The sequence below is a fragment of the Citrus sinensis genome, chromosome 3 (assembly GCF_022201045.2).
Source record: "Citrus sinensis cultivar Valencia sweet orange chromosome 3, DVS_A1.0, whole genome shotgun sequence".
NCBI classification, from domain to species: Eukaryota; Viridiplantae; Streptophyta; class Magnoliopsida; order Sapindales; family Rutaceae; genus Citrus; species Citrus sinensis.
Window position 1 is genome coordinate 31083176 of NC_068558.1, and position 72089 is coordinate 31155264.

The window sequence follows — 72089 nt, forward strand, 5'->3', positions numbered from 1 at the left end:
CAGCATAAGGCAGGTGACATTGTGATGGAGCTCATTTATGTGGATGACATACTAATCACTGGCTTTGATAATAAGCTTGTTGAGGAAGTTATTGGTCGATTGGGATTTGAATTTGCTTTAAAAGATCTAGGAGATTTTAATTATTTTCTTGGTCTTGAAGTAACACCATCAGCTGCTAGGATACATCTTTCTCAGACTAAGTATATAGGTGATTTACTTAAGAAAGCTCAGATGATTGGTAGCAAAGGATGTCAAACTCCCATGAGTTTAAGTGACAAACTAGTCAAAGATAGAAGAGCAACTTTTGAGAATCCTTCACTGTATAGAAGTCTGATTGGTTCCTTACAGTATATTACTCTAACAAGACCTGAAATTGCATTCACAGTAAATAAACTAAGTCAATTCCTTGCTGCCCCAACTGTCATTCATTGGCAAGCATGTAGAAGACTCTTAAGATATCTGCAGAGCACAACAGACTTTGGCTTACAATTTTTCAGTACTGGAAAAATTACTCTCACAATATTTTCAGATGCAGACTGGGGATCAGACTTGGATGACAGAAAGTCTGTTAGTGGATATTGCATTTACTTAGGTGACAATCTAGTTTCTTGGTCCTCCAAGAAACAACAAATAGTTTCAAGAAGTTCAGCTGAATCAAAATATCGAGCTTTAGCATTAGCAGTATCTGAAGTGCTTTGGATATCATATGTGCTTAAAGAATTGAAGATGTCACCATTACAAGTTCCAGCTCTTCACTGTGATAATAAGAGTGTTGAAACCCTGGCCAGTAATCCCAAGTATCACTCGCGCACTAAGCATATTGAGCTGGACTTGCATTTTGTTCGTGATCACATAGCTCGCAATGAAGTTCACATCAGTCATGTTTCAAGTTGTGATCAGGTGGCAGATGTTCTTACCAAACCCTTAGCCTTTGATCAATTCAATTATCTTAGGTCCAAGCTCAATGTCCTTCAAAGACCTTGAGCTTGAGAGGGGATGTTAAGAATAGTTCGTTATTGTTAGTTATGGTTGCTGACGTGTAAGATGAGCTGGCAAAATGTTAGTTATGCTGTGCTGTAAGTTTGTTAGCAATCAGCTAATGCATGTGTTAGTTAAGCACAGCTCACATATAAATCATCTTGTAACGATCATAACAATATATTGAGTATTACGTTTTTTTCTCTCTCTCTCTCTGAAGTCTGTTATTTTTTCTTCATTTTCTCAGATACCAAACACTTTTCTGGTATCTTAACTACATTCTTTCCAACTAGTTCCTTTTATCATCCACTGCATTCTTCATTAGAAATTGAAACAAACCTAGAATCGCCACACTACTTTAATTTTCTGATTAACTCATCATGATCTGAGTTAAACCACTACCACCATCACACTCACTGATCTCAACTCTTCCAGATCCACCCATTTTTGTCCAATTTCTCGATCACAGTTGGCTGTGATCATATCTTTTGCTTAATTATAGTTTTGACTGAATACTTTCTTTTAATTATATCATTGGTCTTTACTTTTTTAATCTTATAAATAACCAAAACCAAAAAAATGAAGAAGCAAAAAAAGAGAAAATTTAGAAAAAAGAGTGGTTCAATGAGATATAGAGACGATGATGATAATCTTTTCTATTATGATAAATTTACTAATCTTGATTATATTTTTTCACTGGATCTTTAAAATTGAAGATATACTTGAATATATTGCAGAGGACCAACATATTGAGACGTGTCCTCTGAATTAATAGGACATGCATCACAATGGTGGAAAAACTTGCAAACAGCATGAATTCCACATGGAAGAGACAAGATTCAAACTTGGCATAGCATAAAAAGGAAGATAAAAGCTTATGTTATTCCCTTGAATATTTTCATGCAATATGTCATAAATTTGATAAGTGTCAAGAAGGTACAAATTCTATTTGATTCTATGAATCTTAATTTCGAAATCATCAATGTCATTGAATATTTCTAAAGATGATGAAGATACTATTTCAAGATTTATGAAAGGACTAGATGTTGATATTAAGGTACAAGTTTTGTTTTAAATTGTTGTTGCTCATGAATATTGGGACGTCGTTAAAATTGTTTTAAAAGTTAAATTGCAAATCAAGAGAGAGAAAGGAAACATTGAAGAGACTTGAATTATCGCGAGAGCCAAAGAAGAAAAGATCAAGAGTTTGATAGATTCATTCTGCTAAAACTACAACATGAGAGTTCATTATTGAAACAAAATCCTATCATAAGCTTCTCTTTACCAAAGGATTTTGATGCCAAAAAGTGACCTCTTTCTTCCAATAAAGATCATAACTCGCCAATACAAGAAGATGTTGTGCTTGAAGATTCTAAAGTTACTGAAGATGTGTTAATTAATAATGATTCAACCAATACGCTCGTCAGTGACAGAGAGTTTATCCAAGATTTTGAAGATGAAGATGTCAATATAGGAAGACAAGTTCTATCGGTCTCATTATTTGAAGAAAAGAATGTCATGAAAGCTTCTTTTGAAGAGATTTCAAATGAGCATGATGTTTCCAATGAAGAGGTACATTTTGTGCTTGATTTGAGTTTTATATCTAACAATATGATTGAAATTGTGCAAGAAGCTCAAGTTGAAGAGACATCAATCATTCTTGAAGATAACTTCTCTGAGATAATTGATATGATCATGCCTACTTGTATTGAAGATAAGAAAGTTGTACTTGAAGAACAATTAGCTCAAAATGAGAAATTGAACGAAAAGTACACTAAGCAAACCAAGGAGAAAGTTAAAAGAAAACTTCTGATGGTTGGTTCCAACAAGCTTACATCTTTTAGAAGAGCCATAACCAAAAGTAAGAAGAAATTGAAGTTTTGGTACTTTCGAGTTTCACGAAAAGTTGATGCAAAGAGTTACATGTTTGCAGTACAAGATTATTTACTCTTTTACTACAAGTTTCATCTTACAGATTGTCTTTTGTTTGCAGTAAAACTCGAGGAGAGTTTTTTTCCGAAGAGGAGGAGATTGATGTAGAAGCATATAGGGTAGAATAAATTAAGAATTTTAGATTTTAAGTCAATTTAATATTTGGTATTTCATTAAGAATTATCTTGTTTTATTAAGCTTATTTGAGTCGTATTTGTAATTCTAATTCAATTAAGATTTTAAATTAATTCTCTTATTTGAGAGGGATTAGGATTAAGTTAGCTACTAGTATATATAGGTTTGTTATTCATAGTTTCTTGAAACACCTTCAAGTTTTTCATCAACAATATTTCAAATTATTCCCTTTGGGTTTATCTTTGTCGTTAATTCGATATTTTTCTCCCTTTGAGAGTTATTTTTTCTTTAAGTCTTAAGAAATTACATTAGAATAGCATCTAGTATCGCTTTCGTACTGTGTCATAGGGCAATGGATATATATTTGTTGGGTACTTTCAGAAATTCAAAACTTAATGAAGAACTTTAGTCATACTAGAGTTTAGTACACCCTAGATCATTTAATGTCATTGCCCATTCCCTAACTGAACTAGATTTAGAAAGATGCAAAAATATTTTATGGATGGATTCATATCCTTCAGAATTAGTGTATTTATTGAATTAGTGTACTTATTCACTTGGTTGAATTAATGTATGTATTACTCTATTAATATGCTATAGCTCACTTACGATATTAATTTTTTTTTTGTCTTAACCACGAGGTATCCTAGGGAGGGCTCCAACTGTGGGAGACACCTTTAATCTCGTACCACAAACCAGATTAGAAGTCCCCGCTCTAACCAAGAGGCATAGGTTCTCCCAACAAAGGTGACTTTCCTGCGACTCGAACTTGGGAGCAAACTCAGTCAAGCCACTTTAGGGGACTCCATTGCCAGTGGAGCCAACACTTTATTGGTTCACTTGCGATATTAATAATAAAAGCAAGTTGAGTACGTACGTTCTTGGAAGAACAAATAAAAAAAAAAATTAGTGAAGCTGGACAAGGGAAATTTATTAATTAAAAAGTAAAATAACATCCAGTGAAAGGACGTATTGAGCTTGCCCTTCAAAAATGCATAGCGCTACAATAATACAAGCATCGACCTCGAAAACTAGACAAGAGCGCAACAAACCAGTTGCAAGAAGAATTAGCAAAATCGATAATACGGAAAATCATCATTGGCATCTTTGGAAAGAATAGAAGCAATTGAATGAGGATTCATCTAGGGATGGCAATGGGGAGGGGAGGGGAGGGGACCGATCTCCCCGTACCCATCCTCGATATTTTGCATATGTCCCCGTCCCCATTAGAATTACTTGAGAGAATCCACATCCCCTCTCCGAATAATAACAGGGAATCCCCGAGGGTCGCCGATCCCCGAATAACTAATACATTTTTTTTTCGATTTTGAGTTAATTATATTAAAACAAAAAATTCAAATAAAAGTAAAGTTCGAAATATATCTTACATTAATATCTATTACAAAAGTCACATACATTAAATTAGTAAGTAACGCAACATGCAAGGAATACAAACTTCTTTTACAAACTATCATGAACAAATTAATAGTCTAATACAAAATTGTTACAAATAAAATCGAATTTAGATTCAAAATTAACTTTTTCAATGGTGGCGTGGGCACTTTATAAATGTGAACTATTCCCTTTACAACACAATAGTTAAATCGGAGCAAATCAAAAGTAAATATTAGATTAGATTAGATTAGATATTAAAATTGTGATTCGTTGTGGGCAATTGTAACATCTAAAAATAAATAAATAATAGATTTAAGTTTAAAATATTTAAAGAATATTAAAATTAAAAAAAATGTTTGGCTATTAGAATCTACTCGGTCTTTTTAATGTCCTAAATAAAAATTTAGGACTTTAATTAGTTAATTAGGCCTAAAAGTTTAATAATATAAATATTTTGATATTTTTTATTTTTACCAATATTTATGATTTTATAATTTAAATTTTATAATTTATTTACTAGTAATTTTAAAAAATTAAAATGGGGAAATGGGTAGGGGATAGGGATTCCACCTCATCCCCGTCCCCTCCCCGAATAAGAAATTGGGTAAAAAAATTTCCCCGTCCCCTCCCCGAATAAGAAATTGGGTATGAAATTATCCCCATACCCTCCCCGAATGGGAAAAATCCCTGAGGGTACCCGTCCCCGTGGGGATTTTTGCCATCCCTAGATTCATCTCTAACCGAACAAAATTAAAATAATTGGGACCCACATTCGCCGAAATAGAAGCAATTGAATGAGGAGCCGCCTCTAACCATCAGATTGTGACATAAAGCCTCAGATGTTCGGTAGAATTTCTTGAATGAACACATGAGAAAACCAAACTTGAATGGAAGATATAAGCTCAACACAATTATGCCCACGATGAAGGAGAGACCAAGGATGTGGAAACCTATTTTCGTCAAATGAAAAATGATGAGCAAAGAATCACTTCCAATCCAAATATGCAACCAGCGACGTACATAAGCTTTTTCAATTGCGATTATCACATCAAGTAACTCAGTCAAAAATGCAAATATGAATTCCTAACGGCATCACAAAGCCCCCCAAGAAAATTTCCCAATGAATCTCTAAAAAGACCAGCAGAGGCCGGAAAACCCGGCCTACCCTCTGACAACCCATCTGTATTAATCTTGATCCACGGTGACGGTGGAGGGGGCACCACAAAATAAACACTTTAGGAGTCTTTCAAAGCTCAACAGGAAGACCCACGCCAACCTCGAAAAAGTTGAGAGATTCGGGAAATATGAACCTTATAGGAGACAATAATCCGAACTGGGTGAGAGCGACGGTTCTCAAACCGAACTGGGTTTGTAGCTTACAAAGTTTCAGCACGGGCATAAAGACACGTGGCCATGAATATGTTATTAAGTTGAACTTAAGTCGGCTTGGAAGCAATATGCTCAATTAGATCCTTGATAGATAAAGTACATGTGATCTTGGAGTTAAAAGCCGCATTGAGCCAACCCTTATGCATTGAGCAAAAGGACAGGACAAGAAAAGGTGTTCTACCGTTTCATCCGTGCAAGGTTGATCACAAAGAAGACAAACAGACGTGATCAACTTGCGAGGCCTTCTGAGATATACCATCCGTAGCTATTCGGTTATGCCAAACTTGCCATGCCAAGATAGAACGACGTACGGGCAAGACTATGGGGCCGCAAATGTTTCTCCACCAAGATTAACTTAGAAGCAAACTGTTCTCAAACAATCATGACCGGATTTCGTACTATAATCACCAGCTATAGAAGCTCCCAAGTCCCAAATCAATAAGAAAAATTGAAATTTGGACACCAAATTTTGATTGGTGGAATTTATTGCCTTTGTGATTGGTTTGGGCGGCCTTCAAGCCAAAACTTTCCCTCTTCATTTCTTTTTTTTTAAAGTAACAATATGTTTTTTTCTAATTAGTCCTAATTAATGCTTTTATTGAAACATTTGTTTGATTCTCCACGAATGAATATTTATTAAAAATGAATAATTTTTACTATAGATTGGATTTGGATTTCAAAAGATAATTTTAGGATTAAAAGATAAAATAATAGATGTAAAAAGTGTTAATATTTTATTAAACTAAAATTATCTTGTCTTTAAAGAAAATTACATGAAGATTATTTTAAGAATATGAAATTTTATTAAATTATGAATGTTCAAAGTAAAATGACAAAAGGTATAGCTTGTACAAATTTTTCTCTTGCAAATTGCCTTACCCTTTAAAAATTTATCTTGGCATTTATCAATTGGATGATAATATAATATAGCCCAACTCATAAAAATTACGAAGAATTATAAGTCACTTAGTGAATAACACATCACATGCCATATTACCTGGGATGAAATTTGGGATAAAAATTTAGTATGTTTATCATTACCTTGAAATTAAATCATTTGTACAGTGGTAGAAAACCTTTAACAATTTTCACTTTATCTTTTTAGTTACCATCAATTATTCGTTTTTTTTAAAGTTGTAATAAGTTGTAATAGGGTCAACCTAATAGGGTTTTATAGGCCCATCACAGAGGATCCTAATCCTCTACTTATTTTTTTCCCTCCTCGTCTCTCTTTAGTCCTTATCATACTAATCTAGTAAAAAAAGTTAGCTTAGCTATAAATTAAACGATAAGCTAGCTTAATGTCCAAAATTAAATACAAGACTTAGTCTTGACTACTCATTAAGGGAAGGCAATAAGATGGAAAAAAAGAAAAATAAAAAAGAGAGATTCCTTATCCCCTAGGCAGGATTGAGGGTGCAAGTATCAATCTTATTGTTTCTATCTATTGAATGAGTATGATCAAGCAGATATGTCTACAAATATAGGTAGATATATTACAATATAATAATATAACCCTGGATTATACTATAATAGAATTATAATATGATTAATATTTTATTTTTATTATAATTTTTTATTAGTTATTTATTTAAATAGTATAAAATACTATCTAGTAGTGTGTCAACTGTTTGTGGTTGACTGAGAATTATTTATGGGGATTGTAATTAATTAGTTGCTTATATTTATGAGATAAATGGACTACAATGTGTTGTATATGTATCTCTAACTCATAGTGAAAAAGTGTTGAATGCTTGTAAGTTTTTACATGGAGTCTATTGGCTTCTTGAATAATCATTACTTTTTGAAGATTTAGATTTACTTGAATTAACCCCATTTATCATCTACTTTCATATTTTTATTTGATTTCTTGTTGCAAGCATCTGTATTTGTTTCATTTTGGTATCAAAGCAAGGCAACGAAGGAACAAGTTCTGTCATATAAGAGTAAGCCCAATTAAAAGTGATCTATTAAGGTTTAGGTAATTTATGATTTAATGTATCTAATAGGGTGTGGGCCTTTAATGTGTAGAGACTTAAGGTAATTTTTATTTCTATGATGGGCTAAAAAATACTGAAAGACAACAAGAAAAGTTATCTATATAAGTGGTCATGGTCTCTAGATCACACGTATCTTTCTATTCTTTCTGACATCACATCATCAGACAGAGAGCACAAAGAAAATTAAAGGATTCTCTAGGAGAACATGTTGATCTAGAAGGCCAACCAAGTATTATGGATTTAGGTATGCTTCCGTAGAATTTGTTATTGATTCTTGATGATACCACTTGAATGTTCCTCGATTATAGGAGATAGTTTTCACCAAAAGATTTCTTGTTCTAATCAGTGATATAAGAGCCTTTTCATGTTGAATCATTGAGAATCAAATTTATTTTCGATTACTGATTAAAATTTTTTGGTTTTCTCGAATCCAGTATCATTAAATTTGAGAAAATTGTGACTGTTTATTTTTTTAAGGATTAAAAAAACAACACAAAAGAATTCGGTTTCTAAGGTTTAAAGTTAGCGGCAGCAACACCCACCACCCTTCAGGAAAGGCACTGCCAAACGAAGCCGCGGTCTAGCTAGTAAAAGATACCAAAAAAAGGTCGGGAATGGCCTAGGTGGCCGCGGCACACAATTTAAGAGCAACAGGCATAAGAAAGATGAAGCGGCGACATGGCTGCCGCATAAAAGAAGAAGAAACAAAACAGATGTATTAGGATTTTATGACTTATATCAAGGATGTCCTTGAGATATTATAAAATTCTTTCTGGGCAAAATGGTTAAGAAGATTCTCATTTAAGTCTTAAATTTATTTGGGCTTAATGAGACTTAATTTTCGGTCCAATAGAGATTGGGCTTGATGGATTAATATGTATAGTTAAGACGTAGCCCATGAAGCGGGAAAAAAAAAATTAAGGGTTAGGGTTTGCTTTGTGGGATCCGGCTTGAGTCAATCCGAACCGGTCCAGCCTTGAACCGGTCAATGGTTAACCGATTAACAGTCAACATTGACCATTGATCGAACTTTAACCTAATTTTTTAAGGATTATTTTTGGTCTAGTTTTAAATTCAGATATTGGTATGGTAATATATATTTTGCGATCAATTAATCAAAGCAACATGTAAGAAAAGTTATTTCTTCTGTGAAAATTAATTTATTTTGGAATATAAACAGTTTTGTATATATAATTTCTATAAATATTGATCGGCCCAAAGGAAGGTCCATATTGACAGAATTGCATGTGCACCTATAATAACAAACATGTGATAATTATTCATTTTTACAAGGGAATAATAAATCGGCCCAAAGGTAGATTCAGTGTTTGACATTTTCTTATTGTCAGTATTTTATTGTTACACTAAGATATCACTTACAAGTTAATATTTTGTCTAAAGATGAAGTATTAATGGAGTGTTCGGTATCTTGAGAGGAGGTTTACCTTTATTTGAATTTATTTTTATTTTAAAACTTACGGGAGCTTGTTCTGTTTTGTTTGTTTTTCTCTATTCAGTCATGTCTGCTGCTAATATTACTGCCAACATCAATTATATTCCTTTGCTAATGCTCTAACTTCAAGTCATAGCAAGAGAATCTCTTAATAGTTCTCAAAGTCATGGATCTCGACGTTCCGTTAGAAGTTAATTATCCTCTACCTCTTACGTATGGGAGTACCTTTGATGACAAGAGGGATATGGAAAGGTGGGAGAAATCAAATCGCATGTGTATGATGATCATGAAGAAGGCCAATCTGAAACCATTCAGCGGCTCTATATTTGAAAAATTAACTATGGCTAAAGAGTTCTTTGCAGAAATTTAAAAGAGATTTGTCAAGAACGAAAGGGTAGAAATTGGTATGCTCTTGACAAATATAATTTCAATAAGGTATGAGGGCAAGAAAAGGAAAAAGAATAAGGAAGCTGCAAATACAACACCTCATAAGAAACAACAAAGAAATCGAATTATCCAAAAGGCACTAGTTATTTCTTTTACAGAGCTAAAGGGCATGGTTTGGTTTGTTTTTAGGTTAGCTTAACTTCGGTACCTAGACACAAGTGGTGGATAGATTCTGATGCAATAACTCACATCAGTGTGTCTATGCAGGTTTGCATGAATTGTCGAAAGCCCAATGATGGCGAAAGATACATATATGTGGGCGGTGGCAAAACAGTTAAAGTTGGAAACAATAGGAAAATTTATATTATTATTAAAGACCGAATTTTATTTGAATCTCGATGAAACATTTATTGTACCATCTTTTAGATGAAATTTGATTTCCATTTCTGCTTTGGATAAATCGGGTTATTCTTGTTCATTCAAAAATGAAACATTTAGTTTATTTCATGATTCAAAACTGGTTGGATCTAGTTCTTTATCAGGCAATGATAATCTTTATTCGCTTGATACAATTGCTTCATTTAATGAATCCTTACAATTAAGTACACGAGCCTTAAAGAGAAAATTAACCAATAAGAAATCAACTGTGTTATAGCTCAGGAGATTAGGTCATATCTTCAGATAGAGAATAAAGAGACTTGTGTCAAACGAAATTCTTGAACCCTTCGATTTCACAAATTTTGATATTTGTATTAACTATATCAATGGGAAACAAACCAATAAAACAAGATTTGAAGCTAATAGGACTTTGGACGTCTTAGAAATCATATATACTGATATTTGTGGGCCATTTTCAGTGACTACTTGGAGTAGTCAACAATATTTTATGACATTCATAGACGATTTTTCTAGATATAGCTACCTATGTCTCCTCTATGAAAAGTCACAGACCTTGGACATGTTCAAAAATTTTAAGATTGAAGTTGAGAACCAACTCGGCAAAAGAATTAAAAGCATCAGATCTAACTGTGATGGCGAATAATATGGTAGAAATGACGGTTCTAGTGAATAATGTCCAAAACCGTTTACTAAGTTCCTATAGGAATGTGGTATCGCCCTACCCTACAATACATTATGTCAAGTTCACCACTACGAATGGTGTTGCTGAAAGACGAATCATGACGCTTAAGAACATAGTGATGAGTATGATTTGTCATTCTACTTTACCAGAATCACTCTAGGGAGAAACACTTAAGACTGCAGCATATATCTTTAACAGAGCTCCAACTAAGGCGACTACCAAAACCCCTTACAAACTTTGGACGTGCAAGAAGCCTAATCTAAAACACTTACATGTTTGGGGAAGTTTAGCTGAGATAAGGCCTTATAGGCCTAATGAGAAGAAATTAGATTCAAGGATAGTCAGTTGCTATTTTATTGGATAATTTATGAACCCACAACTAAAGTCAATTTTCAAGTTAGGAAATGTTACTACAAAACAATTGGTAATAGATGACGGGAAATAACTGTCATAAAAGGGAGCACATGACAGACAACTTATCCGTAATCTATGATAGAATTATTTGAATTTATTTGACGGAAAATCACTGTCACTAATTTATGATAGTTTTATGATAGTTTTTAGCGGTCACATCTATGATAGAATTTTTCCGTCATACTTTTATGATAGTTTTTAGCAGTAATATCTATATGACATCACATTTGAGAGGGAAACTCAAAATTATTTGAATTTTTTGCATTTTTTTTGAAATTCTTTGAGGGGAAAATGGTATTATTTCAATTATTATTATTATTATTATAATTTGCATATTATTATCATTATCTTTTTATGAATTCCCAAACTACACAAATTTGATTTTAGAAATTAAATTTTTAAATCTAAAATTAATGTAAAATATGATATTAGTAATTAAAAATCCAATAAATTTATAAAAATGAAATTTAATATATATTCAAACTTCAATATTCATTTAACCATGCAAACTATAACATCCACCCAAAATCTAAAATTTCCTAATAAAAGTTTTGCATATGAGAACCATCCCCAACATCTAATTCCAACTGCTTTTCCCCAATCGTTCCCTCTCATAACAATCAACCAATGCCCATTAATTGACTCTTTGATTGTCAGATGGTCACCCAAACTTGATTGAGCTACAAATTTTCCCAATTACACTTGATTAGCTACAGAATTGAAAACAAATATGTTAATTTATTTGTTGCAATTCATTTTGTAGTAATTAGCTAATTAACTAGTTTCCATCTAGTAGCAGAAAATGTGTGGAAAAAATCACAAAACAAAATAGCCATCCTAAGCTGAAACAGAACAGGAAGAATAATCATCTTTAATGCAGGTACACATTTAAATTAATATCATGAATAGAGGATAAGTATCAAATGCAATAATACAAAACTTAACCCTTTCATATGATGGGAGTTGCCAGTAAATTAGTGCTAATTACTTCAAGGAATTCAAATATTTCCTCTCATTTGCTAACATACTACAAGCAAAATGAATAGACTACTACACAATGAATATTCTCATATATCATATACCAATTTAGTTGGATACTTTATAATAACTTAGTGTTACATAAAGCGTCCATCAAGATTAAGCCAAACATATAAATAATAGGGCAAATATTAACTTCCATCACTACAGTTTACAATGACCACAGGTACTAGTCACACTTAAAATATATTTATGTAACTGATAGTTCACTAGATATTGAAGTGGCTTGGAAAATTATACACAAAAATAACATTGAAATGGCTTGGAAAATTAGACACAAAATAACTATCTAACTCTTAAAATGACATTTGGAAATTTTGGATGAGCAAAATCCTTAGAAATGTTGTGAACACAAAGATCAACATCTCTAACACAATAAAAATTACTTCTTTTAATTTTCTCATTTTTCATTAAAACAGACGTAACCCAACAAGCTAAGTTCCTTAATGGTACGACCAAAGGCAAAAAGAATTGCATTTCTAAACATTAACCAAAAAGATTTTATGCATAAAACTTTGCATTAATTACTTGGAAGGATTCTAAAAATTAGTAAGAATACACGTACTCGCCATTAACCAAGGCAGACTCACAAATCAACAAATTCTTTAGACCCTGTAACAGGAAATTTCAGGCTAACATCATTTTATAGAAAGAAAAAGACACCAAAAACATAAAAGCAAATTAGATAATTGTTTATAGCAATGAGCGGTAGCAACATTAGCTTGAGCAGCTTAAAGTTTGCTTTCCATCTAAAAACAAAAGTCAATATCATAACATGAGTTTTATGACAACTATTTTTAAAAGCTGAAAATTTTTCACAATTTTAATATACAGTCAATAAAGGGAAATGAATGTAAAACACTTTTTTTCACATGCTATTTTCCTTTATCAAAACAATTATTACAATGATTTTTATAGTTGAAATGAAAAAAATTCTTTTTACCTTACCTTTGTTCCAAGCTACCATCCAAGCTCTAACAATTTTCATTTTCACGCTTAAAAGGCTTGAACCATTACCTATAACAAATCAATATGCAATTCTCAGATTTTTTATTTTTATCTAAATTTAATATAAGATGCAAAATTAAACAAGTGAAGATTAATACCTTGAAAAGTTTGTCTTTTGTTGCTGCAAAGTGGAGGAAGATTTTGATGGACACTAGTAGAAAAAAGGGCTTCACTAATACTAGCCCACTGACACTATATTAAAAAGCATTTGATGACCTAAGCTATTTTTAGTGCTTTTAACAAATAAGTGTAAGCGAGTATTAACACTACAATATCATAACCCTTCATTGATACTTAGAAGCGTAATTTTAGTTTTAGTTTTAATTTTTTTATTTCCCTTATTATTAAACGACATCGAGTTTTTGTCTTAAAATTTGTTCACTATAAATTGACCACTCGACGAAAAATTTTGTTTCTCATCTTCTCCACCACCACCACCCCCCCGCCCCCGCAATGTTTGTTCCCTCATCTCTTACCATATCTTTTTCTCTCTTCACCAATCACTCTCTCTATTAAGCTAGAATAAATGAAACAAAAATAGGCACTGCAGATTAAAGATTGAAGACAAGAATACCTAAAAAGCCCTAACATATTGAAGATTGAAAAGAATATTGTAATAGACGATTGAAGATCGAAGCTATTGAGGTAATCATCGTAATTTTTTAATTTCCTTTTTAGATTCGTATATTAAACTTTGAACTTCAATTTTTCCAGTGTTGTCCCGGCTTGAAGATAAGAAATTTTCAATTGAAAATAAATTATCTGAACACTTCAAAATTTTGGTCATTTCCTTTCATTTAATTTTCACCAAAAATTTCCTCTCTGTTGTTCTTTCTCTAACAGTCGAAACCAAAACTCAAATCCCTAACTCCCCAGCCACAAAACCTCTCATTTGCTTAAAAAAAAAACAAAATCAATCTGTACTCCTCTCTAGTTATTTGAAAGTTAGAAGCACCCTAAATAGTTCTCTCTGAAAGCCATTCACCCAAACCCTAACCTCACTAATAAAATTTTTATTGATAGTGATTTTTTCAATTAATTAAGATATGGGTTCACTGGCAGAGAAACAAAGGTTAGTGTTTGCTCTATTTCTTTCATCGATTTTCTTTCTCTTTTTGAAATTTTTCTAATTTTCTCTTAATTTTGACTATGATTTTATTGTTTCTATAGCTGTAGTTTGATTAATTTTGATAAATTTTGCTTGATTTGATGGAAAGCATGATGTATTACATGTCTGCTTGAGATAAGCCGGATAGTAATTTTTTAAAAAAACAATTATATGTAATATCTATTTTGATTCGCATATTGTAAACACGATGTTATTGTCTACTAACTAATTATAGCGTTGTATTTACAATCACTTAAATAGGATATGATTATGTATCTTTTTTTTTCTGTTGATTGTTGATTGTGTTATTTATAGTGTTGTTATTGGCTATTTATATGGTGAGTAGGGTAGTATTTTAATTTAAACAATTAAAGATATGGGGAATTATTGCACTATGCCTAAATAGTATTCATTTTGCCCTTTTGGTTTATTGCTAACTGTTGTTTCTTGTGAATGTGTTTCTAATCCAGAGACTTCATCCTGTGGTATCCACTTTGAGAACCTACTCATCTGCAGCTAAACAAGTAATCGTGCCTTTTATAATCTATTACTTGCAATGCACTGATTTTGGCTGTATGATGCTTGTATTCTATCTATATGTATAGGCTTGCCTTCTATATAAGTATTTTACTTTTTCTAAGTTCATAATAGTTTTTCTTTTGAGAGAGTTAATGATATGAGAAATTACAAATTTAATATTTATTCAAGGTTGCAATTTCATATTTAGGGCATATGTATTACTTTCGTCTTATATGGTGTGTGATTCTTGTCTTAAAAGTAAATTCTGGTGCTTGATTTTGATATAGTCCTAAAATAATTTATGAGGTTTTTTGTGAACATTGACCTTGTGAAACCTCAAAACAGAAAATGCAGTAGAATTTTCATGTGTGCTCTATTAAACATGATGTGCAACTCATCTGAGATTGTAATCCAGTTAATCATATGATCTTGTGTTGATAAGTTTAGCCCATAAGCCTCATAACCATGCAAGTAATGTCAATTATAATAGAAGGACCTCTTTGTAATCAACTTCAGTCATTGGCTAATTGTGGAATTCATTGTGTTAGTGTTCAATTTCACCATTTGCTTCCGATCATTATCAAATTTTCTTCAGCCGCTTTTTTTTTGCTTACAATGAACAAAAGGGATTAAATGACTTTTATCTTGTTATAATTTTTGTAGCTCAAGTTTTGAACTTTTGTTTATTTTGGCTGATAGTTAGTATGTTGATTTGTGCTTGTGATTGCTTTCTTTGTAGGGAAAGTTAGCATCTGTCGAGGAGCTGGAACCATTTGTCAGTCATGCATCTCAAATGGCCGCACTTGACTACATGGTATCTGTTGAAAGTGATGTGTTTATTCCATCACACTTAGGAAACATGGCAAGGGCAGTTGAAGGTCATCTAATGTTGAGGTAACTAACATAACTGCTTAAATTTCGAATGAGTTCTTTTTTATTCTTTTTTTTATTCCATCTATTGCTATGATTTGAGTCTGCATCAAAGCCAGTATTCTGAGTATTGGATAATCAGGAAAATATATTTGCATAATCTGGGTTGCCTTGTTCATTGAATGCATTTTTGTTTTTATGCCATGGTAGAATGAGATAACAATATCCTCTAAAGTCTTAATTCTTTGCTTTTGTATATTTTATCTGATTGAACAAGCCCTAATAAGATCAAATACAAAAAGAAATGTTTTTGAAAAATTGACCTTTGGTGAATCTTCTTTAAAAATTATACTTAATGTCGATGGAGAATAAATAATCTAATGGACAGAATAATGTTTGTGGTGTCTTAACAAAATGCTTACTGTCAAGCATTGGCTTTAATGTGAATGACTCTATGACTATACTTTATGCTTAAAATTGCGCTTTACTTCTGCATCAAGATTAGCTAATGGCATTTCGGTGTTGCACTAATTGTTAAATCAGGGACTAAATTGTTTACAATACATCAAAATTAATAAGAATTTTAAAGTTTAGTAGAATTATGTTCCGGCAAAACAAAAAGAAATAAAGAAAGAGTTAAATGAAGTACAAGTATTGATTCTTGCTGGCTAAAGTAATAATATCGCTCTATTTAAATTATTTTTTATGTTTCTTTGGTTATGCACATATAATTTGATAGCTGATGAGTTCTCAGCCGAGCTAGCTAAACAGGTTGCTTTTGTTGTTGGTCATGATGATGAATCCAAACCCGTTTTGCTAGTATTCACTCTCTTTTAAGATTTGTTTTTTGAGAAAACCTTTTAGTTTTTAGTTAACATAACATTTTTTTTTCTTTAAGTGTTTTTCAGGATTGAGCAAGATTACAGAAATAAATACAAGATCGTAGTTGGTGATGGTTGATTCTTCGAGTAGTTTTTATTATAAAATCTTTAGTCTTTTGAGTTTGACACAAAGTTTTGGCTTTTATATTTCAATGTTCATGTAGTTCTACACAATGTAATAAATTTTCAAATTATTCATTGAGTATTTTAATTAAGTACCAATCGTAAATTTCTATTTCTATTTTTTTTTTCAAATAAACATTGTTGCTATGGTATCGTTATCTTTGTAATACCCTTGTATCAATATTTGTTTGATACCATAGTATTCTTATATACGTGATGTCTTAGAATCAAAATTGTTTTGATACTATAGTGACATAAAATCATTGATACTATTTTCTAGTGTTACTATGACACTAGCATGGGCTATGCTGACACTAAAACTTGGTGTTAGCGAAACATACTGCTGACACCAAAATAGTATCAGCGAAGGTCATTTTTCTGGTAGTGGGAAAATATTAGGAGAGTGAGTTGATAAAGGAATTAGGTAGCTAGTATAAAGAGCGACGTAATGATGATGCATCTTTTTCTATATACTTTTCCATCAAACTCATTATATAGATAAATATATCCATTTCATCAAAAGTTGACATAACATCACAACAATGCTTTCCAAAAACAAAATCAGAAGCTACTCACAAGTGGCATTACTTTAGATTGCTTTTTTCTCTTTTTGACTCACTTTAGTTACCAAAATATATAAAAATATTATTGAAAACCTTATTAAAAAAATACATTTATAAATTTTCTCCATTGGAGCACCTTTACAAAACCCATAAAGAAGAAATTACATTCATTACCACTCTACATCAATAAAAAGAAAAAATGGACAACAACCTAATCCTCTATGCACGAGCACAAATGAAGCTCAAGAGTAGAAAAATTCTAAAAATTAAGAGCAAACATTATACAATCAAGACTCAAAGCCCACAACCTCTAATAATAAAAATAATCGTTATTTCCTTATAAACATGCAACTAAAAACTACTATATATTTTGTACAGCCATTGAAAAAATTCAAACTTGAACTCTACACAGTGGATCATTTCAATAGCTAGCACAACTGCTCTTATTCAAAATAAAATCGATATTTGATTGGCTGTCTATGATTTCTTCAGTGCATTATCCATGTAGTGCTCCAATCCAAGATACTACTCCCAAACACCACAGACATCGCTTCACTATAAATCATGCCAAGAAAATTGGGTCGATTAGACTGCAAATTAAAGTCGAAATTTTATGTGTGTGTGTGCGCCTTGTGCGTAGAGAGAGAGAGAGAGAATTAAATATAATTAAAAATTGATTAACTAAATATTAGATAGATGATCTAATAAGCGGACCTGTAACTGATTCCAAATAGAAATGACTAAATTTAATTTGTTTGCTTGGCTTGTGTTTCTTTGGCGTGATGGAGTGAGGGTTTCAAAAGTTAGGGTCACAAAATTTAGGGTTTCCACGGTTAAAAAGTGAGAGGCAATAAGACATTAAAATGACATGAATCAAGAGTGAGGGTTCAAATGGCAGCAAAGTGGTTGCTTGAATGCGACTGTTTAGATTTCTAAATATGAGAGGGTAAGGCCGTGAGTGATCGCTTCTGTTAGGTGATGAGATTCGACACTTAGGGAAAAAAAAATTAGGATTACAAAGCACCAAAACGATGCATTTCATATTTTCAAAATTTATTTTATAATTAAAAATTTTTAAAATTTAAAATTTTAAGTTTATAAGCAAAACATCATTTTTCCACTTATGCAAAATGATGGCGTTTCTTAATTCATATAATATTTTGTTTCTAAAAATACCCAAAATTTTGGTCAAAATAGTGGCAAAATAAAGTTAACATTAAAATTCTATTATGAATTCTTGATGTAATATATTATATCACAAAGGCGTAATAAACCTTTGACATAATTTTTTCTATCACAAGTCTATCACAAATACTTGATAGACATAAAAATCTATAACAAGTCTACCATACTTTAATGATTTGTGCCTTTTTTTCTCAAAATTCATCACAAAGTGTTTGTCGTCTATTGCCAATTTTCTTCTAATGTGCTTGGTTCTTTGAGGATGTCGAGTTTACGGGGGAGATGCAGTTAGTGACTTTTTTTTTAAGAAGAATATGTTGGTATTTCCATAGGTGTTATTGCATTGATCATGGTCTCATTCTTGACTTTGTTTAAGACACAACAGATTAAGACAATATTAGAGAACCCCTATACAAGAAGTTGTTCTAGAAGAACGAACTCTACCACCTCAAGAACCTATACCATTGAGGAGATCCACCAGAGAAAGGCGAAGTGCAATGCTAGATGACTATTATGTATTTCCCCAAGAACATAATGTAAACATCAATATGACGGAAGATGATCCGATTAATTTTCGTCAAGGGATGAGAAGTTCTAACTCTCAGAATTAGATTGATGTCATGAATGAGGAGATGAAGTCCATGAAGGAGAATGACGTATGGGATCTTGTCCCATTGCTAGAAGGTGCAAAACCTATAGGTTGCAAATAGATTTTAAGACCAAGAAGGATTCAAAAGGCAATATAGAGAGGTACAAGGAGTATTTTGTCGCAAAGGGTTTTATACAGAAAGAAGACATTAATTATAAAGAGACTTTCTCCTGGTTTCTTTGAAACACTCTTTTAGGATCATTTCAATTTTGAGTAACATTAGATGGATGAAAAGACAGAGTTTCTCATTGGTAACATTAATGAGACGATCTATACGATACGGTTAGAAAATTCAAGAAATCCATCTATGGGCTCAAGTAAGCATCTCGACAATGGTATTTTAAGTTTTATCATGTGATCATATCATTCGGTTTTCAAATGAATTTGGTCGATGATTGCATATACTATAAGTTTTGTCGAACTAAGTATATTTTTTTATTTTATATGTCGATGACATTTTGGTTGCCAAGAGCAGTATAGGCTTATTGCACGACAGCAAGAGATTTTTAGCTAAGAATTTTGAGATGAAAGATCTAAGTGATGCCTATTTTATATTAGGCATATAGATACACCAAGATCGCTCTCGGGGTATTCCCAGATTATCACAAAAGAGCTATATTGAAATAGTTCTCAAGAAATATGGCATGCAGGATTGCAAATCAGGTGATACCCTTATTGCTAAGGGCGACAAGTTTAGTCTCAATCAGTGCCCCAAGAATGATTTTAAGGAGAAAGAAATGCAGAAGAATCCTTATTCATTAGCAATAGAGAGTCTAATGTATGCTCAAGTTTGTACGCGACCAGATATTGCGTATGTTACTGGGATGTTGGGCAAATATTTAAGTAATCTAGAAGTAGACCATTGGAAAGCAGCTAAATGTGTCATGCGGCACTTACAGAGAACAAAACATTACATACTCACATATTGGAGGTCAGATCAGCTTGAGATCATTGGGTATACTAACTTCGATTTTGCTGAATGCCAAGATAATATGAAATCCACTTTAGCTTACATCTATCAGCTAGCTGGGATGTTGTTCCTTGGAAGAGTGCCAAACAGTCTCTCATAACCTCTTCTACAATGGCAACAGAGTTCATAACATGTTATAAGGCATCCAATCACAGAATATAGCTATAGAATTTTGTCATGGGGCTGCGTACAGTAGATGGTGTTGATAGACCACCTAAGTTACTTTGTAATAATAAGTCAATAGTGTTGTATTTCAATAACAGCAGAAGTTCAACAAAGTCCAAATATATAGACATCAAGTTCCTAGTTGTTAAAGAAAGAGTTTAGAGTAGACAAGTGACTATAGAGCACATCGGCACAAACTCGATGATTACAAATCCGCTTATTAAGGGATTGCCACCTAATTTTTTATAAGCACATTGCTTGTGTAGGTGTCATGTCATTAAAGAATATTTAGTTTTAGGGAGTTTTTTTTTTAATTTTAAATGCTCTTATATTATAAACATTTTCAGTTATTTCAGTTTATGGATATTGAAGGTTATTTTCTGCAGAAATAAAGTTTTGATTTATTCACACTCTGATTTTAGAATGGTTTAATATCAATAAGGTTTAAGGTGGACTAGTTGGAAATAGGCATGTTAAGATCACATTGCATGAAATTTCTATACTACACATCTACATCATGATCTATGTCATTCAATTGTATTGGCATAATGACTATTGATGGGTCCAGTTACGATAGTTGTAACGAATACTGCTTTACTCCTATATTGGTATGATTGATAGACCAGATTGGTTACATATACATTTTGGTAATGACCATAAGGTTGAGCTTAAACGGTTATTTTTGCAAAGCATAATTATAATGTTACACATATAGCCCAAGTGGAAGATTGTTAGATTTTTTAATCTAGCATTATTTGATTCTTAATCCAACGTTGGGTTTATATGTAAATAATTATGTATTGTGAATTGTCATATAAAGGTAAGCCTAATCAAAAGTGATCTATTAAGGTTTATATAATTTGGGCTTGTATCTACTAAGGTGTGGGTCTTTAATGTGTAAAGACTTAAAGGTAATTTTTATTTTTATGTTGGACTGAAATAAGAAAAACTAAAGACAACATGAAAAGTTGCCTATATAAGTGGTTATGGTCCTTAGGTCACACATATCTTTCTATTCTTTCTGACATTCCATCATCAGAGAATGAGCGTAGAGAAAATTAAAGGATTTTCTAGGAGAACGAGTTGATCTCGAAGGCCAACCACACAACTCCAGAGAACAATTAAGCATTATGAATTCAGGTATGCTTCCACATAATTTGTTATTAATTCTTGATGTATAACATGAATGTTCATGGATTACAGGTGATGATTTTCACCGACACTATAAGTAAATTTGCAATACATGATGGAAAATAAATTATCATAAAACAGGGTGGATGACAGTTAAATTATCCATCATCTATATACGTGTCACTCTTTTATAATAAAAAAAAAGTATGTCGTTAACTTATGATAGTATTTAAATGTCATGTCTGTTATAAAAAAATGAATATATTAATTAATTTTTTGGCAGAAAAATTGATTTTTTTTATTTTGAAATTTTGGCAGGAAAATTGATTTTCGCTCATGAATTATCATTTGAATAATTTTAACGGGTAGAATACTTAGTTTGTGAGGGAATTTATGATTGATATTTTCTATCATACATTGTTTTGTTTGTGACTTAATTTATGATTAATATTTTATGTTAGGATCTAAATTTATATTGAACAAAAACATGAATTATTTCATTTAAATCTATGCATTCATGTATATGAAATTTAATCACAAATTTGTTATGAACCAAAAATTAAATTATACATTATATTAAGTCCAAAAACATTTTGTATTAATAACATCGTCCAAAAACACTTGTATCCAACAATTAAAACATCCAAAGTAATTAAGAAGTTAATTCCAACAAACGTTTCAAATTTTACAAGCTAACAAGCTGTCAAATCTTGTAGTGCAGAACTCCTCTATTATTCTCAGTAAAATTCCAGTAGATAAACTCCCATTCTCAACAAATACCCAGCAAAACTCCCAAGACCTGTAGTTTCTTTCAACCTGCAAATGCAACACCAATTGAATATACCTAATACTATCGTTATGAAGCTATCATTATAAAGAATTAACTACTACAGTAAAACCCCTAAGTTTTAGATGCAATAGAATCATTACAAATTCAAACTCAATCTGCATGTGCAGCACTAACGAATATGGCCAACCCTGTATTATAAAGAGTTATCCATTAAAGTCAAACTCCAAGTTTTTAATGCAACTTAAATTAATTCCTTGCTACAATAAAATATGGAGTAAATAAAAAAGGTATCTTGTAATATAAATTTCAAGCATAGTACATATCACTATGACAATGAAGATGATATGAACTAACGATTGTCTCAATACCTATTTTTCAGATAGAACGTTCCTATAGGAATAGGTAAGCATGATCATCTATGGGAGTTAGGCATGCAAAACATTATGGTTATTTCTATCTGGACATATATAATGTGAAAGTCATGCACAAATGTTCTAAAACTCTATTACCATTATGACAACACACAAACTATAGCTAAGAGTATAAACTATAAACATGAAAGTCCCTACAAAATCTATGAAAAGACCAAACCTCTCATTCTCAAGCTGCTGCCATTTCTTGCTAGTTGCTAAGAATTAAAAGGAGACTCATTAAACTTTGAAGAAATGGAATGGAAGCCCAAATCCTCACTTTCTCCCAAATATACAAAAATATCCTCACGTGTTGTCCTCAAATATTCTTTTGTTTCCCTCCAACCACACAACCTAAAAAGTAGCCATAGCCATAACCAAACTAGCTCATAATATAACGAACTTCCTCCTTTCTTCAAATGCAAAAGGAAATTCCAAAAGCAAGAACCGACAAGAAAATAGCACAAATAAGTACACCAAGCATTTCTATGAATTAATTATTTTTAATAAAAAAGTATATCAAAGAGACAATAGAATGCAGTACCATATTCTCCCCCATTTCCCCTGCCACCCCAAGCCACGCATAGAGAAGCACAACAGATAAATATGTTCCATATTCTGGAGATATATATAAGATTTCTCCAAAGGTCATCAGGCTTTAATACAACCAGAAACCGGAGCTTAATAAAAATTTAATTCAAAATCACTGGTTCTTTTTGGATGATGCAGTTGTCATTAAGTATTTTGAAAGTAGCTGTGAAAATATATCTGTGGACTAAAATGATGAATCCAAAACTTGAGCTTGTTAAACGGCAGCGTTTTGTTTGTGTTTAATGAGCTCAGATATCACGAGCTTGGCATGTGGATTACTTAAGTCTGAAACGGCAGGGGCTTGTGACATTTTGAACAAAGACTTAAGTGGAACATGTGGAATGCACGTGAAGAGGGGAATCAAGTTAGTTGCGAAGCTGTTAGTACATGTGGCAAGAATCTGTGCATTCTGGAATTGATATCAGTTGTTATATAAGCTGGTTAACAGAGCAGCTTCAACAAGAGTCTGAGAGCGTGATAGAGAGAGTTAAGATACTGGAAAAGCTTAGTCTTGATCCTTGTAGTTAGCTCTTGTATTACGGTGTAAAGATTGCTTGAATCATCAATAAAGCTTGTTCTGTTGGCTTCTCCCGTGGAGGTAGATTGTGCTCTTCTGCACATTCGAACCACGTAAAACACTTTCTTGTTCTTAATTTGATTAGCTTCTAATTCTAGTTCTTGGTACTTTCTGATTATAGCCATTTACGTTAAAGGTTCTGTTAAATCTTAAAGTGAGATTGATTAGGTTCTTAGCATCTTGATTGGTCTGGTTTGTGATCTTGGGCAGTGAATTGGGTTGTTCATCGATTGGTAAAGCACCCAATTCACTACAATATCTCATTTTGTTGTTCCAACCCCAAAAATAACAATGAAAAAAATGCCTAAATAATAACAAACACTTGTCGATCGTTCAGTGGACAACAACCTACAATTAAATTTCTTTTTCGGTATCTTGCCATTGTTGAGAGTGTACAAAAAGTTTTTCACAACTTCAGCATTAAACTAAGTAGTATACTACAAAATGAAACTATAGGTTAAACCACGAACGACATCTGATTATAAAATGTTGATGACTGGAAACTTGATAATATCGATAAATCTGTTAGTACCTATAAACGAGGAATACAAAAATAGGCCTGATTCACTGCATTATTATTCATTACCTCTCTAATTAATTAAGTTGAATAAAATATCAGTGGCAGAGAATTTCGTTCTTGGATTCATTTTCAACAGTATATTATCCTTAAGCAACTTCTTTTTTTCTAAATATTTGGAACTGTTTAAGAACCAATCCAACTAAAATTATTGTTGCAAAAGGAAAAATATTAAGCACATAACAGAGCGAAAGAATGCTTCTCTCAAAAGTATATACATGAGAATACAATGCTTCTCTCATAAACATATACATGAGAATACATCTCCTTGATATCGAATAGAAAAGGCCAAAGTAAGTTCAATAAACAGGTTGGGGTAATAATATTGTATGTTTAGTTGTAAGGTGCTATTTATTACTGTGTCTGAACGAGAAAAGGTTCTAAAAAGACCAGCCCTTAGCTTCAATAACCCCATGCTTGGCTCCATATATATTAATAACGATTACAACATACACAAAATTAATTTTAAACAGTGGTCACAATTAATAGCTAACAAAGTAGTGAAAGGATACCTCTATAGATGATTCTAGTTGATGCTGCAACTTCAGCATTGACATTGTCTCTAAGCCATTTCCTCAGTTCAGCATGGACCTGTCACATATATTTAAAACATGGTCTGAGAAAAATGATTGCAAAAAAATTGACAGAATATCAACTTTAGAAGCACAGCAGAGAGCAATTATGTTAGCAAGTTTTGCTGGCAAAAAGAGACAAAGTAATAATTGAAATAGACTGAAAACATCTATTTACTTGTATTCAATATGTAAACACAAAGTACAAAAATATTTATGTGCACCCATCTGAAAAAGGTAATGACACAAGCATAATTATCTGTGGGTTTGTGCGAGTATTTAGGCAGATGTGTAAAAGCGAGCATCCACAAACATAGGAGTCTGAAGATGGATTGAGAAACAAATATAATTCTTTGCTGCATGTATGAATCTATAAGGTGAAAAAATGATGATGACCATCAGAAACAGCACTACTATATTATTACTTGTTTCAAAACTTCTAGAGCTATAGACAATTTCTGAAATGCCCTGCCTAGGAAAAAATACACATGGTGAAAATATATGGAAATGTGCTGAAAAAAACACCAAACAAGCTCATAATCAATCCAACAATATTTATGTTGATAGCAAGCCAATAAGGATAGTCATATTATTCTTATAAGCACAAAGATCATTGTAATTGACACATCAAGTTAAATAAGACATAAACTTAAACTTACTTCCTGAGCCTGAGCAGGGATTACAACCTTCCCGGTACCAATGACCCAAACTGGCTCATAAGCCAACACAACATTGTCCCAGTTGGATATTTTTCTAAAAGAGAACAAATAATTAATTGTTCATGCAGTGTAGAATCTAATATTACAAAATGTATAGTCTTTTTCTGACCATAGATAATCATCCTATAAGAAAAGCAAACCTCATGTACCTAAGATCAGAAAAGAAGCAATAATGGATGGATGTGGATATATATAAAGCCCTCTCAACTTCAGTCCTCTATTACTTTGATGCTTCTCTTAGGAAGAACCCTAAAGCAAGCAAGCAAGCAAACAAACAAACAAACACACACACAAAAGAAAAAAAGAAAAGAAAAAAGAAAGAAAGAAACTAACTTCAAATGCATGGAGATTCATTGCAGAAGGTGAAGAAACAAATTAACACACAAAACAAACTAACAAACACAGTCTTTCAGTTTTAGTCTTCTTTTAATTATATATCCCTAGCATTTCATATTTGTTTGCACTGTATGCTTACCCACATAACGTCTCCACGACACTTCCCAAATCAATGAGGCCACGCCACTTAACCAAAATTAACAATATAACATCTTCTCTAAATTCAAACAATGGGCTATGTGGCAAAGAAAATCAAACAATTTCTTAGTTGTGATAACCAATTACTAACCAAAATTGGCAACATAATGAAATCAAAGCTCATGTGGAAGACCCAATCAATTTCAAGGGCAGATCGAATCAAGTTCTTCTCATAAAAAAAACAAATTTCTCCCCTAAAGCATGCATTCTAGAATCAAATACAGAAACTAAGCATTTACCTTGCAAATGGTTCGCTGAAAGGACCAAAATCTTCAATAGGGAGAGCCCAGATGCAGTAGCAACGAATCTCAGTCTATGACTTAGTTCGCAGTTCAAACAATGGCTTCAATGGAAATTTGAACGCTGGCAGTTTGAACAAGTGTAAGGAACGGTCCGCCGGCTAGGGTTTGGTAGTGTACGTAGTGGCTGATTGATTGAGAGTGATGACGGACATCTCTGCTAGGGTTGAGTGTTGTGTGTGAGTGAGAGTGACAATGTCGATGATGGGGAGACTTGGGAAATTTTTGCTTTTGTTGACACTTTCTTAAACGCAGTGTTTCGTTATTTTTTAAAAAACCATTTCAATAATCTAAATGCCGCGTTTTGATTATAAAAATAAAAAATAAAATATTTCTTTTAAATATGGTCAACATGTTGATATCAAAATTCTATATCATAAACTATTAATAGATAAATATTACATCACAAGTACATCATTAATAGTTTGATAAATCAAAATTCTATGACAACTCCATTATAATTACATGATAAAATAAAGTTTGATAGATCAAAATTCTATGACGACTCCATTATAATTATATGATAAAATGATTTTTGTCATAAAATGATATCAATTTTCTTATAGTGCGAAGGTTTTCTTGTTCTAATAGTAGTGACTAGAAAGGATACATAAATAGATTGCGGCTATGATTCTTGAACAAAAAAGAATTTTCAAAGAAATTATTGTGCATGATGGGTAACGTATCAATCAAATTAGGTCCAAAATTGAATTCATCGTTTAGGTGTCCACAATGTCAAACACGTTGAGGAAAATTCTAGATTTTCCGTTGAAATTTCAACGATCACTAATCGTTGATCTTGATGTCATGCAAAGTATCATAGTCTTTTGAGTTTCAACCTAAGACGTGGCCATATTATGGACCATAGGAAATTTTCAAAGATCAACATGTGGCTATATTGTTCAAGTTCTTGAATTTCAACGAAAGATGTAGAATTTTCTTCTGCGTATTTAACATTATGGAAAGTGGAATTGCCCATCATGCACGAGAATAGCTTTGAGTATTCTTTTTGTTCAAGATACAAAAGCGAGTGATGAATCTCAGTCTAGGATTTAGTTCGCAATTCAAACAATGGCTTCAATGGAAATTTGAATGCTGGCAGTTTGAACAAGGGTAAGGATCGGTCTGCCGGCTAGGATTTGGGTAGTGTACGTAGTGGCTGATTGATTGAGAGTGATGATGGGCATCTATGCTAGGGTTGAGTGCTGTGTGTGAGTGAGAGTGACAATGTCGATGATGGGGAGACTTGGGAAATTTTTGCTTTTGTTGACACACTTTCTTAAACACAGTGTTTCGTTATTTTTTTTAAAATCATTTCAATAATCTAAATGTCGCGTTTTGATTATAAAAATAAAAAATAAAATATTACTTTTAAATATGGTCAACATGTTGATATCAAAATTCTATATCATAAACTATTAATAGATAAATATTACATCACAAGTACATCATTAACAGTTTGATAAATCAATTTACTGCGACGACTCCATTATAATCACATGATAAAATGATGTTTGATAAATCAAAATTCTATGACGACTCCATTATAATTATACAATAAAATGATTTTTGTCATAAAATGATATCAATTTTCTTAATGTGCGAAGGATTTCTTATTCTAATAGTAGTGACTAGAAAGGATACATAAATAGATTGAGGCTATGATTCTTGAACAAAAAAGAATTTTCAAAGAAATTATCGTGCATGATGGGTAACGTATCAATCAAATTAGGTCCAAAATTGAATTCATCGTTTAGGTGTCCACCAGGTCAAACACGTTGAGGAAAATTCTAGATTTTCCATTGAAATTTCAACGATCACTAATCGTTGATCTTGAAGTCAGGCCAAGTATCATAGTCTTTTGAGTTTCATCCTAAGACGTGGCCATATTTTGGACCATAAGAAATTTTCAAAGATCACCATGTCACTATATTGTTCAAGTTCTTGAATTTCAACGAAAGATGTAGAATTTTCTTCTACGTATTTAACATTATGGAAAGTGGAATTGCCCATCATGCACGACAATAGCTTTGAGTATTCTTTTTGTTCAAGATACAACAGCGAGTGATGAATCTCAGTCTAGGATTTAGTTCGCAATTCAAACAATGGCTTCAATGGAAATTTGAACGCTGGCAGTTTGAACAAGGGTAAGGAACGGTCTGCCGGCTAGGATTTGCGTAGTGTACATAGTGGCTGATTGATTGAGAGTAATGATGGGCATCTATGCTAGGGTTAAGTGCTGTGTGTGAGTGAGAGTGACAATGTCGATGATGGGGAGACTTGGGAAATTTTTGCTTTTGTTGACACACTTTCTTATACGCAGTGTTTCGTTATTTTTTTAAAAATCATTTCAATAATCTAAATGCCGCGTTTTGATTATAAAAATAAAAAATAAAATATTACTTTTAAATATGGTCAACATGTTGATATCAAAATTCTATATCATAAACTATTAATAGATAAATATTACATCACAAGTACATCATTAATGGTTTGATAAATCAATATTCTGCGACGACTCCATTATAATTACATGATAAAATGAAGTTTGATAAATCAAAATTCTATGACGACTCTATTATAATTATATGATAAAATGATTTTTGCCATAAAATGATATCAATTTTCTTAATGTGCGAAGGATTTCTTATTCTAATAGTAGTGACTAGAAAGGATACATAAATAGATTGAGGCTATGATTCTTGAACAAAAAAGAATTTTCAAAGAAATTATCGTGCATGATGGGTAACGTATCAATCAAATTAGGTCCAAAATTGAATTCATCGTTTAGGTGTCCACCAGGTCAAACACGTTGAGGAAAATTCTAGATTTTTCGTTGAAATTTCAACGATCACTAATCGTTGATCTTGATGTCATGCAAAGTATCATAGTCTTTTGAGTTTCAACCTAAGACGTGGCCATATTGTGGACCATAAGAAATTTTCAAAGATCACCATGTCGCTACATTGTTCAAGTTCTTGAATTTCAACGAAAGATGTTGAATTTTCTTCTATGTATTTAACATTATGGAAAGTGGAATTACCCATCATGCACGACAATAGCTTTGAGTATTCATTTTGTTCAAGATACAGTAGCGAGTGATGAATCTCAGTCTAGGATTTAGTTTGCAATTCAAACAATGGCTTCAATGGAAATTTGAACGCTGGCAGTTTGAACAAGGGTAAGGAACAGTCCGCCGGCTAGGGTTTGGGTAGTGTACGTAGTGGCTGATTGATTGAGAGTGATGATGGGCATCTATGCTAGGGTTGAGTGCTGTGTGTGAGTGAGAGTGACAATGTCGATGATGGGGAGACTTGGGAAATTTTTGCTTTTGTTGACACACTTTCTTAAACGCAGTGTTTCGTTATTTTTTAAAAAATCATTTCAATAATCTAAATGCCACGTTTTGATTATAAAAATAAAAAACAAAATATTACTTTTAAATATGGTCAACATGTTGATATCAAAATTCTATATCATAAACTATTAATAGATAAATATTACATCACAAGTACATCATTAATAGTTTGATAAATCAAAATTCTGCGACGACTCCATTATAATTACATGATAAAATGAAGTTTGATAGATCAAAATTCTATGATGACTCCATTATAATTATATGATAAAATGATTTTTGCCATAAAATGATATCAATTTTCTTAATGTGCGAAGGATTTCTTATTCTAATAGTAGTGACTAGAAAGGATACATAAATAGATTGAGGCTATGATTCTTGAACAAAAAAGAATTTTCAAAGAAATTATCGTGCATGATGGGTAACGTATCAATCAAATTAGGTCCAAAATTGAATTCATCGTTTAGGTGTCCACAATGTCAAACACGTTGAGGAAAATTCTAGATTTTTCGTTGAAATTTCAACGATCACTAATCGTTGATCTTGATGTCATGCAAAGTATCATAGTCTTTTGAGATTCAACCTAAGACGTGGCCATATTATGGACCATAAGAAATTTTCAAAGATCACCATGTCGCTACATTGTTCAAGTTCTTGAATTTCAACGAAAGATGTAGAATTTTCTTCTACGTATTTAACATTATGGAAAGTGGAATTGCCCATCATGCACGACAATAGCTTTGAGTATTCTTTTTGTTCAAGAATCATGGTCTCCGTCAATTTATGCTTTCTTTCTAGTCACTATTCCATTTTAAAGATTTGCTCTTTTGTTGCCTCTTTCTATGCCAAAATGATATGATATTTGTAGCAAGAAATTAAATGAACACGTACGATTAATTCGAGAAAACTCATACTTCTAAAAAATATTGATTATTTGAGAAATCAATAAACTATAGCGTATAACTCAAGTTGCAGTAAACTTTTAACAATTCAATACTTCTTCATTATGAGTTAGAGATATATATACAAAATATGGGTAAAAGCTCATTTAATCCCTGTATTTTAAGATTAGTATCCATTTAGTCCCTATATGTTTAAAAATGTCTCGAAACATCCCTGTCGTTAAAGTATTGATACCCCTACTATTACTTTTTATTTTTTTTGGCTTACTTTTACAATATTATCTTTTTATAATAATTTTTTTATTTGGAGATTAATAAAAAGAAAATAATTAAATTACTAATTTAACCCTAAAAAATTATATTAATTTTTAATTGTCAAAAATTAAATTGTTACTTTTATTTTTTTGGCTTACTTTTACAATATTACCCTTTTATAATAATTTTTTTGTTTGGCCATTAATAAAAAAAATAATTAAATTACCAATTTAACCCTAAAAATAAAAAATATATATTAATTTTTAATTGTCAAAACTTAAATTATCAAAAATTGTATGCAAACTACCAAGTGTGCAAATGGTATTGCAAAAAAATGAATAAGATTTTTTTAGGGTGAAATTGGTAATTTAATTATTTTCTTTTTATTAATGTTCAAACAAAAAAATTATTATAAAAGGGTAATATTGTAAAAGTACGCCAAAAGAAATAAAAAGTAACGGTAAGGGTATCAATACTTTGACTGCAGGAATGTTTCGAGGCATTTTAAAAAATATAAGGACTAAACAGACACTAATCTTATAATATAAAAACTAAATGAACATTTACCCTACAAAATATCATAGTCCAAATATCTCTTAAGAATAGGCATCTAAACTAATCGCAGTCTCCACATATCAACCCCAGCCACTAACCCACTAGTAGATAATATTTTATACTATCTAAATAAAATAACTATCACAAATAAACTTAAAATATAAATAAAATAACGTTCTGATCGTATAAAATTGACTTAGGTTAGACTTAGTGTAAACACATAATATAAAAAACCAAAAACACGGTTTGCTACTTTCAACTAATTAAAGTCAATAAAGCTGTTCAGTCTATATCAATTCTAAAGCATATATATACATATATATATATACACACACCCTGTAGTCACAAGTTCAATTATTTGCACACAAATTTTCATTTTATCAAAATCTCTCGTCTATTGAACTGCTATGGCTTCTTCTTCTTCTCTTCATTTTCAACACAATAGGAACGATGTTTTCCTTAGTTTCAAAGGAGAGGACACCCGTGATAACTTTACTAGCCATCTCTATTCAGCTTTGTCTCAAAAATGTATTGAAACTTTCATTGGCAACGATCTAAAGAGAGGAGATGAAATTTCACAGTCTCTTGGGGATGCAGTTGAAGTATCAAGCATCTATATCATTTTCTCAGAAAGTGATGCTTCTTCAAGTTGGTGTCTCGATGAACTTTTAAAGATCGTAGAATGCAGGACCAATTATGGACAGATTGTGGTAGCAGTCTGTTATCGCGTGGAGCCGTCACATGTGAGAAAGCAAATTGGGAGTTTTGAGGATTCATTTTCGAAACTGGAAGAACGATTTCCAGACAAGATGCAAACTGGGAAGAAGCATATTTGTTTAGATGTTGCATATTTCTTGAAAGAAGAGCGTAGCGATATGGTATTAAGTTTCCTTGATGCCTGCGGCTTCTTTGCTGGAATAGGATTGCCTGTGCTTGTCAATAGGTGTCTCATAACGGTATCACACTCCAACACGATAACAATGCATGACTCACTAGGAGATATGGAAAGAGAAATTGTCCAGAAAGAATCAATCAATTATCCAGGAGAGTGCAGTCCATTATGGCATCACAAAGATATTTATGAAGTTTTGATAGTAAACACGGTAAGCAACAATAGTTCTCAAATAGTTATTTGTCCAAGTATTCATCTAAACCTTTGAAATTTGTATCTATGACTCAAAATCTCTAAAGTTTTGCGTCAAATATTGCGAAAGAGGAGGGGGGCGGTGCCCAACCTACCCATTAATATGTATACAATGTTTATGTAACGATTCACCCCGAGCTCCACAGGCGAATCTTACTGCGGCTCAAATATATATTCAAAAATAATAATAATAATTCTAATCCTTACAATATCTTTCCCAAGTAATGTCGAATGTGATTTACATCCGCACATTTCTGGTTGAAAATGCTCTTAAGGATTAGAATTATTTTTTTTTTAGAATATATATTTGAGCCGCAATAAGATTCGCTCTGTGAAACTTGGGGCGGATTGTTAGAGTTTAAGAATGAAAGATTTAAAAAACAATACAAAGAAGATAAATTTCCATATTTATTCATTTGCACACAATGTTCAATGATAAAAAAGTAAGTAATCAATCATAAATCAGAGATTCATGGTGACTATGATTTCTTACCACACATTTCATTATAATAATGACAACATGTGATTCCGATCATATTGCAATATTAGCTAAATCTATTCTTTTCAAGTAATAATTTTTAATTATCCCACATGCTAATTAATGATTTGTCTTGGCCTGTTTTTTGCCGGAGTAGCATCATTGTAAGTTAAAGCATAAAAGCATTGGAGCCTCCAGCCCGTCGTTTATTCCACCTCTGAACAAGCTTGTTATCCTCAACCTAAGCGAATACGTAAGCTTGAACAGTCTTCCAGCTGAAATACTTCACTTGGAATTTCTCAAAAAGCTTAATCTTTTAGGCTGCTCAAAACTGAAGAGGCTTCCAGAGTTCTCATCATCTGGTAAAATAGAAGAGATATGGTTAGACGGAACTGCAATTGAAGAACTGCCCTCATCCATCGGGTGTCTCTCTCGATTGTTGTACTTGTACCTCAGTGATTGTAAAAGGCTTAAGAGTCTCCCAAGCAGCCTAAGTCAGCTGAAATCTCTAAAACTTCTTAATCTCCATGGTTGTTCAAATCTTCAGAGATTGCCTGACGATTTTGGAAATTTAGAAGCTTCGAACAGTACTTTGTATGCTAAAGGAACTGCTGCTAAAAGAGAAGTACCATCATCCATTGTTGGTTCGAACAATAACCTTTATGAATTAAGTTTGGATAGAAGCTGGGGGGGTGATAAACAGATGGGTTTATCATCGCCTATCACATTACCTTTAGATGGCTTGCACACGACTCTAACGTCCTTATATCTAAATTATTGTGGCATCCTGGAATTACCTGACAGTCTTGGTCAGTTATGCTCACTGTAACATTGCACCTAGAGAAAAACAATTTTGAGAGAATACCGGAAAGTATTATACAGCTCTCTAGGCTGGTAGTACTCAACTTAAATTATTGTGAGAGGCTTCAATCCCTACCAAAGCTTCCCTTCAATCTACAAGGGATTTTTGCACATCATTGCACGGCTTTATCCTCAATAAGTTACAAATCTTCTACGCAGCTTTTTGACCTGAGCGATAATTTTAAATTGGATCGAAATGCGGTCAGAATAATTGTCGAAGATGCTCTGCAAGATATTCAGCTTATGGCAGCTGCACATTGGAAACACGTACGAGAGAAGGTGTGTCTTTAACTAATTATCTCTCTCCTTCTAATTTGTATAACGTTTGCTATTTTTTTTCTTTTAAATTAATTAAAGTTTACAAATACTATTGGTTTAAAATCATATATGATTTTTCGGTTTTACAGGGGTATTTTGTGGAAAAGAGGGGTCATGTCATGTTACCTGGGAATGAAATTCCCAAGTGGTTTAGGTTTCAAAGTGTGGGATCTTCTTCTATAACGTTGGAGATGCCACCACCACTACCAGATTTATTCAGTGATAAAAACAGACCAGTACTGGGTTTTGCATTTAGCGCTATTGTAGCATTTGGGGAACATCGTGCAGATTATTGTGACTGTTGGTTTGAATTCTTCTGCGAACTCCAAGTCACATCCCAGGATTGTCAGCCGCATCGCGTCTTGGAGAGATGCGATATTGCGCAAATTAGATATGTGGAGTCAGATCACTTAGTTTTGGGGTACTACTTGTTCGGTGATGAGGATTTGAATGCCTTCCGGGAATACGATTGCGTTGCGGAGGCAGTGGCAGTCCAATTCTATTTTCAGGATTTTGCTTCTTCTGAATATTTGGAGAGTTGCAGGGTGAAGGTGAAAAAATGTGGCTTCCATTTATTGTACGCCCCAGATTCCACGGAAGAGGAACCATACGCAGCTCCTTATGATTGAAATATTAATTCTTGATCGCATCTATCGCCATCGCAGCTGCTACTACTTTCAGTATGTAACTAAATTAATTAATCTTCATATATATACATATATATATATATAATGCCTTAGAGTAAGAAAACAGTTTGTTTGGAAGCTAAGAAATATTGAGAGAAAAATTATATGAATCTGAGAATTTGTTTTTATTCCTTCAACAAGATTACAGAGGAAATGTACAGACTTTGCTATATATACTTGTGTAACTAATTAACAATATTAGCTAAAACTAACTCACATGCTAATCATGCAGTTGCTCATTAACTAACTGTAACTAACAGCCACGAGTACAAGCAATTATATAACCACCAGGTGCCAGCTGGCATGCCAAATCATCAACTTGTAGCTGTGAGCTGCTGCTGTTATAATCCTCTGCTTTGGTGACTATTTGGCTCACATGAGCTTCCTTGACACTTAGTCTTCAATTGTGTCGGTCTAAAATCTAATTTGCTGAATGTTTAACCGTCACATCTGAATCTGATCAGTTATTTAACCTCCACAAGATCAATAAAAAAATGTAAAGTCCATCGCAGGTGAGCACTCTGTCCTACAAGGTACATATCTTTCGGATAGTTGGCCTGTGTCATGCAAGTTTAAATTGTTGGAATTAATTTTTGAAATATTTTACAAGGTTAATTGTGGCCATTGCAAATGCTATATTTTTAATGGGTTTCAGAATGAAGCAAAAAAAAAATAGATGGGTGCAGGTGCACTAATTGACATGGAGACTAGAGAGCTATTATTGTTGCTCCCCAACACTTAATCCATTCGGTGCCGAGGAGATGTGTGTGTGTGTGTGTGTGTGTTTTCTCAAAATGCATTAATGGAGAGCCAATTGTGTCACTTTAGTGGCCATCTGGAATCAACTATATATGTACAAGTTAACATTTTGTAATATATGAACGTCTGTGTTATATAATATATACTTAGTTTAAGAAAAAGAAAATGACATTTTTAGGTCTCTTTTCATTTAAGATTTGGAATTAATAAAATTATTTGTGTTTGCAACTGATGATGAAGTTTCTTTGTGTTGAAGCATTTCTTTGACTATCATAAGTTGATCGATGATGATTACTTTTATGCTCCGATTGATAGCTTAAATATTTCCAAGTGACCTGTTGAATTCTTCCCGTTTTGAAGATCCTCAAGAAACAGTCCTCGCTCGAGTTAATGAGCTACTCATGTTCACTCACCTCTGCTCCCTTCGAAAATTAAAACTTCACTTCTCTATATGGGCTTGGAGTTGAGCCATGGTTTTAACACGTGTATGTGTATGCTCACGTGGATCGAATTGCATAAATTGGGCCAAGTAAAGTTATTGGACTTTGAATTGGGCTTCGATTGGATTAACGCTCCAGTTATACTATTAGCGACCCTTCAAAATCCTCTTATAATCCATTTTTTAATTATACTCTACTTAATATCAAAAACACCATTTTCTCTTAATAAACACTATTTTCTTTTGTAGATCTTTTATTGTTTAAAATTTTTCTCATTCTTAGAATCTTTTTCTTAGTCTTGGTATCCCTCTTTTTTCTTCACACTTTCTCTCTTTACAAAATTAAAAAACACAAACCCTTTAAATATTAAAATAATTAATTTGAAAAAAGAAAGAAAAACTAAAAAATTGATGTTTTTAGTTTTTGCAAACCAATTGTATAGACTGAAGAGAGAGAGAGAGAAATCATACTTGGGAAAATAAATAGATTGAAGAGAAAGAAAAAAATATAAATAAGGTTAATTCTACAAATCTTTTTGTTAATATATGTAATTATCATAGAGTATGAATTTTATGAGATTAACGAAGGGTGCCCAATGCCAATAGTCTAACTCAAAACGCTGTGTCTCCTAATTTCAAATTAAAAAAAAAAAATCTGCAAGTCAATAAATTAGGTGGAATATCAATAAGACTTGAATCTTCCATGAATTATTTTCCACGAAGCTTGGAAAATGAGATGGAATTATCACCAAAGAGTCAGGCTCATTTTGGCTTAGAAATTGTTTTCATCTCAACAATATCTCTCCTCATCAATTGATCTATTTCTGTTATGCCTTCTTCTTCTAATCCCCGTAACTACTATAAATATGATGTTTTTGTTAGTTTCAGAGGAGATGACACACGTGACAACTTTACTAGCCATCTCTATTCAGGTCAGTCTAGACAAAATATCCAAACTTTCATTGATGACCAACTTAATAGAGGGGATGAAATTTCAGAGTCAATTGCGTATGCAATTGAATCACCAGCCATTTCAGTTATCATATTCTCTGAAGGCTATCCATTTTCCAGATGGTGTCTCCATGAACTTGTGAAGATCCTCAAATACAAGAAAGAGTATGCACATATTGTGATACCGGGTTTCTATCGAGGTGATCCGTCAGAGGTGAGAAGCCAAACAGGGAGTTTTGGGAATTCATTTTCGAAACTTGAAGAAAGATTTAACGAGAATTCAGAGAAGCTGCAGAGTTGGAGGAATGCTACGAAGGAAGCAGCAAGTTTTATGGCTTTCATTCTCGTAACATGATGTAATTAACATTCTTTTCTGCTTAATTATTAACCAGAAGCTCTGTTTCGGGTAGTGTATCTATCTATGCAAATTCCTTCTTTACACATGGTCTGCTAGTTGGTATTTATAACATTAGGTATCCTAACAGATATGTGGATTGATCTTAATATAGTTACATTTGGTGAGTTAAATTTTTAACATGAACAAATTAATTTTAGATTCTTGAATTCTTGACTTTTTAACACCTAAAATGTAAGAACTAAACGAATATTTAGTCATATTTGGTGCAAACTCTCCTACTTGAACTTACTGTTATTTTTTTATGTACTTGCTAAGCCTGAATCGGAACTTATAAAAGAAGTTGTTAATCAAATTTTGAAGAGATTGGCTGAGGTGCTTCTGTGTGATAAGGAAAACCAATTGGTTGGAAGAGAATCAAGAGTTGAGATAATTGAATCACTATTAGCTGCTGAGTCGAAAGATGTTTACATTTTAGGGATTTGGGGCGTCGGTAGTATAGGCAAGACAACAATTGCAAGAGCTAATTAGTTATATATTCTAAATAGTTATATATTCTGAATATATTATTAATAAATTCTAATTAGTTATATATTCTGAATTATTATTATTATTATTATTAATGATGATGATGATGATAATAATAATCTTATTAATTAATTAACATATTAATGTTAATAGTTATCATTAATAATAATAATAATAATTAATTATTATAATTAATTAATATATTAATGTTAATATTATTATTGATAAAAAATTTCAATTAATTAAATATTAATATATTATTAACAATAATATTAATGATAATAATTTTTGAATAAATAATCACAAAAATTAAAATAAAAAATAATAATTACAACAATAATTCATTAATTATTTTTTTAGTAATTTGTTATAATCCAACTTATTACGATTCTGATTTCAAGACAACTTAATGGCAATTAAGTTTATTCTAATTCCGATTCCTACAGTTCAAGTAAATAATTTATTCTGACTTTCATTTTGCGTTCTCATTCTTGCCCATTTCGATTATAGCCTATTCTGATTCCAATTTAACAAAGGCATCATTAGTATCTGGCTTAATTCATGTATGTGCAAAAAGATTTTAATTTCTAATAATTTTTTGCCCTTATATTTTTTGTGCCTTAATAGTATGAAACTTAAACGAGCAGCGTTGTTTGCACACAAGATTATACATGACAAATAGAATGAGGACATTTGAACAGAAAAATAAAATTAATAAAGTGAATGAATGAATTTGTCTTTCTAGTGAAATATTTATTGTCTTTAATAAATCATGTATAATTTTCTATGCAAATAGCATTATCTTAAGTTAAAAATTGAAGAGGTATCGTCCTTGAAAAAGAGGAAATAGAAAAAAATTACTAAAAGTTTATGGTGTCTACAAGTTATTGTCTTTAATAAATCATGTGTAATTTTCTATGCAAATAGCATTATATTAAGCTATTGCGAGAGACTTCAATCCTTACCAAAGCTTCCATGTAGTCTACTTGAGTTGGACGCACATCACTGTACGGCCCTGGAAACATTATCTGGTTTAATATTCTCAAGTTATGAAATTGAACTGAGTTGTAATTTTAAATTGGATCGGAATGAGGCCAGAGGAATTGTCGAAGATGCTCTGCAAGAAATTCAGCCTATGGCAGCTGCACATTGGAAAGAAGCACGAGAGGAGGTATGTCTTTAACTCTCTCCTTCTAATTAATTTGCGCAAAGTTATTTTTCTCTTTTAAGTAGCTAACAATATTGGTTTAAAATTATGGTTTTCTGGTACAGTGATATTTTCTAGAAAAGAATGTTCATGTCATTTTACCTGGGAATGAAATTCCGAAGTGGTTTAGGTGTCAAAGTGTGGGATCTTCTACTTCTATAACCTTGGAGATCAGTAATAAAAACAGATCAGTACTCGGCTTTGCTTTTAGCGCTGTTGTATCATTTGGTGACTATCATGTAGATTGTGGCAGCTTGTTTGGACTCTTCGGTGAATTCGAAGTCAAACCCAAGGATTGTGATCCGCATGTCATCCGCATATTTCTGGGGCTGATTTGGTACCTGGAGTCAGATCACTTACTTTTGGGTTACTATTTCTTCAATCATCAGGATTTTATTTCTTTCGGGAGTACAATGGCGTTCCTGATGCAGTGGCAGCCCAGTTCTATTTTGATCAAACTGATGATTCTGAACGTTTGAAGTGTTGCAGGGTGAAAAAATATGTGGGATCCATTTATTGTACGGCCCAGATTCAGCAGAAGATCCAAGCGCAAGTTTCAACTGTAACAAATATGAGGAAGAGGAACCATACCCCAAGAGACTGAAATATTAATTCTTTAACACGTCCATCGCTATCGCACGCAGCTGGTACTACTCTTCAGTAAATTAATTAATTAATTAATCTTCCTCTATATATAAGCCTTAGTTTTCATTTCTAAGGACAGTTGTTAAGAAAAATTAGTTGTTTTTCTTCAGGTATTTGGATGTTTCAAAAAAAGAAGTTAAGTGAGGTGAAACAAAGCTTGTGGTGAAGGATTTTGAGTACAAGTACGATATGGAAATTAGAAAGTATCTCCGTTGACTAAAAAATTAGCCAAGGCTAAATATTTCAATAATTACATTTTGGCCTATTAACAGAAGTTGTTTACAGTAATACCCAAATAGTTTGATAATTTTTCTATATAGTGGTCCAGTTGTTCTGAACATTTGCCTTTTATACCACATTTTTCTGCACATTTACATTATGATCCAAGATTTGCAGTGGTCAAGAATCTTAGCTTTATACTCTAATAAAGATCTCTTAATTGATATGGCAGAGTGAGCTGTTTAATTATTATGGCAGTGCGAAGGAAGGATTCTTTCTTTTTTAATTTGATAATTTGATAGAGGGTAATGATAGATATCTTAAATTTTTTATTTAAAATAATATATCATTAATTAAATGATTTTTTTATGAGATTTAAATAAATAAATTATATTATTTTATTAATCAATTGATGAATGATATTTCATTTAAAAAAATTTAAGATAAAAAATTTTGGATGTTTAACAATACTCTTTGATAAAAGAAGGGGTTCATTTTAATTTAAAAATGAGGATTATTTTATCATAAATTAAGTTCTCTTAAATTTTTTAAGATTTTGTACCACCTATCCTTTAGTGATATATGATTAAAATTTAATTTTTTTTTATTAATTACGAATCACTTAAATAAATTTGACTCAGAGCAAATTCGATCTCGAGAAAATCTTAAAATGAGAGTACGCTCTCATAAATTCACCTTGACAAAAAATTTTTAAAGAAACAAAATAAGTGCATGTCAAATCAGCATTAATTCCCCGTCAGGAAGAACTTTAAAGTTGATTATCACGAGAGGGATACAAAGTGCGACAACGACACCTTACTGCCCAACTACTTTGAGTTGAGTTAACCACACATTAAACAGAGACACTAACTGAACATTGCTAAAGACACTTTAATTTGAACGTACATCCTAATTTAAGATACTAGGAGCACAACGTGCAACTGGCGCACACACAAGATCCTGTGCTCTTGGAGATGATAATCCTGGGCGTTCAGACATATCAACCACACCATCGGGACTCGTTACTTTGAAATTGAAGCACTGAATCATAGCTGCTAGAGTTGTCGGCAACTCTTGCATGGCTAAAGAAAGGCCAGGGCAGCCTCTTCTCCCAGTTCCAAATGGCAGCAATTGGTAATGCAATCCCCTAACATTAATCTCACTATTTGACTGTGATAAGAACCGTTCTGGCTGAAATTCCAATGGGTTCTTCCAAATTTCGGGGTCCCTACCCATGGACCAAAGGTTAACAAACAACAGAGTGCCTTTAGGAATTATGTAGGTGCCAATTTTACAGTCTTCTAGTGCTCTTCTGTTAAGCAATGGAATTGGTGGATGAATCCGAAATGATTCTTTAATGATGGCTTGAATATAGGGGAGATGAGGAACGTCAGATTCTTGAACAAGCCTGTTTCTTCCCACAACTTGATCAATCTCTTGTTGTGCCTTCTGAAGCACCATTGGATGGTTTATGAGCTCTGCCAATGCCCATTCCACTGTCATGGATGAAGTGTCTGTGCCAGCTGTGAGGAAATCCTGGACAGATAGCAACAAAGATGTTACATGTTAGGTAAAAAAATTCTAAAAAAAATATGTGTTGCTTCCCATTAATCAAAAGCAACAAGACATCTGTTAGTACAAGGAGATTCATTGTTATAAAGATAAGATTTATTTATTTATTATTTATTTTTTTGTTAGAGTTTTTAACTTGATGCTTTTGTTAAAGATTTGATTTATGGTCCATTTGGTACTATTATTGAGAAGTTGTAACTTAAAAATCATGGCAAACACTTATAGCTGTGAATTTTTGTTAAGGTGATTTTATCCACTAGTTATTTGATTAAAAAAAAAAGAAACTTAAAATATTTACTAGTTTTGTCACAAATATATTTATGTCAAATTTTATTTCACAGATATAATTTCTTTTTGACACCTCAATATTAAACAAACCTTTGATTTAGATATGAGACCTCTAATAGGCTTAGATCAAATTCACACTTAAGATGTGGTAGCTACAAAATAGGTCCATGGGAATGGGAGCACCAAAATGCAAATAATTACTCAAATTATTTTAAAAGCATTTCACCGTCAATTGCATTAATGACACATTAATAATTAATGCATTTATGCCACACCGATGAAGACAGAGTACAATTGACAATATATATTAGTTAAATATAAATGACTATTTTTAAAGATGATGTTAAAAGAGACAAATATAGGTAATTTGCATTGATTAAGAAGCATCTTTTGGGAGACGTCTTTGTAAAATTAAATATAGGTAAAATGAATCCAGTAGCTTTTGAACCGCAAAAAATACAAAAAGAAACCAAAGTACAAAAATGGTATATTCCTAAACAAATGAACAGAGACCTTATTTATCAAATAATAATAATAAATAATAGTCTTGCTAACTTACATCTACTATAATTTACATCAACTTAAAATTATTTATTTTTTAATATCACTCAATTGTTACTTGTCAAACAATTAAAAACTTACAGCAAATTAATTTTGAGTAAGTTGTAAGATAAAAACAATGTAACTTAGCAGCCGTAACAAAAACATTAATAACAGTAAATAAATAAATAAAGCAAGTGAAACATGACTTACCAAAAATAGGGCTTTGATGTGATCTCTAGTTAACTTGATCTCCGAATTCTGATTCTCCAGAACATCGAGCAAAATATCAAGCAAATCCTTCACTTTCTCTTCACTTTCCTTCTTCTCCTTCCTTAATTTTTCACGATTTGTTATGATATTCTCCAGCAACGAATCGAACCGTCGATGAATATCCTTGAATCTCCTGCGAAAACCCTGAATATCAAAGCTTTTGAAAATCCAAATAATGTCAGAGATATTAAACTCGCCAAAAATTTCAGTCACTTCACGAGCCAGGGTTCTACACTCTTCAGCCTGGCCCCCCTTTCCTGAACATCTAATGCTCAACATCATTTGAGATATTATATTGTTTGTAAATTTCAACAATTCATCTGTAATATTAACACTTCCGCCAGATTTAGACTTCTCAAATAGAAACCGAATAAGCTCGTGCAACTCATTTGTTCGAATAGGAAGAAACTGGAGAAGGGTTCTGCTGCCCAAGAGCTCAACTGTGGTCAGCTTTTTCATGAATTGCCAATATGGGCCGTTGGGAGCAAAAGCAAAAGAAGAGTTATATGTAAGGCATTCAATGGCGGCAGAGCTGTTCCGGGCGGCAAAAGTAACATCATTTGTTTTGAGAAGCTCTTTGGTTACATCAGGAGAAGAAGTTACAACACCTAGGACAGAGCCTATGCGTATGGACATCAAGGGGCCATAGCGAGTTGAAAGCTTGTGAAAAGAATGGTGAAGGGAAGGGCCGAGGAGATGGAGGTGCCCGACGATCGGCAAGGCCCACGGGCTTGGTGGCAGTCGCCGTGAGTGTTTGATGGCTTTCAGCACTAGGGCGGACAAGATGAAGAGGGAAGCATAACAAATCAGTGGTTGAAGTGTCATGGCTAGAAAAGATCTATAGGGTTCTTGGGCACTGCCGTTGAGATGAGCGGACAACATGCATTTATATATGTTTCAATCATGGGAAATTTCAACAATGTGCCTAATGTTGTTTTAAATGTAATTAACTTTAGTAAATATTAATGTCTAGGTAATTGCTAAGTTACTGTTGGTGTAACATATACCTTTTGAAAATAATACAAAAAATAATAATAAATTATGAGACCCATATGTGTTATTCAGTACTGTAAGTTAAATAAGTAGTGACTTTAGTTACATAAGCAGTGACTTAGCAAATGTGGGCACATTGGCAACCCATGCATTAGTTAGGCCGACAACTTCTGCCCATGGACTTTCAACTCTTTGCAAAACAGAACATAAATTGTGTAAATGAAATATAAGACTTGTAAATATAAGATAAAATAAATAAATTAACATAAGAGTATTAAATTGGTATATTACTAGTAAACTAAAACAATTATAAATGTAATATAAAACTTGTAAATCAATATATATATAAAGTATAAAAATAAAACATAAATTGTGGAAATAGAATATAAGACTTATAAATAGGATGTAAAATAAGTAAATCAACATAAGAGTGGTAAATTGATGTATTATTGGTAAACAAAACAAAAACTTATAAGTATAATATAAAATTTTTAAATCAACATTAAGTGTAAAATAAAACGTAAATGATGTAAATAGAATATAAGACTTGTAAATGAAAGTTAAATTAAGTAAATTAATATATGAGTAGTAAATTAATTTATCATTGGTAAATAAAACAAAAACTTTTCAATATAAAATTTATAAATTAACATTAAGGGTAAGATAAAACATAAATTAAATAAGTAATATATAAGACTTGTAAATAGAATATAAAACAAGTAAATTAATATATGAATGGTAAAATGATGTATTATTGGTAAACAAAACATAAACCTACCGATGTAACATGAAACTTATAAATCAACATTAAGAGTAAATTAAAAACATAAATTAAGTAAATAAAACATAAGATTTGTGAATAGAAAGTAAAACAAGTAAAATAATTTAGAAGTGGTAAAATAATGTATTATTGGTAAACAAAACATAAACTTACAGATGTATCATAAAACTTATAAATCAACATTAAGTGTAAAATAACATATAAATTATGTAAATGAAATAGAAGACTCGTAAATGAAATGTTAAAAAAGTAAATATTATAAGAGTTATTGAAACAACTAAAAACTTACAAATGTAAAATAAAAACTCATTATAATAATCACCTTATATATTTATTGTTTTTATTTCTAATTTTGAATAATGATAATTTTAGGTTTATGTAATACATTTGATGATATATGTGAAATTAACTTGTTCTCAAAATCAAATTTTGAAGTTTTTTTTCATATTTTTAAAAATTATTTGTAAGATAGGTGATTTACATTCTACTAAACCTTCTCAACAACATCCGCAAATGATCTTTTAGTATAAGTAAGAAGCAAAGTTTAAAAGTACATGAAATACGTATAAAACTAGAAATTAAATGTAAATTTACTGATATTTGATATGTGTCTAGTAATATAAGAATGTCTTTTTATTTTGTTTTGTCTTGATTCACATCAAGAAAAATAATTTTACTTAATTAACTTGTATAGTAAACAAATAACATGATAGAAAATAAAAAAAAATTATATATATCCTAGCATGAATATAGAATTTATGGTTAAACCAATTTAATGAATCTTCAATATAATTTTTTGTTTTCAATTGATGATTAATTTTTTTTCTTTGCTTAAATAAATTAAATAAATAAACTATTATTAAATTAAATTAAATTTTAATGTTGGTTTTACAAATTTTATGTTATTTTTATTAATATTTATTTTGTTTGTAATTTTAAAGCACCATTATACCGCTATTATATTAATTTATGAAGGAATCTTTTCAATTATTGCAACTCAATTATTTCATGGTCATCAGGGAGCTTGCTACGGTACATTGTCTGCTAGGTACATCGTCTGCAACGTAGCCTTATCCAGTCATCAGTTATTGTCAAAGCAAGCACCTAAAAGTCAGCACCAAATTTGGTACTTGACTTTGGTGCCAGCAAATCAAAGAAAATAGAGGACATAGCCCACAAACTTTGAAAGCTAGATTAACAAATTGAAGCCACGCGGATTGACGAAATTGAAGCCATAATTGGTGGGCTAAAATTGTTGATTTTCTTGGCCACTATTTTGCTATAAATAGAAGTGCAGATGAAGAGCTAATTCATTCCATTAAGAGAAAGAGCAATTTAGCATTTTGAGAGAGAGTTTAGAGAGCCTGAAATTATAAGCTCTTGTTATAGTGATTTGAGAATTTCGGTGTATTGAGATTTTAGGAATTGAGCTAAAATACTACAATACTTGTAACTCCTTTTTACTAGTAAAATATTTCCTTCTATCTTCGCCCGTGAACGTAGGCTAAAAGTCAAACCACGTAATTTTCTGGTGTTCTCTTTATGCTTGTTCTTTATTTTCTTCCAATTTTATTTTAGCTGCGTGTCTGCTTCACCCATCAATTTCCTAACAGTGGTATCAGAGCTATTGGTTGTATTTTTGGAGTCGAGTACTATTCACGTAAGGGTACTATTCACATATACGGTACTGTTCACGTATACGATACTATTCACGTATACGGTACTATTCACGTATACGGTACTGTTCACGTATACGATACTATTCGCGTGAAATGGTGGGAGCGATCTAAGAATTTTGCGGTGCAAAGCAGGGAATAGTGGTGTGAGTAAAATAACTGTGTGGTTTTGTACATGTCTAGGAAAATTCTGTCACAAAGGCGATAAGAGTTTAAAGAGTCTGGGTTTTAAGTGGGACCATTGTGACCCCTCCAGTCTTTCCTGGGAACTTTCCTAGTGTGCATTCTCACACATACTCACAACTATTCAAGATGGTATACTAGCTTGTGTGCAGTATTTATCAACAAAATGGCGGCAAAGTATAAAATTGAGAAATTTAACGGAAATAATTTTTCGTTGTGGAAAATGAAGATGAAAGCTGTATTGAGGAAAAATAATTGCTTGGCAGCAATTGGAGAAAGGCCCATGGAGATAACTGATGACAAGTGGAACGAGATAGATGGCAACGCCATTTCTGATCTACACTTGGCACTTGCAGACGGAGTATTATCCAGTGTGGCAGAGAAAAATACAGCGAAGGAAATATGGGATACTCTCACAAAATTGTACGAGGCCAAGTCACTACACAACAAAATCTTCTTGAAGAGGAAACTTTATACTCTTCGAATGGCGGAATCTACAATGGTGACTGACCACATCAATACCTTGAAGACTCTATTTTCACAACGTTGGGTCATAATATAAAGGAGAATGAACGTGCAGAGCTTCTACTTCAAAGTCTACCAGATTCGTATGATCAACTCATCATCAACCTGGCGAACAACAATCCAGCAGACAGTTTAGTTTTTGACGATGTTGCAGCCTCCGTATTAAATGAGGAGAGCAAGCGAAAAAATAAGAAAAACAGACAAGCAAGTTCACAGCAAGCGAAGGCGCTATCGTTGACGAGATGGAGATCAACGGAACGTGGCTCCAGTGGGAGTCAAAATCATGGTAGATCAAAATCTAGAAGTAAGAAGAATGTTAAATGCTACAACTGTGGCAAGAAATGGCACGTCAAAAAAGAGTGTTGGAGTAACTAGAAGAAAAAAGAGGGCAAAGAACCTGAGTCATCAAATGCTCAAAGGTGTGTAGCAAGTACCTCGGATGATGGCGAAATTCTCTACAGTGAGGCAATCACTGTTTTAGAAGGCAGAAAACGACTATCTGATGTCTGGCTTATAGACTCAGGAGCTACTTGGCACATGACGTCTCGGAGAGAATAGTTTCACACATATGAACTTATCTCAGGAGGATCTGTATATATGGGTAATGATCATGCCTCGGAGATCGCTGGTATTGGTACTATCAAAATAAAAATGTTTGATGCTACAATTCGCACAATTGGAGAAATACGACATGTCAATGGCCTGAAGAAAAATCTATTGTCTTTGGGACAAATAGACAGTCATGGGTGCAAAACTCATGTAGAGAATGAAATTATGAAGATCGTTAAAGGTGCGCTTGTATTGATGAAGGCAGAAAAGATCGGTGCTAATCTATTCATGCTTAAAAGAGAAACACTACAGGAGACTGATGCGTGTGTCGCGTCAAATGGAAAAGAGTCAACGATGATGTGGCATCTCAAACTTGGCCACATGTCAGCACAAGGTTTGAAGATTTTTTCTGAGCAAAAATTGCTTCCAAGGCTCAAATTGGTAAGTTTACCATTTTGCGAGCATTGTGTTATAAGTAAGCAGCATAGATTAAAATTCAGTAGATCTATTGCTAGAAGTAAATGCATTCTAGACTTGATTCATTCTGATGTTTGGGAATCACTGGATATGTCCATGGGAGGTGCAAAGTACATGGTGACTTTCATTGATGATTATTTCAGAAGATGTTGGGTGTATCCAATTAAGAAAAAGTCAGATGTATTTCCAGTGTTTAAAGAATACAAAGCACGGGTGGAACTTGAATCTGGTAAAAAGATCAAGTGCTTGAGGACAGATAATAGTGGAGAGTATACAGACGGCGGGTTTCTTATTTTCTGTAAGCAAGAAGGTATTCAGAGACAGTTCAATGTAGCATACACTCCTCAACAAAACGAAGTGGCAAAGCGGATGAACAGAACTCTTACAGAAAGAATAAGAGCTATGTTGAGGACTGCTGGTCTACCCAATTCATTCTGGGCAGAAGCAACCAAAACTGCCTGTTATATAGTAAATCGATCGCCATCTACAACTATTGGGCTGAAGAAAGCGATGGAGTTGTGGACTGAAAAGCCAGGTGATTATTCCTACTTACATGCATTTGGATGTCCTGTGTACGTGATGTACAATGCTCAAGAAAGAACATAAATGGATGCAAAATCAAGAAAATGTATCTTCTTAGGATATGCTGATGGAGTAAAGGGGTATCGTCTGTGGAATCCCACTGCCCACAAGATCGTCATTAGCAAAGATGTTATTTTTGTAGAAGATTAACTGCAAAGGAAAGATGAGGATGATAATAGTGTAAAAGAAAAGTCAGAGATTATACCGGTATATGTGAAAAATAATCCAGAATATTCAGATTCTTCTGAAGCAGCACCAGAGCATGAGGAACAAGAACCAGTCGAGTCCGAGGCTCCAGAAGTTCGTCGGTCAACTCGTGAAAGACGATCGCCAACGTGGCACTCGGAGTATGTTACAGAGATCAATGTTGTATACTGTCTTCTAACAGAGGATGGAGGGCCTTCAACTTTCCATGAAGCTTTAAACAGCTCAGATGTTGCTTTGTTGATGACAACAATGCAGGAAGAAATTGAAGCTCTACACAAGAACAAGACATGGGAACTTGTACCACTACCACATGAAAGAAAAGCCATTGGAAACAAATGGGTCTACAAGATCAAGCGTGATGGCAATGACCAAGTGGAGCGGTATCGTGCAAGATTGGTGGTGAAAGGATATGCTCAGAAAGAAGGTATTGACTTTAACGAGATATTTTCTCCGGTGGTTCGACTTACAACAATTAGAGTTGTCTTGGCGATGTGTGCTACATTTGACTTACATCTTGAGCAGTTGGATGTAAAAACTGTATTTCTTCATGGAGAACTTAAAGAAGAAATATATATGCTCCAACCAGAAGGTTTTGCAGAAACAGAAAATGAGAACTTGGTTTGCAGGTTGAACAAATCTCTATACGATCTCAAACAGGCGCGGAGGTGTTGGTATAAGAGATTTGATTCCTTCATTATGAGCTTTGGATACAACAGACTCAGTTCAGACCATTGTGCATATTACAAGAAGTTTGAAGATAATGATTTCATCATTTTGCTGTTGTATATGGATGACATGTTGGTAGTAGGCCCCAACAAAGATCGAGTCCAAAAATTGAAGGCACAGTTGGCTAGGGAGTTTGAAATGAATGACTTAGGACTAGCAAACAACTAGGGATGCAAATTCACCAAGATAGAAATAATAGAAAGATTTGGCTTTCACAAAAGAACTATTTGAAGAAAATCTTGCGACGCTTCAACATGCAAGATTGTAAGTCCATTTCTACCCCACTTCCTTTTAATTTCAAATTATCCTCAAGTATGATGTTCACTATTGTTAGCCTATATGGCTATAAATATTGATTTTGATGATAACAAATCACATGTATTTATTAAGCAAAGATTTATGAATTATGCTTTTATAATAAGAAAATGATGTTATGGAATTAAAGCATTTTGGACTAAAATGAAAGCATTGTTAAAATCTTTGATAGAGTTTTTAAATTTCGGATTTGAACCTATTTGAAACTATTTAAATATTTTTGGGTCATTATATAATTTTACAAAGTTTGGGCAAAATCATAATTTCAGAAAGTTTTGGGATTGACAAAGCATTACTTAGAAATTCTGAAATTGGACCTATTTGCAAAGTCTCATAACGTTTTGGGCCATACTACAGTTTTATAAAGTTTTGGGGTCAAACTGAAAATTTAGGAAAAATTTCACTGTAGCAGGTTACTGTAGCAAGCGGCTATCCGGATTCTAAAAACTAAAAATCCGGATGCGGGCAGCAAGCGTCCAGAAGGAAAACGGCTTACTAGATTCCAAATCCGGCAAGCCGGTTAGGCAAAATTTTGCCTTAACGGTAACATAAATCCGACTTACCGAATTCCATAAACGGCAAACCGAATACGCTTGGAATGTGAGTAACGGCTAGTTTTTGAGCTCAAACTATAAGAACTCAAATCCAACTCATTTTGAAGTTCTCCAACAAGCAAAAACAAAAAGCACACGTGATATCTTGAGCCTTCAACTTGCAAAACACAAATCATTGAATCATTCATTGTTCTTCATCTTTGAATATCTACTCATTGAGTGAGTTTGATTGTAACTTTCATTTCTTCATTTCATTTGTAAGAGTTTGAGTGTGTGAGACACTTGAGTGAAGAGATTGGGAGATAATTTCTTTGTTGTAAAGGTTTATTGATACCTCGAAATCAATTGTAATCGGTTGAAGCCTCGAAAAGGCTTGGATAGTGAAATCCTCAAGCTTGGATTGCTTGGAGGCGTGGACGTAGGCGGGGATTGCCGAACCACGTAAAAATTCGTGTGTTTGTTTCTCTTCTCCCTTACTCTTTAATTATTGTGCCTTTATTAAACTTATTGCTTTCAATTTTTATTAAGGCATTAGATTGCTTGTTGTGTGGATTTGCTAGGTTAATTTTTTAAATTTCCAATTCACCCCCCCTCTTGGGTTGCACACTTATATTTCAGCTATGATATGTACAAGACCAGACATTGCACAAGCAGTGGGAGCAGTCAGTCGATACATGGCGAATCCTGGTGGGGAACATTGGATAGCCGTGAAGAGGATTCTGAGATACATCAAAGGAACCTCAGATGTTGCATTATGTTATGGAGGATCAGAGTTTACTGTCAGGGGCTATGTGGATTCAAATTTTGTAGATCTTGATAAAAGAAAATCCACTACTGGTTATGTGTTTACACTTGCGGGAGCAGCTGTAAGCTGGGTTTTGAAACTGCAGACCGTTGTGGCTTTATCTACAACAGAAGCAGAGTACATGGCAGCTACACAAGCTTGCAAGGAAGCTATTTGGATACAAAGGTTATTGGAGGAGCTCGGGCACAAACAACAGAAAATTCCTGTATTTTGTGACAGTCAGAATGCCTTGCACATTGCAAGGAATCCAGCCTTTCATTCCAGAATAAAGCACATAGGAGTTCAGTATCACTTCGTTCGAAAAGTAGTGGAAGACGAAAGTGTGGATTTACAGAAAATCCATACAAAGGAGAATCTAGCAAATGTTTTGACCAAGCCAATCAATACTGACAAGTTTGTCTAGAGTAGATCCTCTTGTAGCCTAGCAGAAACGTAGGCAACATGATTATGGCGAAGCAGAAAGGATGGTGTGGAGATTGATTGTTTTTCAATCTAATCTCCAAGTGGGAGAATGTCAAAGCAAGCACCTAAAAGTCAGCACCAAATTTGGTACTTGACTTTAGTGCCAGCAAATCAAAGAAAATAGAGGACATAGCTCACAAACTTTGAAAGCTAGATTAACAAATTGAAGCCACGCGGATTGACGAAATTGAAGCCATAATTGGTGGGCTAAAATTGTTGATTTTGTTGGCCACTATTTTGCTATAAATAGAAGTGCAGATGAAGGGCTAATTCATTCCATTAAGAGAAAGAGCAATATAGCATTTTGAGAGAGAGTTTTGAGAGCCTGAAATTATAAGCTCTTGTTATAGTGATTTGAGAATTTGGGTGTATTGGAATTTTGGGAAGTGAGCTAAAATACTACAATATTTGTAACTCCTTTTTACTAGTAAAATATTTCCTTCTGTCTTCGCCCGTGGACGTAGGCTAAAAGCCGAACCACGTAATTTTCTGGTGTCCTCTTTATGCTTGTTCTTTATTTTCTTCCAATTTTATTTTAACTGCGTGTCTGCTTCACCCATCAATTTCCTAACAGTTATTGCGGTACCTAACCTAAAATTCGGATCTGACTAGATCTACACTATCTTCAGTCTTGTACCTGTTGGTCTTCTGTTTGACATTTTGGCAGTTGGCACTCATTTATGCACTCCATTAATTGCAATTTCATTTACTTGTAAGTGAAGCTATTATTTTTAATTCTCTTTATTTTCATATGGAGCATGAGCTCATTTCGTTTTAAGAAAATAAAGATTTAAATGTGATCTTAATTCATGAATCAAATTCCTAGGATGCTTTGTTTCTACGTTTTTCCTACATCCTCATAAATTACTATGATGTAGGGGCTTGGTTTGGGGGAAATCACGTATTTCTGGCAAAATTAGCAGAGTTTGCCTTGAGGTCAAGTAATAGTATTTGGGTTTGACCAAATGGTTAAGTTAACATATTGTTAAGTTAGGTTTGACAAAAAAGATACTGAATTTGACTCCCTTAAAAGTGAATACACGCAAAGCGAAATTCGAGGCTTGTCTTTGATATATATAAACGCCAGAAAGATGAGGTTTTCTTTTTTAAGTTACACTCCAATTTATAGATATCTACAATAACATAAATTTACTCATAACTCAATTCTGTGATATAATTTCGATGTTAAGATTTAAAATGAACTGATTCTATTTTTAAATATTTAAAACAATTAACTTCCAAAATACTCACAAAATGACTCAAAACTTTTAATATTGAGAATGAAATGAGGAGTGCCTAAGGGTTAGTTTGGTAATACTATAATTTTTAAAATAATTAATGTTAACTATACTGTAAAAATAATTAGATATGAAGAGAATCAGTTAAATGTTTGGTAAAATTTATTTTTAAAAATACTGTGAGCTTTAAAAGCAGTCGTATGTGAATGGTAAATTTTATATTTAAACTGTTATAAGAATATAAATATTAGATTGGATATAATGTTGAATAAAATTTATTTTACACATTTATAAACATGTATCTATAATATTTGTTATTGTCTATATAATAATTGATAACTAAAATAGACATTATATAGTGTTAATTTTATTTTTATCTCAATATAATTGGTAATAATGATAATCTCTTTAAAGTTAATAATTTTATTTCCCAATTAATAAAGATAATTTGAGATTTTTATAATATATAAGGATATATATGAAATTGTATTAAGTAAAAAAATAATTTTCAACATTAAATTTTAAAAAGTTACTCTACCTTTTTAAAATCCGTTGTAAGATGAGACAATTTTATCAAAAATAATTTTTAAAAAAATTCGTTAAGTACCAAAGTTAACTTTTAATTTTTTCAAAAACAATCCCAAAGTAGCTCGATAGAGATACTCACAAGCTACACGCATCATTGATAATATTAAATTATTAATACGTATGACCTATATATGTCCGAAATTGTTGAACATTAAGTGTTGATAGTGATCACTAAACATTTTCAAAAAGAAAGAATATAATAAAAATGTGATATATATAGCATTGATAGTAACAAAAATTGACCCATGTCCCCTCATAACACCATTCGTGACCACACTGAATCCTCCACAAATTTGGTAGATCTTGCCCTTTGTATATGGACATTGTTTCACCACGCAGCACAATTATAGCGTAGTCATTAGAGTTACATTTAAAAATAAATAAATAAATAAATTAATTAATATTACTTAAAAAAAATTTACCATTGTTGTGAATCTATGTGGTAAGAATCCTAACAATTACAAAACAGATGGAAATAAGATGAAATAAAAGGAATGAAAAGAAATAAGATGAAGGTAATTTTAGAGAGAATCAAGTTTTTCATTAAGCTTCTATTAACTCTTCTGCTTATTATTGAAAATTGTATATATGTTTTGTTGAAAATTCAGAAGGATTAAATTGCTCAAACTAAAACTACTTAGGCAATAGAAAAATTTTGTTAAACTAAAAGATTTTGTTGATATTTTACAAGAGAAACACTACAACACTCAGGGCTCACTCTTCTTTCTCTCTAATAATTTTTCACTCTTCACTTGATTCCTACAACAAAGACCATAGAACTAATACAAAACACACAAATATTAAATTACAAAAAATATAAAAACCATATTTTATAAATATCTCCAAATATTTAAAAAAAAATTAAACTTAGATATTTTTATCTTAATTAGATATTTTAGATTAGAAATATCTCTTATTCTCTATACAATTCTTGAATCTTCCATGAATTGGGCTTTGAACTTGGGATTGGACAAATGTAATTGAATTAGATCATGAAATTAGTGTTGGACTTTTAACACTCCCCCTCAACACCAACTTTCATCCTTCAATCCATATTGAGTTGCTAGTGGAACTCTTCAAACTTCGTGTTACTAAAACACTTTGTAAACAAATCCGCAACTTCATTTTGCAAGACTTTTTCCCTGATGAAGTAATAATGCACTTTTATATACTTAGTTCTTGCATGGAAAACTAAATTTTCCACCAAGCTAATTGCCAATTGATTACCACAATACAATGGTACTACATAATCTACTGGTTGGTGTAGATCCTTCATCAGCTGCATTAACCAAGTACTTTCTTACCATCACTGTTACTATATATACTCTGCTTCTGTGGTTAACAATGATATAGTTGTTTGTCTCTTTATTATTCAATATGTTTATATGAGATGCTTTATTATTCAATATGTTTACATGGGATGCTTAGTATTATACTATTAAGCAGAAAAAGAACATACACAAGATTAATTTTATTTGGGCTTAATTGTTATATCAATGAGATGACATAGATTAATTTCGAGTTGTCACTCTAGAATTGGGATTAATTAATAATTAGACAATTATTAGTTGAGTAGTGGTGGATTCTGAAACCTTGGTAACTTTTGTCTTATTCAATTGTTTTCTTAGTTTAATTTCTCTTAAAACTCAATTTGATCAACTAGGTTAGAATTAATATTAATTTTAGATTTAAATTAGACTTTTCAATTTATAACAATCTCTGTGGGATTGACCTCGTTACCACTATTCTATTTTTAAATTCGTGCGTTTGCGAGTATATTAAAATTTTGCACAACACAGGGGTGATAAACAGGTGTGCTTAGCATTCCCTATCACATTAACGTATTTATACCTATCTGATTGCAGTATCATGGAGTTACCTGAAAGTCTTGGTCAGTTATCCTCACTAGAAGAATTATTTCTGGTAAAAAACAATTTTGTGAGAATACCAGAAAGCATCATGCAACTTTCCAAGTTGAAGTTTCTCAACTTAAGCTATAGCGAGAGGCTTCAATCCTTACTAAAGCTTCCATGTAGTCTACTTGAGTTGGACGCACATCACTGTACGGTACTGGATACATTATCTGGTTTGATATTCTCAAGTTATGAAATTGACCTAAGTTGTAATTTTAAATTGGATCGGAATGAGGCCAGAGGAATTGTCGAAGATGCTCTGCAAGAAATTCAACTTATGGCAGCTGCACATTGGAAAGAAGCACGAGAGGAGGTATGTCTTTAACTCTCTCCTTCTACTTAATTTGCGCAAAGTTATTTTTCTATTTTAATTTAAAGCTAACAATATTGGTTTAAAATTATGGTTTTTTGGTACAGGGATATTTTCTAGAAAAGAGTGTTCATGTGATTTTACCTGGGAATGAAATTCCGAAGTGGTTTAGGTGTCAAAGTGTGGGATCTTCTGTTGAAAAAATAGCATATCTATATGCTATTTTGAGAGCACATTCTGAGTGGGTCCCACTTAACAAAAGTGAGAAATCTTGTGAGGTTCGGATTCTATTCTGTTAATACTTCAAAAGTGTAATTTTATTTTCTCAAAATGGTACTTAGGTGAATGAGAAATTGTCTCTCAAAGTTCACCCTTAAAGTTGGAAATTTGAAAGGAAATGAGGCTTATCCCACATGGGAAAAGAAGCCAAGGGATTAGTGTTTATATATAAACACTTAACCATGCATGAGTAAGAATTATAAGGATAGAGGCTCTCTCCACACGCGCGTGCGCAGGGGGGGTGCAAATCCAAGATCGATTTGGTTGAACTCGTGTGCGTACGCGAATGTTAGCCCAAAATCATCCAAGCTTGCATGGCACATTTTGAATTTCTTTTTAAATTTTTTGTTGTAACAGTTTCACGTTTTGAATTCAAAGGATTTGTAACAGCTTTATAATAATTATTTTTTAATTGTTATACAATTCACGTTTTTGAATTCAATTTTGAAATCAATTTATTAAATTGAATTGGCTGTTATAACTATTTAATAGCATATATTGAATTCGGAAATTCAATACAATGCTACTGTTACATCCTCACATGAGTATAAAAATGCACCTCCTCTTCTGTTTTTACACACACTGAAACCAACACACAGAGCACTTACAATTTTTCTTTCTTCCTTCTTCCGTCTTGTTTCTGATCGAGTTTGCCGCTGTTGTGGTTCGCCGGAATTATCTGTTTGTACTTGACGAAAAATTCATCCTCATTGTATCATGGGAAGCAATTACCAGCAGACCTAAAGCACTTCAATAGTTGGTAAATCTATTTTAAGGAAACTGAGCTGCAGGCCTCGGGTTTTAGTTTCTATTTCGATTTTCTTTTCCCTTCTGGTTTTCCAGTTCTTAATTTGTTCTTCCTTACTGTGTTAATTTGTTATCTCACTATTTTATTTTTCCTACAATCTTAAAACAGATTTAAACTATCATTGAGATGGCAACTGAAACCATTGATGAAGTTCCATATGTCTATATTTCAACTTTTGTTGCTGCATCATCTGTTGTGAAGGAACCAACCTCTGTGGTAATTCCTGTGAATCATGCGGAAAGGCCAGAAATATTCAATGGGCAGAATTTCAAACGTTGGCAGCAAAAGATGTTCTTTTACTTGACCACGTTGAACCTTGGGAGGTTCTTGACGGAGGATGCTCCTAAACCTAAAGAGGGTGAAACGGATGTTCAAGTTGCAAGTGCAATTGATGCATGACACCATTCTGATTTTTTATGTAAAAAATATGTGATGAATGGCCTTAGTGATTCCTTGTATAATGTATACATAGGAAAGAAAACAGCCAAGGAGCTATGGGAATCCTTAGATCGGAAATATAAAACTGAGGATACGGGTACCAAAAAGTTTGTTATTGGTCGCTTCCTAGACTATAAAATGGTGGATTCTAAAACTGTAATAAGTCAAGTACAAGAGCTTCAAACCATATTATCTGAAATCCTTGCAGAAGGGATGATGCTAAGTGAAACTTTTCAAGTGGCTGCAATTATTGAAAAATTGCCTCCTGCTTGGAAAGATTTCAAGAGCTATTTGAAGCATAAACGCAAGGAAATGAATATTGAGGGGCTGGTTGTTAAGCTCTGAATTGAGGAAGATAACAAAATTAAAGAAAGAAGAGGGGCTATTTTTATGGCAAAGGCAAATGTTGTTGAACATGGACCTAAAAATAAAAAAAAAAGTGGGTCTGAAAGGAGGAATTTCCAAGAAGCAAACAAAGTTTCAAGGAAAATGTTTGAATTGTGATAAGATGAGTCACAATGCTTCGGATTGCAGGTTGCCTAAAAAGAAGCGAGAGGCAAATGTGGTGGAAAACATCACTCAACATGTTTCAAACATAAACCTCTCTGCAGTGGTTTCAGAAGTGAATCTGGTTAGCTCTAATATGAGAGAATGGTGGATTGATACGGGAGCAACCAGACATGTTTACTCTGACAAAGGGTTGTTCACTTCATTTGAAGCAGTTAACAATGGAGAAAAGCTATTCATGGGGAATTCTACTACGTCTGAGATTGAGGGTCAAGGGAAGGTGATTTTAAAGATGACTTCTAGAAAATAGCTGACTCTGAACGATGTGCTTTATGTGCCAGAAATTCGGAAGAACTTGGTGTCTGGATCGCTGTTGAACAAACATGGTTTCCGAATGGTGTTTAAGTCAGATATGGTAGTTTTGTCAAAGAATGAGATGTATGTGGGAAAGGGTTATGTTAATAATGGGCTATTTAAGCTCAATGTAATGACTCTGAAACCAAAAAATGAAGCTAGTTCTTCTGCTTATTTGCTTGAGTCTTCTAATCTTTGGCATGGTAGATTAGGACATGTTAATTTGAATTCTTTGCGTAAATTAATTAACATGAAGCATATTCCCAATTTCCAAATTAATTTGAAACATAAGTGTGAAACTTGCGTTGAGGCAAAATTAACTAGGTTATCTTTCCAAATAATTAAAAGAAACACCGAACAACTTGATTTAATACATAGTGATATTTGTGATTTTAAATCCATTCAAACAAGAGGTGGTAATAAATATTTTATTACCTTTATAGATGATTGCACAAAATATTGCTATGTATATTTATTGAAAAGTAAAGATGAAGCTTTGGAAAAGTTTATTCTCTACAAAAATGAAGTTGAGAATCAACTTAATAGAAAAATTAAAGAATTAAAGAGCGACCGTGGTGGTGAGTATGTTGTTCCATTTGAGTCATTATGTGAACAAAGTGGAATCATACATCAAGTCACGGCTCCATATTCACCTCAATCTAATGGGATTGCAAAACAAAAGAATCGAACATTAAAGGAACTGATGAATGCAATGTTGATAAGTTCTGGGTTACCTCAGAATATGTGGGGAGAAGCTGTCTTGTCAGCTAATTATTTATTAAATAAGATACCCCAAAAGCAAGAAGATAAAACCCCATATGAGCTGTGGAAAGGTAGAGCACCTTCATATAAATTCTTACGAGTGTGGGGGTGTCTTGCTAAAGTAGTGGTTCCTTCAAATAAAAAAGTGAAAATAGGACCAAAAACTGTTAACTGCATTTTCATTGGTTATGCACAAAACAGCAGTGCTTATCGATTTCTGGTGCATGAGTCTAAAGTTCTAAATGTCCACAAAAATACGATTATAGAATCAAGAAATGCATCGTTTTTCGAACATGTCTTTCCTTGCAATTCTAGAGTGGAATCGAGAGAACTACGACAATTTCATGAAACAACAATTGAAAATGAAGAAAATGATAAAGCACCAAAAGAAGAAGAACAAGAAATTGAGGTCAAACGTAGCTAAAGAGCTAGAATAGAAAAGTCATTTGGTCCAGACTTTTTGACGTATTTGCTAGAAAGTGAACTTCAAAGCTTCAAAGAAGTTGTAACTTCAGCTGAAGGCGCTTTATGGAAAGAAGCCATTAACAGTGAAGTTAAATCCATTTTACAAAATCATACCTGGGAGCTAGTAGATCTTCCTCCAGGATGTAAACCTTTGGGGTATAAGTGGATTTTCAAAAGGAAAATGAAAGCCGATGGATCAATCGATAAGTACAAGGCTAGGCTTGTAATTAAAGGTTATAGGCAACGAGAAGGCCTTGATTACTTTGATACTTATTCTCCAATCACGAGAATAAATTTCATTCGGATGATAATAGCAATTGCAGGTTTATGCAATCTTGAAATACATCAAATGGATGTAAAGACGGCTTTTCTAAATGGAGATTTAGATGAAGAAATTTACATGGAGCAGCCTGAAGGTTTTATAGCTCCAGGACAAGAAAAGAAAGTGTGTAAATTGGTGAAGTCATTATATGGCTTGAAACAAGCACCAAAACAGTGGCATGAAAATTTGATCATACGATGATTACAAGTGGCTTTAAGATCAACAAGTGTGACAAATGTGTTTATGTCAAAGAAACATAAAATTGCTATATCATTTTATATTTATATGTTGATGACATGCTCATTGTTGGGAGTGATGATGATATGATTAAATCTACCAAGAATATTTTGAAGTCTAAATGTGACATGAAAGACATGGGTCTTGTGGATGTCATTTTGGGGATTAAAATCTCAAGGGCTTCTAATGGACTTATTCTAAGTTAAACTAATTATGTATATAAAATTCTTAGGAAATTTAATAACGATGATAATACCGTGTCTAAAACTCCATTAGATACGAGTATACATTTATCAAAAAACAGAGGAGGGGTATTTCTCAGGTAGAATACGCTAGAATAATAGGCAGTCTGGTGTACTTAACAAATTGTACTAGACCAGATCTAGCCTATACAGTAAGTAAATTTAGCAGATATACGAGTAATCCAGGAACTGATCACTAGAAAGCTATCGTAAGAGTACTTAGGTAACTTCGATACACTCGTAATTATGGACTGGATTTAGTGCTGCTAACTAGATATCTGATGTAAAAGATTCAAAATCCACTAGTGGCTATGTGTTTACACTAGCAGGTGCAACTGTATCATGGAGATCTTCTAAACAGACAGTAATTGCCAGATCTACAATGGAATCTGAATTCATTGTATTAGATAAATGTGGTGAAGGAGCAGAATGACTACGTAATTTTTTAGAAGGTATTCCAAAGTGGCCAAAGCTTGTGCCTACAATTTGTATACATTGCAATAGTCAATCAGCTATCGGTAGGGCACAAAGTAATATGTATAATGGTAAGTCTAGACACATACGTCATAGACATAATACCATTAGACAACTTATTTCTACTGGAGTTATTTCTATTGACTATGTGAGGTCAAAGGATAACATTGCGGATCCGCTAACTAAAGGATTAAATAGAGAGCTAGTAGAAAAATCATCGAGGGGAATGAGATTAAAACCCATAGAATAATTAGTCAATAACGAAGGAAAACCCAACCTAGTTGACTGGAGATCCCAAGATCTAGGTTCAATAGCATAACCTATTTGTTAAAGACTAAAGTTGGATCACTGTGAGGGTCATTCTCTTGAGAGGATTACCTCATTGACCATTCCTATGATGAAACAGTAATGCCCGTGGGGAATAAGGTTGAGCTAGGCTCTTAATGATTTTTATGCATTAAAAATTCGAGCGGAGTAATGCGGGTTACTCTTAATTAAGATATCACCTATGTGAGAGAGAAGTGGGGCCGCTTCAAAGGGAGCTGTTAGGGTTCAGCTCTTAGAAACTCTTGCAGAACCAGGTAGATGTTCAAGGCCAAAATGAGCATAACCATGAGAACTCAACAGTGTTAGGAGAAATACCTATGTGTAGTATATGATCGTTTACACTAACGGCAGAACAGTTCAAAGACATCGCGTCTATTGATCAACTAGTAAAGTAAATATACTATTATAAGGGAAGGTTTAAAGGATAACACCTAACTATCCTGTACTAGGTATTGATCCAAGAAACTCGATCATTAAGGTCAAAAATGGTTTTAAAGTAAAAAATATAGCAGTTTTTCTGTTTTACTGCCAATTTTCATTCGTGTGGGGGATTGTTGAAAAAATAGCATATTTATATGCTATTTTGAGGACACATTTTGAGTGGGTCCCACTTAACGAAAGTGATAAATCTTGTGAGATTCGGATTCTATTCCGTTAATACTTCAAAAGTGTAATTTTATTTTCTTAAAATGGTACTTGGGTGAATGAGAAATTGTCTCTCAAAGTTCACCCTTGAAGTTGGAAATTTGAAAGGAAATGAGGCTTATCTTACATGGGAAAAAGAAGCCAAGGGATTAGTGTTTATATATAAACACTTAACCATGCATGAGTAAGAATTATAAGGATAAAGGCTCTCTTCACACGCGCGTGCGTAGGGGGGGTGCAAATCCAAGACCGATTTAGTTGAACTCATGTGCCCCCGCGCGTCCTGCGTACACGAATGTCAGCCCAAAATCATCCAAGCTTGCATGGCACGTTTTGAATTTCTTTTTAAATTTTTTATTGTAACAGTTTCACGTTTTGAATTCAAAGGATTTGTAACAGCTTCACAACAATTATTTTTTAGCTGTTATACAATTCACGTTTTTGAATTCAATTTTGAAATCAATTGATTGAATTGAATTGGCTGTTATAACTATTTAATGGCATATATTGAATTCGAAAATTCAATACAATGTTACTGTTACATCCTCACATGAGTATAAAAAGGCATTTTTCTTATGTTTTTATACACACTGAAACCAACACACAGAGCACTTGCAATTTTTTTTCTTCTTCCGTCTTGTTTCTTATCGAGTTTACCGTTGTTGTGGTTCGCCAGAATTATCTTTCTGTGCTTGACGGAAAATTCATCTCGTTGTATCCTGGGAAGCAGTTACCAGCAGACCTAAAGCACTTCAGTAGGTGGTAAATTTGTTTTAAGGAAACTGAGCTACATGCCTCGGGTTTTAGTTTCTGTTTCGGTTTTCTTTTCCCTTCTGGTTTTCCAGTTCTTCATTTGTTCTTCCTTACTGTGTTAATTTGTTATCTCATTGTTTTATTTTTCCTACATCTTCTACTTCTATAACTTTGGAGATCAGTAATAAAAACAGATCAATACTCGGCTTTGCTTTTAGCATTGTTGTATCATTTGGTGACCATCATGTAGATTGTGGCAGCTTGTTTGGACTCTTCGGTGAATTCGAAGTCAAACCCAAGAATTGTGATCCGCATGTCATCCGCATATTTCTGGGGTTGATTTGGTACGTGGAGTCAGATCACTTACTTTTGGGTTACTATTTCTTCAATCATCAAGATTTTATTGTACAATTGAAACTTGTACAATGGGGTTCCTGATGCACTGCAGTCCAGTTCTATTTTGACCAAACTGATGATTCTAAACGTTTGAAGTGTTCCAGGGTGAAAAAATGTGGGATCCATTTATTGTACGGCCCAGATTCAGTAGAAGATCCAAGCGCAAGTTTCAACTGTAACAAATATGAGGAAGAGGAACCATACCCCAAGAGACTGAAATATTAATTCTTTAACACGTCCATCGCTATCGCACGCAGCTGGTGCTACTCTTCAGTAAATTAATTAATTAATTAATCTTCCTATATATATAAGCCTTAGTTTTCAATTCTAAAGGCGTCACCAAAAGATTCTTCAAATAAGATTTTATTATTTATTTGAAGAGCCACATCAATATTTAAGGCTCCAAAAGACACTCCAATTAAGATTCTTCAAATAAGAAATGATCATTTCTCTTTAAATTTGAAGAGTTACTTTCTGCCTCTTCAATTTATTGTTGGGGAAAAATTAGGTTTTTAAATTTTTATAAAACCTTTTGAAGATCGCTCTCATATAATATATAAGAATTTGTATTCTAGAAATCGTACCTTGAAAATCCGAGTTGGCTTTTTCCGTTGAAGTGTTTTAGGCTCCTAGATCACGATCTGCCACCACCGCTCTTGTTAGATCAGGATCCGTCACCACCACGCTTGTTAGATCACGAACAGTCTCCAATGATCTTCCAGGTTATGACTCAGGTTCGATCTGCACTTGACGTGTGGGCGCCTTTATCACTACCAAAGCAACTAGCACGAGAAAATTTTTCTCTCAACAATAGAGAGAAAAATCTTTTTCTCTGATCTGTATAAAGTGGCTTCTCCATTTTTCTTTAGGGAAAAATAAGCCTTTTATATCACCCTTTAGTGAAAACCCTAGGCTCCAAATAATGCTCTAAATAAAACTCACGTTATTTTCTTTTTCAATAAGGGACCCACCTTGTAAAATAACATAAGGCCCCTTATACAAAAGCTAATTAAATGGAGCCTCTCACTAAATGATATATTTAGGCTTTTGACCCAAATAGCTAGTTATCTTACTTATTAGTCCAGTAGTGGTGCAGTCAATTAAATGAGCTAACCCGGGGATCATTTGGGAACATACAATAGTGGCTATAATAATTAGGCCTGTAATTAAACTAGCCCAATTATTTAATTCCAAATCTACTCCACTAAAAGATTGGAACTGACTTCCATAATTGTATGCTCGAATAATAATTTGTCCCAAGCCACATTGATTTCTTTACTGCACAATCCTTTGTACCACATCGTTAATTAAATTGATGTCTCAACTGTCCAATCAATTTAATAACATTTTATTCCTTGATCCTTACTGGTTTTCTCTAATGATCATTTTCAACATACTAAATATGTTGACACACTCTGGCCAGAGAATTCTATGATCAAGTGCCGAAAACCCATCAAGAGATGTGTTGTACAAATTCTATATTGTTAATCCATAACTCCAATACTCATAATTGCTCCCACCAAGATACCGGGTAATCTTGACCACAAGGCTGTGTCGTGCCCATTGGTAACTCAAATGGAATAACAATTACAATCATGAAATCATAATTAACTCAAGATTAAGATTACAGTAAAATCAACGCCTATGAGATTTAATAAGTCTGACAGTTATTACAAAGTTAATTAAATCTCATATGTGATCCTGTTCAATGTAGTCGTACTACATCAATAAATTCATACATGATTAAGACAAATCATTCAATGAATTTATTACAGTCTATACCTAAATAAAGTGCCCAACTTTATTTATCAACTGTGAACTAAATTTATTTAATCATAAGATAACTTGTATTTATGTCTTCTGTGAATCCACATGGTGATCACATAAATATATATAATATGATTAAATGGACTTTAATACAAATATAAATGCAATTAAGATATTTGAATAAAATACCTCATTTATTTTATTAATCAGAAAAATTGTTTATTACAATTAAATAAACACATGTGTTTTTAAAGAGCATATTATCCCAACAATCTCCCACTAGCTCTCAAAGCATATCTGGCATATTGCACATGCTCTAGGACTCTAAGTGCAGGTTATAAAGGTTTCCCACTAATGGCCATTGTAATAAGATCTGCCATTTAGCATCTAATGCCATTTGGGGTACTTTCGTATAACCTTTCTATATTATTCCCTTATAAGATGATACTTCCTTTCAATATGTTTTGTTTCTTGTGGTTCCTTGGTTCCTTAGATTGAGCTACCGCACCACCATTATCACAAAATAGTTTAAGGGGTGCAGTTACAACAGGTACCACCTCAAGATTTCGTAGGAACTTGCAGAGCCATATAGCTTCTTTTGCAGCTTCAGATGTAGCCACATATTCAGCTTTAGTTATTGAGTCTGTGATACAAGATTGTTTCACACTCATCCAACTAATAGCTCCACTTCCCAATGTAAACACATAGCCGGAAGTTGATTTTCTAAAATCCTTATCTGACAAAAAATCAGAATTAGTATAACCCACTAGAATGAGTTCATCACCAGAATACACAAGCATATAATTTTTAGTTCTTTTCAGATACTTTATAATATGCTTGACTGCAGTCCAGTATTGAGGTCCAGGATTAAATTGATATCTGCTAACCATCCCTACCGCAAAACAGATGTCTGGCCTAGTGCAAAGCATGGCATACACGAGACTTCCCACAGCGTCTGCATAGGGAACTCATCTCTTTCTCTCTATCTCTTTAGATGTTTTAGGTGATTGATCCTTAGAGAATGTAATTCCATGTCTGAATGGTAATAAACCAGTCTTGGAATTTTCCATGCTAAATCTAGCCAATATCTTATCAATATAGACCGCTTGAGACAAGGCTAAAGTTTTATTCTTCCGGTCTCGTAGTAACTTGATACCAAGAATATAACTTGCCTCCCCAAGTCTTTCATATCAAATTATTTTGCTAACCAAATCTTTATTGTAGTCAATACTCCTATATCGTTTCCAATCAGGAGAATATTGTCTACACAAAGAACTAGGAAGACTACAAATTTTTCCTGAATTTTCTTGTACACACATGGTTCATCAATGTTCTGAATGAATCCAAGTGATTTAATCGCTTGATCAAATCTGATGTTCCATGACCGGGATGCTTGCTTCAATCCATAAATGGATCTCTGCAACTTACATACCATGTGTTCTTGGCCTTTTGTACAAATCCATCTGGTTGCTGCATGTAGATATTTTCTTCAAGATGCCCGTTAAGAAAGGCAGTCTTGACATCCATTTGCCAAATTTCATAATCTAGCACTGCAGCAATGGAGAGCAGAATCCTGATGGATTTAAGCATAGCAACCGTAGAAAAAGGTTTCCTCATAATCGATTCCTTCTTTCTGAGTAAACCATTCGGCTACTAATCTTGCTTTAAATGTTTCCACCCTTCCGTCTACTCCTCTTTTTCTCTTGTAGATCCACTTGCAGTCTATAGGTTTTACCCCATTTGGTGCCTCTACAAGTTCCCAGACTTTATTGGAATACACAGATTCCATTTCTTGATTCATGGCCTTTTTCCAAAATTTAACATCTCTATCTATTAGAGCTTCGTTGTAACTAGTGGGATTTTGTACATGTTCATCTGAGATAGCCATATAGGTTTCTCCCAAAAATATGTATCTCGCAGGTAACCTAGTTACCCTCCCACTACGACAAGGTTCTAAAAGTGATGGTTGTTCAAGGATAATCCTATGCTGATCAGCTGGTTGTTGCTGTTCTTCCTGTTTTATAACAGGTGTTGAAAGCTGAGCATCAACCTGATCTCTTTTATTTCTCTAGTTTTACCTTACTCTTAGGTTATAAGTCACTATAGAGTCTTCCTCAAAGAAAGTAAAGAATATTTTTATAAATACATTCTTATCTTGAGGACTATAATTTAGACTTTCCCTTATTCCTTTAAGATACCTAAAACATGCAAGCTTCTGAACACGAATCCATCTTGTCTATCTCTGATTCTAGTAGAAATACTAGTAAACTCCAAATACGAATGTGTCTCAAACCATGTTTGTGACTTTTTCATAATTTCTTGGAGTAGTAGACACCGAGATAGATGAAACTAAGTTCAATAAACTTTGTAGTTTTAAATACTAGTATCTGGAATCAAAAATGTAAATGATAAACCACTTAGTATATATCTTGTTTTATCCAAAAGAATCTTGTTTTATCCAAAAGAATCTTGTTTCTTCATTTAATTACACTATTGTATTATAGTGTTCATTGACAACCAAATAGTGCTTGAATTCTCCATAGAGATATTCTTTGTTTCGATCATATCGATGTTCTTTTATGTTCCTGTCTAATTGCTTCTGTCTTATCCATGTACTCTTTTGAATTTCAAAAGCAATGGAATCATGACGCACTTAGACAAACATAAATAAAATGAATATTCATCAACAAGTTTGATAGAATACTCACAACCTCTTATAACATGTAAACTGATTAGTCCGTATACATTTGTATGCGCTAAATCATCAAATACAATGTTATGCTTTTAGCTCAAACAGAGCATCCTTGTCATATTACTTTTCTAAATAAGATTTATAGAGTTACAATGATCAATCTTAATAGGCCAACAAGTCTATCATTAATCATTTTCTTAAAATCTTATTATAGTTTATATGACTTAAGCATAAATATCAGAGGTAATTTTGGTTTGAAGAAACATTTCTTTTCTTAGATAAATGCATATACTCTTTATCATTATATCTTACTTTGAATAGATCAATGGACTTATATGATATAAATTGTCTTTATAAATAATCAAAATAAATAATAAACAGAGGATCAAAAAATAACAGTGTACTCCTGTTTATTAAAACAAGTCACCGAAATTAATATTCCTCTAATAATTGGAAAAATAAAGACAAATATCAAAACTAAAGTCTTGTAAAATTGATCTAGTCTTTCAATTGATATAAACTAGCATGTCCTCAACTGCTGTTTGAAGCTTTCTTCACTTAATCTCTTGGTTTCCTGAAAACCAAATAAATGAATTATAAATAAGATTAGTTATCTCAGAATTCATTATTGTATGAATCAATAGAAATATGAACTAATTAGAAAGCTTAAAGATTTCCTATACCTGATTTTAATAATCTTAGGACAATCTTTCTTCCAGTGACCCTTCTGTCCACATTTGTAACACTTGCCTTTTGGCTTGCCACTTCTTTTAGTGGACAGTTTGCCGATCCCAACTCTTGCTTGCTCATTCTTGTCTTTCGACTTAAGCCTTGAAGAGAATCCTTTTTCAGGAAGTTTTCTGCTATGATAGAATTCTTCTATAGCATGTAGTTCGTGCATTAATTCAATTAAGGTCATATCTTTATTGTTTAAGATATAACTGACCTTAAACTCTTTGAATGTATCAGGTAAAGATTCAATCACCATGTTAATCTTTGATTTATCATTGATTTGAACACCATGAATCTCTACCTCATTCAAATAGTCCATCATTTTGAGGACATGATCACGAACTTTTGTGCCCTCTTCCATCTTAGTATCCGTAATACGTTTTAATGCTGCTTCTCTGGCAAAATGGGTATTTTGCCCAAACATCTGATGAAGACAAGCCATTATTTCAGTGGCTGTTTCCATGCTCCGATGTTTCTTATGCAGTTCCACAGAAATCGAAGCCAATATATAGCGCTTAGCCATTTTGTTAGCTTCGCACCATTTCTCATAAGGCTCCCTCTGATTTCTATAATCGTATAACGATGGTTCAGGAGGGCAAGGCTGGGTCAACACATATTTGCTTCCCTTAGCAGTGAGAATATTAAATAGATTGCGTTTCCAATCTAAATAATTTTCGCCAGTGAGTTCATTTTTAACAAGGATAAGTAATAATGGGTTGATGGAAGACATTTTCTGAAAAAAATAAAATAAACATGCATAAATACTTTGAAACAATATTCACAATAAATGACAAAAATGCAAAAAACCATAAATGCATTTTAATTTATTGTAACGATAATCTAGTACCGCTTTGACAAGCTATCCGTTGGGGAAGTCATGTCTACACTTACTAGACCCAATTATCCATTAGATTATTTACTTTCATGTAGAGACATGATAAATAATTATCGTTATCCCTTTGGGCCTAAATTTGTTAACAGAGCTTCGTTGGGAAGGTTAATAACAAACTTTAGTTGAGTGTATAACCATTGTTTCAATCTACGTATTTTTCATATCAATAGTCACCGTTGGGGCGAACAATCGATTGAAAAAATATTTCAATTTTATCTTTGAAGAAGTTCATCAAATAAAATATCCAATATATATACCCTCCGTAGGGAGCATCACCGTATCATGAAGTCGAGGTATATATATAATTTTATTATTAAACTAACAATGGAGCCCGTGGGAAAAATTATCTTGAATTTTCCCTCTCCCACTCAATATTTTAAAATTGATTTTTCCTTTTTAAAACATACATATTGTTAATTGCATGCTTCCTATAATATTATCTAGATGATATCAAATATTATTAAGCATATGCAAATTTCAAACAATATAATGAAATTCATTATTAATGAATGACATGTATCATTATGCATAGAGTGGCACTACCTATTCTATATGACATGTTATCATGGCATGTTATTATCCATAACAAAACATATAGAAAAACAATTAAATAATCTTAATTCATGGCTTTCCTAATAATGAAAAATACATTAACCCTAAGCCTAATCTTCATTGGACTTCTTTGTCAATGTCCATCTTCCATAATCTTGTCTTTGTTAATGGACTAGGAAAAATTAAGCTTTTAAATTTATAATTGGTCCAATTTTAATTTTGAAAAAAAAAATAAATAATTAAAATTTTTTTTTATTAAAATAAAACTTTTGGACCAAAAAATAAATTTAATGTGTTCAATTTTATCTATGCATTTTAATCCATTAAGCCCAAATTTAAATTGGGCCTAAAACTAGAATTCTTTAAGTCCAAAACTGTTTTTGGATTTAAACGCAAAAAATTGAAACATTTCTGCCCGAAAGAAAACTTATGAAACCATAAGAACCTCCATGATAAAAACCATGAAACCCTAAAATCATATTTTTCTTTCTTTCATCTTCCCCAGCCGCCATTTCCACAAAGGGCAGCGACTGTTCACGCATCTCCGACGCCGATTTGCTGCCGCCGTCACACTGGAAAACATCAACCGATGCGCGCGCAACTAGAAGCCCTTGCTCACGCTGCTGGTTGCACGCTGTAGCTGCTGGTTGTTGAGTGTTAGAAAATGCATATTTATAAAGGAGAAAACCGTCATTTTACATTTTAAGTCTTACTAACAACCCTTACTTTTATATACTTAACCTTCTTGTGATTTAATTACATGTGTTTTATTTTAATTAAGTATTTTATGTATTTTAGGGGCATTATAGTCATTTCACAATAAAGGAGAGATCAGACGGCAAAACGAACATCACTTTTGAACTCAGGACGGTCGAAAACCTTAGGAGGAGCATAAAAGGAAAAATGGCACTATTCACATGTACGGTACTATTCACGTGTACGGTACTGTATACGTTACTGTTCACGACACTGTTCACATAAACGGATGATGACGTGGCATTGACCGATGATGTGGCATTGACTGATGAGGTGTCACGATCCTGTTGGACTAAAATTCTTATGTACTGTTGATGGTGACGTGGCAGCATATCAGTGGACGAAAAATCTCGCGTACGGTGCATGCATCACACAGGATTATTTTCAACCAAACCGTGTTACTGTTCATCCGGGTCAAACCGCGTTACTGTTCAAAGTCTGGTCAAACCGTGTTACTGTTCATCCGCGTGGTCAAACCGTGGACTGTTGACTGATGACGTGGCGCAATCCTAAGCGTCTAAACTGTTTTTAATCCGATGGCCATGATTTACTCCATGTATCTATAAAAAGGGGGCCTCCCCCCCCCTAATTTGATATCTCTGAATCCATTTTTGGGATCCATTTTCTGTAATTCCCTCTCCATCTTGTATTTTCTTCGTATTTTAATAAATTCCCATTTTGTCCGTAGTTCAATTATGAGTGGCTAATTTTCTTTCAAGCTTGGGTTGAAGGTGAAGTCTCAACATGTGTCATGGGCTTAATTTGGTAAATTTATTTTCTCTTCCCCTCTAATTTTTGTGGATGTTTTGACTTCTCGTCGACAAATAATAATAGTCTTGTCTAGATACCGCCTTGGTTACACCGGCTCTCTAGTATAAGGTTATTATTATTTGGCACGATAAGCCCTTAGCACCATATTGATTAGAGCGTGGTTCATGAGGTGTGGATTCCCCCCTCATGATTTAATTGGCATTAATACGGATTATTTAGCCCATGATGCATGTTGATACGGATCCAGATACCCAAGTACGTCATTTCAATAGAATTCTCTTCAATTCATTCTCGCCATTTCAATTCCAGTTTTAGAATTTATTCTCGCCATTTTAATTTAAGTTTGAGCATATTCCAAATCATTTCCACCATAAATCCAATCACCCATTTACAAAATTAATTCTACACAATTAAAATCCACCTCCTCGTGGGATCGACACTCGTCACCATAGATCTATACTACAATAGATTCGTACGCTTGCGAGTACATTAAAATTTGCACAACAAGTTTTTGGCGCCGTTGCCGGGGAGGTAAGTAATTTTAATTCATAGAATTAATTTTTGTGAACAATTTCTTTTAATTATTTTCTTGTAATTTTTTTGAATCTGCATTTAAAGGTTAGTATTTTTTTTCTTTTTCTCTTCTGTAAAATTCTATAATTTAATTTTCAATTTATTTTTCTTTGTAATTTTTTTTTGTTTATCTTATTAATTTATTTTTAGTTAATTTATTTCACATATTTGTTTAGTAAGGTTGTAATAGCGCAATAAGGTTAGTATCGTAATGTCTCCCTCTTCTTTATTTTTATTTGTTTTGTTCCCATCTTTATTTTCTTTTTATTTGTTTTGCATGCATGGTCGTAGGTCATTATTACCTAATCTTGAACCTATAGACCTTGAATTAGAAAAAACACTTCACACACAAAAGCACATTAAAAATAAATTTGAAATGGATTTGCAACCACAAGAGAGGCCATTTAAGGACTACTTCAGTCCTTTAGCTAATTTGAGCACATCATGCATAAGATACCCTAATGTAGCTGCTAGGAGCTTTGAACTAAAACCTAGTGTGCTAAATTGTCTCCCCACATTTTATGGCCTAGAAAATGAGGATCCATATAATCATCTGAACGATTTTCATGCCATTTGTCAAACTTTTAAATATGAAAATTTTTCAGACGATGATGTTAAACTTAGACTATTCCCATTTTCTTTAAAGGATAGGGCTCGTTCATGGCTTAATACATTGCCTGCTAATAGC

The 72089-nt window shown here is 32.9% G+C and overlaps 3 protein-coding genes and 4 long non-coding RNA genes across 9 annotated transcripts; 4 read left to right on the forward strand and 3 right to left on the reverse strand.

Moving 5' to 3' along the window:
* The first annotated feature begins 13593 nt into the window (after positions 1-13593).
* On the forward strand, positions 13594-16803 carry LOC102612168 (uncharacterized). Of its 2 annotated transcripts, none has more exons than XR_008053644.1 (4): positions 13594-13855; positions 14789-14842; positions 15577-15731; positions 16606-16803. It is a non-coding gene; the product is annotated as an uncharacterized LOC102612168 (long non-coding RNA). The 2 variants fall into 2 exon arrangements; XR_370669.4 differs by having other exon boundaries at positions 13607-13855; positions 16616-16803.
* Positions 16804-22013: 5210 nt separating this feature from the next.
* LOC102611485 (uncharacterized) lies at positions 22014-26853 on the reverse strand. 2 transcript variants are annotated; one of them, XR_370663.4, is made up of 5 exons: positions 26381-26853; positions 25757-25856; positions 25548-25641; positions 24829-24907; positions 22014-22187 (listed from the first exon to the last, which is right to left on the reverse strand). It is a non-coding gene; the product is annotated as an uncharacterized LOC102611485 (long non-coding RNA). The 2 variants fall into 2 exon arrangements; XR_370662.4 differs by lacking the exon at positions 25757-25856.
* Positions 26854-27101: 248 nt separating this feature from the next.
* On the reverse strand, positions 27102-30490 carry LOC127901269 (uncharacterized). Its single transcript, XR_008053415.1, has 2 exons — positions 30382-30490; positions 27102-27279 (listed from the first exon to the last, which is right to left on the reverse strand). It is a non-coding gene; the product is annotated as an uncharacterized LOC127901269 (long non-coding RNA).
* Positions 30491-31844: 1354 nt separating this feature from the next.
* On the forward strand, positions 31845-37587 carry LOC127901494 (disease resistance protein RUN1-like). Its single transcript, XM_052438936.1, has 3 exons — positions 31845-32613; positions 33290-34272; positions 34401-37587. The coding sequence occupies exons 1-2, from the start codon at positions 31918-31920 to the stop codon at positions 33959-33961; spliced, it is 1368 nt and encodes a 455-aa protein (XP_052294896.1). The 5' UTR covers positions 31845-31917; the 3' UTR covers positions 33962-34272; positions 34401-37587.
* Positions 37025-38032, forward strand: LOC127900737 (disease resistance protein RPV1-like). Its single transcript, XM_052435939.1, has 2 exons — positions 37025-37492; positions 37820-38032. The coding sequence occupies exons 1-2, from the start codon at positions 37025-37027 to the stop codon at positions 38030-38032; spliced, it is 681 nt and encodes a 226-aa protein (XP_052291899.1).
* Positions 38033-38963: 931 nt separating this feature from the next.
* On the forward strand, positions 38964-40279 carry LOC127901272 (uncharacterized). The gene is made up of 3 exons (XR_008053418.1): positions 38964-39200; positions 39302-39883; positions 39992-40279. It is a non-coding gene; the product is annotated as an uncharacterized LOC127901272 (long non-coding RNA).
* Positions 40280-40846: 567 nt separating this feature from the next.
* Positions 40847-43654, reverse strand: LOC102611200 (cytochrome P450 93B16-like). Its single transcript, XM_052437739.1, has 2 exons — positions 42714-43654; positions 40847-41636 (listed from the first exon to the last, which is right to left on the reverse strand). Exons 1-2 carry the CDS (start codon positions 43596-43598, stop codon positions 41010-41012), a joined length of 1512 nt encoding a protein of 503 aa, XP_052293699.1. The 5' UTR covers positions 43599-43654; the 3' UTR covers positions 40847-41009.
* Between the last annotated feature and the right edge of the window lie 28435 nt (positions 43655-72089).

What these genes read in the sequence shown, in the direction of transcription:
- LOC127901494 (XM_052438936.1), top strand. Translation starts at nt 31,918, where the DNA reads ATGGCTTCTTCTTCTTCTCTTCATTTTCAACACAATAGGAACGATGTT. An exon ending in AAGTTTTGATAGTAAACACG is followed by an intron (nt 32,614 to 33,289) that starts GTAAGCAACAAT and finishes TTGCCGGAGTAG; the next exon opens with CATCATTGTAAGTTAAAGCA.
- LOC127900737 (XM_052435939.1), top strand. Translation starts at nt 37,025, where the DNA reads ATGCCTTCTTCTTCTAATCCCCGTAACTACTATAAATATGATGTTTTT. An exon ending in GTTTTATGGCTTTCATTCTC is followed by an intron (nt 37,493 to 37,819) that starts GTAACATGATGT and finishes GTACTTGCTAAG; the next exon opens with CCTGAATCGGAACTTATAAA.
- LOC102611200 (XM_052437739.1), bottom strand. Translation starts at nt 43,598, where the DNA reads ATGACACTTCAACCACTGATTTGTTATGCTTCCCTCTTCATCTTGTCC. An exon ending in ACATCAAAGCCCTATTTTTG is followed by an intron (nt 41,637 to 42,713) that starts GTAAGTCATGTT and finishes CTATCTGTCCAG; the next exon opens with GATTTCCTCACAGCTGGCAC.